At 33.2% G+C, this 72,089-nt stretch overlaps 1 pseudogene; it reads left to right on the top strand.

Moving 5' to 3' along the window:
- Positions 1 to 61,357: 61,357 nt before the first annotated feature.
- Positions 61,358 to 62,349, top strand: LOC147823419 (cyclin-G1-like; annotated as a pseudogene).
- The last annotated feature ends 9,740 nt before the right edge of the window (positions 62,350 to 72,089 follow it).

Here is a 72,089-nt window from a genome sequence, read left to right as displayed (position 1 = left end):
AAATTAGTAAGACAAAATAAATGTGAGTTTTATTTGATAGAAATAAAGAAAATTTTAAAAATCATTTTACTGTAGTCATTCATTATAAATATTATTCAATCAGCTAAATGTTTAAATTTTTGTAATAAAATATTACTAATAGACTATAAACAAATGGAATAAACAAAGAAAAAGAAACAGAAAGAAGAAAAAGAAGGAGAAAAAGATGAGAAGGAGATGAAGTGGAATAAGAAGGGAGAATTTGAGAGGAGAGGACAAGGAAGGAAAGGACGAGAGAAGAGAGGAGACAATAACTGCAGTATTGTTCCTAGAGGACCAAAAATATAAGATCTGTAGAACTGTAGCTCTTTAGAAATGTTGTTCTATAACAACAGCATCTGTTGCTGTTGTAGTTGCAGAAAAGTTTGCTTATTTTTTGGAAATGTTTGTATTTTTAAAGCATTTTAGAAATGCTTTCTATAGTTCATGGAGAGATACTCCAATCCAACTCTCTATTAAGCCTCCATGAAATTGTTGGCCTCCTTAGGTTACTTCTCTTTACCACACCTACCTTGTCCAGGGAGCTTTTGCTGAGAACAGATGTTTGTTTCCTCTGCTCATCTCAGTGTGGGATCACTATGGCCAACCCAGTTTTGGAGATGTCAGCTGACATCTTTGAGACTAGGGTGCAATTTTGTTCTTCCTCTGCTCAGTGCAGACACCTTCTTTTTCTACTACTTCTGAAACCCATGAATCAGGAATATTACTAAATAAACTTCCTGCACACACTCTTCTAATCTCCTCAGACTCTACCTTCCTGCTAATTCAGTCCATGAGAAATTTCAACATAAAACTACTTTCATTATAGTTCACTGAATGATTAAAATACAGAGCTGCTCCAAAAATAATGGAAAGCAGAAGTTTGAAAATATCTGAAAACTATAATTAAAAAGCTATCCTTATTTAAATAAATGATTTAATGTAAAGCCATTATTTTAATTCACTCCTTAAAAGTTTTCTTAGATCTGGAAAGCTTAGTTCATTTATTTGACAAAACATATTTAATTATCATCAATAGCATTTATCATAGTATTATAATTTTCTTTTTGCATTAGTCAATTTCCTTTTCCTGTGACATCTGCACCTTAAAAAAAGAGTGGTTTATTTCGGGTCTTAGTTTCAAAAGATTCAGTCCACAATCAGGTGGCTTCCAGGCAGAAATGGTGTGGTTGAAGGACCTGCCTAAGGAAGGCTTTTCAATCCACAGTGGCCAAGACGCAGATAGAGAGAATGGAAGAATCAGAAACCAGATATTCCGTTTCGGGTCATTGCTTCAGTGACCTACCTCCTTCAACAGGATGTTCAGCTATGAAGTCATCATGGATTAACCTTCCAACAAGTATAGCACCCCATGCTGCAATTACCTTCCAATAAAACCACCTCTGAACACATGAGACTCTTGGGAAACATTTTAGATCTAAACCATAACACTTTCATAAGTTTTAAGAGCAAAATAGCAGAAAATTCCTGTTATTAGATTGTAGCCTTAAATTATTGACCAAGAATATCCATGAATCTCTGAATAAAATTTCCACTATGCCTTCTATAGGTTAATTGGCATTTTTAATTTTTATTATCAGTGCATAAAAACTTTTGAAGTTGAAAAAAACATCTTAATGAATTATTCAGTTTACCTTAGCAGAAATTCCAAGTGTTAATATTTTTCTTTTCAAAAGAAAAATATAATGCACTCAATGTTTGGTGATGGGTTTCTTACACTTAACATTAATAATTATATATGAAGATTTTAAGTCTTAATATATTATTTCAAGAGCTAAAATACAGTAAAATATCTGATCTTTCCAAGTATTCAGGATAAAGAATTGGAAAGATAAAATAATGTTTATAAAAAGCTCAGTATCCTGGAACATGAGCTGAAATGGGTCAGGGAAATAAGAAAGAAGACGTAAATAAATTAGTTGGGCAGAGCGAAACAAATTCATAGAGAGAGTTGGTAACACATTTTCAGGAGATAGCTTGAGGCAAAATAGGTGAAAATCGCAAAGAAGAGACAGGAAGCACTGAAAGGGAAACAAAATTGCACAGGAGTAGCAAAAGGAAAGGCTTAATAGTTAATCTGAGTGGGACATGTTGACAGCATGCCAAAAGAATTAGGATCTGATCAGTCTAGAGACCTGAAGACTATGAGGAAGAGGCAGAATCAGATAAACGGAGTCTATAAAAAAGGCAAGGGAACAAACTGATTTTGAAGGGAATATTATGTTCCTGCCAAAATCTCTTGACTCAAAAAAGGAAATACAGATGATCTCTTTTAGGATATGACAGTTAGGTCATCATCTTGGTTTTATTCATAGATAAGATTGACACTATTTTTAAGTCAGCTTGTTGAATATCTAGGACATCTATCCATCAAGGAAAAGTTTAACCTTTTGCTAAAGGGATAATATTGAAATAGTAATCATGTACTGTTTCTTTTGAATTAAACCAAAAAGGACAGTAAGATAAATAAAATAATTCTACATAGAATATTTTTATATACATGATTTAAACAGTATAGCTAACCATTTGAATTAATGACTTCTTAAATTTTCTAATCCAATGAAAGCTTTTAATTGACTTCCATTTACCTAGTTCATCTCGTGAATAGACAATCTTCACTCAGTATACCTGAGAGACACAGTTCACCTGTTCTCCAATCAGCAAACACATTTCTGCTCCACCAATTGTTTTTGTCTTCCAACTTTGATAGTTAACTGACTGTGTCAACTTGAGTAGAAATCAGGACCAAATTGGATTAGCATAATCCAATTTATGGCTCAAGGGACTAACTAAAGACTAAAGACCTACCCTGGATATGAGCGGCACAAACCCACAGGCTTGTAGCCTGAATAGAATAGAAAAGGGAATGAAGAAGCGAGGCTTGTTTCTGTTTCTTTGGAGATGCCCTAGTAATCACCTTCACCTTGGACATTGTCTCCTGGGTTCCACTACAGTCTCTTCAGCCTTGCATTGCAGACCCTTTGGCCTCCTGATACGGACTCATAGGAGTCACTACAGTGAGCTCCAAGACTTTAAGTTTTGAATGGATCCTTCGGATCTCCAGTAGGCAGACAGCCAGACCTTTTTCACTTTGACCTGACTCTGTGGGTGGCCATTATATGCCTACCTTGTAAATCCTTCTATATTTTTATAACTTGCATTAAATCTGTTTCTCTAGTGAGCAATGACTGGTACACTGACTTTCATTGCATTTGTTACCTGATTTGTTTATGAAGGCAATACCTGTAACTGAAACAATACAGTATTGTATAGTTGTACTACTGTAAAGATACACCAAGGTGATGAGTGAAGCTGTAATACAGTTGTTTTATAACTGAATATGCCTGCCCAATACTACGGCACCCTGTAAGGATAATTTTCAGGAGTCCATAAAAATGATGTGAAAACAATACTATTTTTATTACTTTCAAAATTAATAGGAAAGGGCTGGGGATTTAGCTCAGTGGCACCGTGCCTGCCTTGCAAGAGCAAGGTCCTGAGTTCAATCCCCAGTACCAAAACAAAAAAAACAGGAAAAATAAAACGAAACTTTTAGTAAAGTCATCTTTATCCAGTACAAAACATTTAGCTACTTGCTAAATTTTGTGAGCTTAGGTAATTAACATCTAGCCTATATTTTCACAGTCTTTAATGTGAATTTAATATGACTACAACCTATTTCTTCTTTCCTACATTTTCTTTTGACAATATTAACTTGTCTTCCTCTCCCAAAACAATGAATTCAATGCTCTGTCTCCTTGAACCTGAGTGAATCTTTGAGATTGTCACAGGTATACAGAATGGTCGATATGACCATGTGTGACTGGTAGGCAAATTAATGAAAATCTCCACCTGCTTATTGCTCTTGAAACCCAGACTAACGCTATAAGGAAGAATTATCCCTGGCAAGAAAACCACATGAAATGAAAATGAATACCAAAACTTCACTGACTGCTAAATAGATTTGCAGAAATTTTATTTATAGTTAATAAAATTGTGAAGAAAATCATCTCAAGAGTCAGCATTATTCTGATAATAAAATACGATGAAGCTAATTACAAAGTTCTCATCGTCTTGCCACATTGTAATGGTGGGTAATTTAGGACTGAAAAATTTCATCTATATACAGACTAAGAGTAATAATGACAAAGAAAACAATTGATGTTCACTTAGTTATCGCATTTGCTAGGAAATAACAGAAATTTTAATATTTTGTTAAAAATATATTCAAAAAAGGTATTTTTCTATTCTCTCTAAAGGAACTTAATAGTGTTATAAAAATCAAAAGCATAATTAAGTATGTGAGAAATTATCATATCAATTCAATTACATATTTTGCACTTACTTGTCAACCCCTGTTTTGGTGTATTTGAAGTTGGCCTTTGAGGTACAAAATCTTTGTCACTTTCTTTTGCTTTAAAAATTCATATTCAATTTACTGAAATGAATTAAAAAACTACATTTGAATGGTTTGACCTCAGATGAAGAAGTTTCTTTAAGAAAATTAGTTTTAATTAACTCAATTTTCTTCTTCAAGTGATTCAATCTAGCAGAAATATTCAGCTTTCCAGAACATGCAGTAAATATAGTTATCATCATACAGATAAGAATAGGGATGGGTTATCGTAAATATTTACTAAGGCTGGTTTCTGTCCTCTAGTCTTTCTGGCAAATATGAGGATATCACTTCTTTACATATATTTTAGGTACCAGACTTTAAAACACATTATTTCTAAGACCCAGCATGGAATATTGATACTTTCTGCTTGAATAACTTTATTCATCTTTATCCATACTTCTAAGGGCTCAAATTTAGAGGCCCCCTAAGACAATGAAGAACATTCTCAGTGGATCTGATAATCTTCACCTAGCTTGTTTCATCACTTTTAGAAGTTCAATATCTAGTTACCAGAGGAATGTTTGAATTTATACAATATGTAGTATAGCAATATTCTTTATTTCAGGTCAAAGTTTCATTTTCAAAATACACACAATTAAAGGATCTCTGAAGTTTTCTTAACAAATTTAACAAATAATTCTAAAGTAACTCCATTCATAATACTCTTTCAAGCAACCTTGAAGTATTTATAAAACAGATATTTCAATTTACTAGAAGAATTCTCAAAAGGACTTGCTGGCCCTGATAACTGTAAAAACCTTCAAAGGCGTATGCAAATAGATACAGAAGTATAAATAAGCCAGAAATAAACTACTTCTTTGTATTTTTTGATGCATTTAATGAGCAATAAACTGGCTAGATAAGTTTAAGTTGAATTGTTCAATATTTGAGCAACACATCTAGTAAAAATCCCTAAATTTACAAATTTGCAAATCAAATAAAATGTATTTAACATGATACAGTGTTGCTTCATTAAATATTATCCTACTTATCTGTTGTTCTCTGTGATCTTCTTTTATTATAATATTTTACACAAATAAAAAAAAATCCTATCTGGCAAATCATTTCAGTGCTACAAGGTCTTTTAGCTGACCTTCTAATTCATGTTAGCTACTATGTTAGGTTTCTTCAGAGGTAGAGATTTCTCAGCAATTGAGATGACAGTAGACTAAAGACAAACATAGAGGAACCAATTTGCTGGGAGTGAAGAAAGGCAAGATAGGATTTTAAAATATTTTCCAGTGGGTCATGCTTGTTGAGACTTCAAGTATAAAATAGAATATGAGTATATCAGCTGGGTATGTAGCTCAGTGTTAGAAAATTTCCCTAGCCTTCGTGAGGTCCTGGGTTTGATCTCCAGCACTGCAAATAATCATGATAATAAGTTAAAAATTTGAAGGAGCAGTTGAGTATGAATCACTAAGATGTGCTGCAACAAGAGTCAAAGTATAAGAGGATAAGGACTGGGTGCAACTATCAAATGTTTCTAATGGTATACTTATAAAAATGACTGAAAATTTCAGACGAGACTAGTAAATCTGAACTCATATTTGATTCTTGCAAAAAGTAATTAAACTGGAAAGCACAGACTTTGGAATATATTGAGTTGGGTAGTAAGACAAGGAGATAAGGAATGTGAACAACTCTTTCAAGAATTATGACGGTAGCCAGGGATTTAGCTTAGTGGTTCCCCTGCCTGCCTAGCAAGCTCCAGGTCCTGAGTTCGATGCTTGGTGCCAAAAAAAGATTAAAAAAAGGAATTATAATGGTAGGTAGAAGATATTAGATATTGCAGTTGGAGAAAATTTGTTTCATTATTATGGATTTTTTTTGTACCAGAGATCGAACTCAGAACCTTGCATTTATGAGGCAGGCAGCGGCTATTATGGGTCTTTTTGTTAGTTTGCATCAAGGATTGAATGGTGTCTCTCCAGTTGTAAAAGGAGAGCCACTAAAAAGGAATTATTCATTGGATAAACACATATGAGAAAGTTTTGTAAATGATGTGGCAAAGGCCAGGAATTGCAAAACACAAAAGAGAAATTAGTCTTAAAAGACACATCTCTTTTATTAGAATTGGAGAAAAAGTAATATGGATAGGTTCACATATATTTTACTGTTTTAGTAGGAAATTGAAATTAATTTTAATTGTGATTCTCTAAATTAATGAAAGAGAATATATGGTTTGACAGCAAGTTTGGGGAGGTATTTTTCTGGTGATTTTAAACAGTCTAGGAGACTTATATAAAGTTTTCATAATACCCTATATATTTTTGGCTTATGTTTTATAGCATCCTATATGCTTTCTAAGAATGTGCAAAATATTTTATTTCCATTTTTCCATAACAGTTTTGAGCCAATTTAAACTTTTAAATGGACCAATTTTCATAGGAGTTAAAAAGCATTAGATACACTCTGAAAAAAATGTATATTATTTCAAAATTATGACATGATGAGGTCATAAAAATAGTTATAGATGAAAATAAATGAATATTTGTAACAAATAGTCACTTTACAAAGTCCCTTTTCCTTGTAATATTATAAACATTTTTTCACTTCTACAAAAAACCTGCAAGTATTTCCATTCTATTTGAAAACCATCATGCGGTTGTTATAAGAATATCTAAAAGAATCCTTAATATTCCAAAAATAACAATTAATGGGAGTTCAATAAAGAAAAAGTTAAGATGGAATCTGAAAACTATGGTTGAACAGCAGTTTGTAAAACTGTTGAAAATAGGTGACACAGAGATAAATAAAACTTCTTTTTCCTAAATTGTCACCTGTAGCCTATTATATCAGATTCATGTATTTAGACACTCTCAATGAGTTATCAAGGGATTGCATGCCCAAGTCATGAAATTGGAGAAGAGTGACCCAATGCACTAAGTACTCTGGTTTGGCTTATGAGCAGAAATTCAGGAAGAAAATCTGATCTGTCAGCTTCATGATTTTGAGACTATGCCCTAAGCTCACATATGCCAATGTCTCTGCAATGCCAGGAGGCAGTTTGGGGGCATCTGATGACATGGATACATTGATAATTAATTTGATTTAGCCGAATTATATCTTTTAAGTGATCTTTGCCATATTAACCTATGGTAGAATAAACTTGTTTAGATATTTTGTCTCCATGTGAGTGAAAGTTGCACACATACAAAAATGTGTGTCGATTATTTTTCATTAAGTATTTTCAGTTTTAACTTTTGCTTAAATTATAAGCCTAAATGAAGCAGGATAATTTTAGAGAAAGAAAAAGTAAGGTAGAATTGTCCTGTATAATTTGGATTGTTGTTAAAATTTGATATTTGATGTCCAGTTTTCCAGAAACCCTTTGGTAAATTATAGTTATTAGATATGTGACACCTTCATCAATTCTACAGTATATATTTACTATCAAAAATTATAAATGTTGTCCATATTTTATAGTACTAGTAATGCTAATATTCCTATTACTGTTTTTGTTTATCTTGTGATGAAGCTTATAATCAATTAAATGCTTTCCATTTTTTGGAAATTTCAAAATACATACTTTTATTGAATACTATACAGCTTCATTTTACCAAAGAAATTATGGAAAATTCACCTATTTTAGTATTTCAATGCTTGCAATTGTTATTCTACTTTTTTTCCTTCTATTTAAAAATATATACATGTAAGACACATTTGGTTTTTTGTTTTTATAAAATTGATGTTTGGGATGAGAATTGTATTTATTCTATTCGTTTATTTTGCCTTTCTTATAGAAAATCCTTACCTTCTTGTAAATATTAGTTATACACATGGCTTATTAGCTATATTTCTTACGTATCAGTTTCTCTTGAACCATGGATGACCATGTGACTAACTTCTTGCTAATGAAGTGTGAGTGCAAGCATAATGAGCAGCTCCTCCTAGGTTATTTGCCTTTAGCCTGTACTGAGTTTTTGTTTTTGGGTTTCTGAAATACATACACAATGATGACAAGTGCAACATTATCACAGAAGGGGGTATAATAAGATTCAAAGTTTGATGCCCTTAATGAGCTGATGAAGCTATGATAGTTCACATTTGTAAACTGTTATGTGAGTAAAATAAAATTCAGTCTTACTTGAAGAATGAGTATTTGAGATTCTTTCCTTGGGCAACATAAGCTGTACTACAAATAATATATTTGGTTTCAAGAGAAATAGGGGAATAGCACATCATTTGAAATAATTTCAAAGTTCTCCAGGAAATTTGAATGCAGGGACTATGCAAATTGCTGGGTGGTGTTACTTCATGTCTTTAATATTTTCTAAGATATTTCATATTTGATAAAGTATTTATGGAACATACAGGCATTTTATTGCCTTGGATCATTTTTAAAGTAATGAATCCGTATAAGCAAAGTTTATTTTTCTTTGTAGGTAAACAGAATGTGTTTATATAAAATTTGTATAATTTTAACTTTTTCCAGTAAAATAAAAATATTTATTATAATTTATTTATTATAATTTATTATAAAAATTTATTATAATATTTATTATAATTTGAAATATTTAGGAACTAATTCTATTGAAAAAATTATATATATCTAATAAGTCAACTGAGGTTGGTAAAGTGACATCAGAAAAAAATCTTCAATTAAAAAAAGAGGGCAGAAAAACAGAAAAATGGATTCCTGAAGACAAAGTCATACTTATTGATAAGAAACTAGATGATCCCTTCCCCCCAAAATAAGACAGAGATAGTTCTTCTCACTGCTTCTACTTAACATAATATTGGAAATTCTATGTAGTACAATAGAATAAGTAAAAAAATTAAAAGGTATACAGATTAGAAAGGAAGAAATGAAACTCTCTTTGCTGACTGATGATAAATTTTCTAATAAAAAAAGGAATATATTCACCCCCCACACACATTCACAGAAGAGACTATAGCAAGCTTGTGGGCTTCAAAGTTAATATATTGGAAAATTTAAAACTTAGTACCATTTACACTGGCTTCAACCAAAAAGAAATACTCAGCTATAAATCTGACAAAATACGAGCAAGGAAATCCATCAAATTTGATGAAAGAAATCAACAATTGAATCAGTAGTGACATTTCATAGTCATAATTAGGAAAAGTTAATATTTTTAAGTTCTCAATTTTCTTCTACTTGGTTTATAGATATAATGAAATCCCAATACAAATCTAATCAAATTGCTTCCTATGTACCAATTATAAGTCGATAGAACAAAAATTATCAATACAATATTGAAGAAGAAAAAGAAGATTTTTCTTCAAGTTGTGAATTACTTAGTAGTAAAACAATTTTATATTAGTGGAAAAACATACAAAATGGATAAATCGAACAGAATAGGTATGCCACGCTAGATCTATTCATGTATTGCTTACTAATTTTGACAAAGTACCAAAATAAATTCAATGGAAAAATCACAGCTTCTTCAATGAATCTTGCTAGTATAATTGGATATACACAAGCTACACAATAAGTAAGAAATGTTGGCACAGACTTTATATCTTTCACATAAATGGTAACCATATGAATCACAGATCCAATGTAAAATGCAAAAGTATAAAATTTCTAGAATATAACGTAGGAACATATACAGGTGTCTTTAAAATTCCACAAAATGTTGGACTCAAAATTAAAAGCACAGTCCATGAAAGAGAAAATAATATTAGACTTCATTAAAATTTTAAAAAGTCTACATTTAAAAGTATTGTCAAGAGAACAAAGAGAGACGCTGTGTGGAAATCATTGCCAAATATATATCTGTCAAAGGACTGGTATCCAAAATATACAAGAAACTGAAAACAACAATAAAAAGAAGATCCAATTAAATAATGAGACAATAATCTGAATAGATGCCTCATCAAACAAATGTACAGATATCAAATAATTACATGAAGAATTAATATCTTTCATTAATCGCAAATTATTAGATAAAACAAGTTACTAGCAAACCTCTGTTAGACTAATTCTAACCCAAAAGACAGTACAGAATATTGGCAAAAGCAAGGAATAGTAAGAAATCTCATTCATTTCTGGTGGAAAGGAAAAGTGGAACAACTACTTTGAAAGACAGTTGGATATTTTCTTAGAAATCTATTCAGTCTTCTTATGAGATACAGTGACAGAAATCTTAGGTATTTTTCTAGGTAAGTTTTTAAAAATATATACACCCACACCAAACTTATACACACATTTTTATAGCAGCTTTGCTCATAGTTGCTAAAATTCTGTAATGAAATGATCATTATTAGATGAATGAAAAAACAATGATATCTCCATTCAATGGAAAATTGATCACTAATGAAAATTAACAAGTTGGGAAGCCAGGAAAAACTTAGAAGTACTGTAAATGCATAATGTTAAGTCAAAGGCATCAGTGTGAAAATGATATACAATATATCATTCCAACTGTATGATATTGTGAGAAGGCAAAAGTTTAGTGATAACAAAAAGATAATAAAAGTGGTTTGCAGAACTTTTGGGAATGAGGAGAGGGTTGAATAGGTAGAGTACAGGAAATGTTAGTGTGGTAAAGTTACTCTGTGATATAACAATGATGAATATATAATGATGTATTTATAAATTCCATACAAGCACACATAACAGAGTGACCTCTTGTGTAATCTGTATACTTTATGCAATAAAAATATATCAATGTAGATTCACCATTTATAGCAAATGTTTCTACATGAATGGAAAATGTTACTAATAGGGGAAACTAGTTGGTGGTAGAGGAGGCAGGTGAGAGCTCTCTGTACACTGTGTGAAAATGTTTTGTACAACTAAAATGCTTTAAAAGTAAATAAAATATAGCATTTGATTTATGAAATATTAAGATATTGATATATTACAAAACATATCCTTTCATGTATTTGGTAATGCTAGTGTTTATATGTACTATAAAATGCTTATTTTTGCTTTTGATCTGCTTGGAAAATTTAATGACTTAATTCTTATTGAAATGAGGTTGTTAAAATATTTGCAGTCAATTATTTCTTCATCTTCTCAATATTAACACGGAAAAAAATCTTTAGAGAGAAAGGCCAGTTCTAAGGTGTTAAAATATACAAAGTCACACTCACAGAAGCTAAAATAAGAGGAGATTCAATTTCAAAATAAAAGTCCAGGCGAGAGTTTGAAGCAAAAGATTTAAATAGAATTAAAATTAAAATGCTGGATATAATGCTGTGTTCTTGATCTAAGAGAATCCCCAGGAAAGAGCATTTGATGAATTTTAAAGAGACTTTCTATTGTTAAAAGTGGCATGTAAATGGAAAACCTCTCTCTCTGCAATGCTTTTCCTCCCTCCCTCCACTGCACACTCGCTCTTGTCTGCTTTTGCTTTCTTTTGGACCACATTCTGTTATGATCCTCTCTGTCTTTGCTACCTTCAGAGTCATGCTTCCTACTGGCTTTATTGTTTTCTTGTTCAAAATATTCTCAGACCTTGTTGTATGTTGGAAAAAGCAAAACTATTTTTCTTTTTGAGGAGCAAAAAACTCTATCTGGTACTTTTTGAGTATTTTTCATGTGTGTGGGTTTGGGAAGTAGGACAGAAGGGAATCTCTAAAAATTAGGTCAATTCACTTGTACAAAATTAATGCCAAGGACCTCTAGCTGAAAATACCTGTACGGGAGAAACACGGAAAATCATTTCCCATGGGTGCAGGTTGAAGGATTGAAAATTTAGGCCAGGTATGTTTGCCACTGAGGGAATATTGTGTGCTTCAAGCTGAAATCCCCTTGTAACGACTGTCCTTGGCTAGCCATCTTTTTAAATCACTCCTAACATTGAATTTTAAACTTAGATGATTTCATTTTCCAACTTGTACCCAAAGACATTCCTACTTAAAGAGAATACTGACTGTGTACCAGTTTCTATAAATCCTCCTTTTCTTATCTCTCAATTTGTAAAATAACTTCTTGGTCAACATTGCTAGGAAGCCAACATTATTTGTGACTTTTTTTCATTTTCTTGACCTTATGCTTAAATGATAGGGTAGATTAGTAAATCCATCAGACTCTACTGGACGTGTACTTTTTAAAGTACTCACAAGGAAACTAAGGTGTAGTGACTCATTAAATCTTGTATTTTTTTTCTTATTACTTGGGTGTACACTCAATTTGGATGGAAGCCATATAGTATTTACACACTATTGAATGCTTAATACAATGTCTGGAAGATAGTATGTGAACATTTCTTGAATGACTTATCAAAGTAATTAAAGGCTATTTAAGAAAAGCAAATAATCTCAATTGTCAATGTCCGTGATTCTGGAGGCTGGACCACAGGAAGAGGATAAAAAGAGGAAGTAAATGGACAGTACTTCTTTCAGAAGGAGGGATGTCCTATTTAAAATGTCCCATGATGAGTCACAAGCAGTTGCAAGAAGAAGGGATCTAATTTACAATGTTCATAGTAATCCTATTATATTGACCAAAATTCTATTATGCGTATCAGTCTTAGGGTGAGCCCTAATTATTATATTACAGTTTAAATTTATTTGATTATTTTTCATACATTTATTTAAACCAGAAAAAATATACCCTGCAAACAGGAATAATGTAATTATCAAAAAAAATTCTGAAATTTCAGGGAAATAATTTAATTTTTGCTTAAAATTTCTCTGTACTATTTTTCCATATTACATGCAGTTAATTCTATATCAATTCATAGACAAAAACCAAGCAATATTATCAATTTAGTTTTCAAACAAATATTTGCCTGTATTACTATAGCTTAAACAAAATACACTTTTTACTGTTACTTATTAAGAATTCTGTTTACTACTAAAACAATGTATATTTCCTGTGTATATTTATTGAGAATACAAGTGGTGCCTTGTTCCTATTATGACAATTTCAAATAGATCACTCAAGAAAGTCTTTTAATTTTAAATACTTCTTTATAAGTTTAAGCATTCTCTTTTGGAAATTATCACACATACATTCCTTAATTAATAAACATTAAATTTTGATATAGAAAATGACTTATTTTATTAAATAGATGAAACTAAATCTAGCAAAACCCCAAAGTGTTTTAAAACCATTTATAGCCTTATTCATCTTATTACCTATACATAATGTAAGGTGCATAAATATGTACTCCTACAAACATAGACTAAATGGAAAGGGATATCAAGTAATATAATAGGAAAGAGAGAAGAAAACTGAGACACTCCTAACTGAACTAATTAAAAGTTGTAGAAGAAAGAACAAAATGAACCCGAGAAAAAGACTGGGCTATATATAGCTTTACAATTGGCCACTTAACCACCTCTTCACCATGTGTAATGATTAATTCTGATTGAAGAACAAAGACTAATGGTTTGATGTGCTTAACTTGGTGAATTCCTAAGAGGAAAATGAACTGACAACTAATAAGAGACTGATGATTTTAATTTTGAGTAATTTTAAATATGACTAACTTTTAACGGTAGCAAAACTATTAAAGTGTATTTTTTTTGTTTTTATATTAAACTGAAAAACAAAATATTTTATGTCCAGGAGTAATTTCTAAGCATAGAATTTATGAATTTCTCAAATTAGTTTTATTTTAATTATATTAATTGGTCATTAGTCTAATAGGTATGCTACCTGGTCCTGCCAAAAACTAACATATATTCAAAAGTCTAAACATATTTCTTTTTCTTCATATTCTAAAGATTCTGGAATTATGATGTGACTATAAATTAATGTCAAAAGAATCTCCGGACTTTCTAGTCAGTAGAGTATATTTGATTTCAGATTCTTACTTTATGTGTACATGACTAAACTTAGTAGTTCTGAAGTGGTGTGGCTGATCTTTTTGTCAAGTTCATTGAATTATTTTTATTGGAGGCACAGAAACAGTTTGCTTTAAGGTAAAAATCCTTCCTTTAACTTAAATTATCTTCTAATGTTTTGTATATCTTCCTAATTTGCTCTTGAGGTCTCTGATTGGAAAATGATTATAAAATGCAATCCTGCTCTAACTGGGCTCTAGGGACATTGTCATAATTATTTTCAGTAAGTCCTTTACAGAGTGCTTTTAAACCCTAGGAATGACTAAAGGTGTGACCTGGGCTTGGCTGTCTTAGGCTGAGGGCCTTGTGGCTCTTGTTTGATGTATGCCAATTTATTCCTAACAAGATAACCAGGAAAAAAGTAATTCCATGTGTGTGGATGGGGTGAAATACAGAGGAAGGGTCACAAGAAAAACACATGAAGTAAGATAAGCAGTTCACTACTCACAGATCCCCAAGATAAGGGGAGTGAAGACCAGGGCCCGTATAGGAACAGTGTCCATACCTAGTGGTTGCAGAGTCAGACAGAGAGAGAGAGAGAGAGAGAGAGAGAGAGAGAGAGAGAGAGACATATCCAGGGGCTGAGACCTCTATTGAGGCCCCTTTACCTGAAGAGGTTTTCTGCAGCAGCTTCTTCTTTCCTTTTTTGGGTTTTAATGTTTTTTAAAAAATTAATTTTATTGGTACATTTTAGGTATACAATATAATGACATTCATCATTGGAAATTTACACCTTTACAAAATCTCTCTTGGTTCTTATTTTTGCAGCAACTTCTACTTGTTGAAATTACAACCAGCAAATAGGGTTTCTTAGAGGTCATACAATGACTGAGAGGGGTCACTACAGAATCTCAGCCCAGACTCTGTTGTGTGTGGAGTGAGTGGGCTGAGTTGGGTCGTTTGTATCTATATGTACCAGAAAGAGGTTGTTACCAGGAGGTGATTATGTAAGGCAGATATGTGGACTGGCCACACACAGGAACCAGGGGAGACAGAAAATGAAAAATTATGTTAAGGGTTACTAAACATGCTTCTCCATAGGAAACATACACCCATATTGAAAATGGATGCTGAAGCATAAAAGAATTGTAGAAATTCACTTAAAATGTAGTATAGTGAAACTATTGGACAGAAAATTTCTTGACACATCCTAGACAACGTAAATGAAGGCAGTTGGGATCCCAAAGCACTTGGATTATGCTACAGTATTTTCAAAGCCAGAAGATACTCTTGTGATTGAATCATGTATTGCATAAGGTCACCATCAGAACTGAAGTTTATCCTGTGAGACTAATTTCTAACAAACACAACTCATTTAAGAGAAAAAAAATAAAACAGTATAGGCAAGTAGAGTGAAAACTGTAATTTAAAATAACTAGCACAGATTGTAATTATGAAATTATTTGATTTCCAAGCGGAAGAAATCAAGATTAAACTTAGAATCATTAGCAATCTTGTAAAAGTGAGGTTATGAACATCTAGTATATATCTCAACCAGATACATGAACTTTTGCAAGCTTGTTTTTGGTCGAATTTCTACTTCTCTGTCCAACTGATTAATTCTTTTTTCTCTTTTATATTGATTCTCTTTACTCTCTTATGTATTTGGAAGAAATATGAATATCATTTTTTTCTTCTTTACAGAGAAAGAAATAGAGGAGGGGAGAAGCAAGTGCACCAAAATTATTAAAATTATTTGAATTTTGAAATTTTAAATCTTTATGAATCTCTTTGGCTCATCCTAACACAAGTATCTATCCATACCCCATCTTTGGTGAAAGGAAAATAAATGTTTTTAGTCTGGATGTAATTAAGTGCCATCCTAAAATTAACCAACTAATGTAACAGTAGGCATATTTATAAACATGGCTGATCTTAAAGCGTAATTCTGATGGGAACAGTCACAACAATAGCTAGTAGCAGTCCCTAAGACTTAGAGATTCCTTGCATTTCCCGATATCTACAAAATATTTACTCTACGTCTACAAGAAACAGGAACTCAGATCCCTGCAAGGAAGTAGCAGAACCCTGATGGTCATTTGGAGGGTCACTATGCTCCTACAAGTGCAGGGAAGCACCAAGTCCCAAAATGCTAGAGGGGAGGCAAACCTGTTTAAAGGCAAGAAACAATATTGCCACATTTGCTCTACTTATAAAATTTAATAATGAGAACGAGATAGGCCAGAAATGAACTGTAAAGATTTCTTTTAAAAAGTGACTGGGAATGTAGCTTAGGGGCAATTTGTTTGCTTAGCATATGTGAGGCACTCTTTGTCAGCACCAGAAAGAATAAAAAGTTAGAAGGAAACAAAGGAAGGAAGGAAGGGGAAAGTTAAATAACTAAAAGTAAAGTAAAAATCTGTAATAAAATAAAAATATTAAAAATTTATGAAGAATAAAAATCAAGTATAGTTTGTTATAGTATACCTTTTATTCAGAATAAAAACTTCCATAATTAGGTATATAGAATACATCTCTTTTGCACAATAGATAAAACTCTAAATAATTTTATAAAATAAAATAAATTATTTTTTAAAATTATAAGAAAACTAGTCCAAGACAAATTGAGAATTTCACTGTACAAATTATAAAGAAGTATATATCAAATAGTCAACATCTTATATGGCACTTCTATTAAAAGTAGACCTCTATATTTCACCATTCACTAAACTAAAATTGAAGTACATTAAAAATCTAAGTATTAAAACAGAAACACTAAACTTGCTGGAAGATAAGTTAGGTAGAACTCTTAAGACATTGGCATAGGAAAAGACTTTATGAACAAAACCTCAGTAGCACAGGAACTAGCACAATGAATCAAGAACTGGCATCTCATCTTATTAAAAAGCTTCTGCACTGCAAGAGAAACCACCAACAGAGCTAAGAGACAACTTGCAATGTGGGAAAAATTTTTTACCAGATGTTCTTCATACAAAGGTCTACCACTTAGAATATATAAAGAACTCAAAAAAATCAGACCTCTCCAATATAAACACCCAATTCAAAAATGGGCATCTTAAATGAACAGACATTTCTCAGACAAAGAAGAAAAGCAGTAAATAAACATATGAAAAAATGTTCAACATCACTGGTCATTTGAGAGATGCAGATGAAAACAATACTGAGATTCCACCTCATCCCAGAAAGAATGGCTGCTATGAAGAAATCAACCAATAACAAATGCTGGTGGGGGTGTGGGGAGAAAGGAACCCTTCTCCATTGTTGGTGGGAGTGTAGACTGGTGCAACCACTGTGGAAATCACTATGGAGATACTTCAAACAAGTACGATTAGAAGTCTCATTTGACCTAGTTATTCCTCTGTAGCATATATTCCCAAAAGAATTAAAAGAATCATACCACAGTGATATACGTGGACCCATGTTTATAGTGGCACAGTTTGTGATAGCTGAAACTTGGAAACAGCCTAATTGCCCATTAACTGGAGACTGAAAAAGATGTGGATTTTTTGAATAAAATGGAGTACTGCTCAGCCATAAAGAATGAGAAGCTAGAGATATTTATAGCTAAGTGGGTGCACATTGAGGCCATACTCTTAAGTGAAATAAGTAGGACACACATGTATAAATACCAATAGTTTTACTGGGGTGAAGAAGTAAAAGTGTAAATGAGGATTAAAATGTCTAATTGATGTTTTGAAATAGGAAGAAAAGCTCTAAAGGAGCAGGGAAAGTGGGAGGGGTAGGAAAAAGGAAAGAAGGGAAAAGAAAAAATACGAGAAAAGGAAAGAAATGGAAACGTCTTTTTAAATAGGGAAGGGTGAAGAGGTTGAAGCGAGGGCAGGGGAATGGGGAAAAAATAAGAACCAAGATACATCATGTAAAGTTACAAGATCCCAATGATGAATGTAACCGTATTGTATACCTAAAGTGTACCAATTAACTTAACGGAAAAATAAATCCCGTATGGCACTAAGCCAGGACTTATCTGAGGATAAACTGCTGAAAACCTTTCAGGAAAAGTTTTCTAGGAACAGAAAACAGACAACAAAGAAACTTAAAATCAGTCATATGACTATAAAACATGTCATAAATCCTAAATAAAATAGTACACTCAGTAGAACGACAAAGAAAAATATTTTTGTGATTTGACAAGTTAAATCTCAGCACATATGCTAAAATTACAACTAATACTAATTCAATTTACTATTAAATAATACATTAATAGAAGAAAAAAACACATCTGATTAATTCTGAAGGTACAAAAAATCACATTAATTCTATAGGTGAAATTCTAAATTAATCATTTTCAGTAATCATTGAGAATTGAAAATAAAAGTGTGCTTCCTTAATATGAATGAAGCATCACACATAAAGAATGACTATTCTTGTCCCATTATTCTTTTGTACTTATAGCTAATGAATTGAATCAAGAAAGAAGAGATATAAAGATATAAAAATAAATTTAAGTTCATCAGATTCAATAATATGAACAGTAGTTAAAGTTAATTACTTAAGTCTGGATCCAAATTGCTTAGTTTCAAATCTTTGCTACATTGCTTATTATCAGATGACTTTGAGCAATCTATTTAACACTGTGATGCACTGATTCTTCATCTGTACAATATGATCAATAATAATATTAACAATAGTAACGACTTTGTAAGGTTGTTTTGAAGAGTGAATGAGTTACTCTGCAGAAATAGTCATTGTTAAGTGGCATATGAGCAGTGGAGTGTATTTTTAATATTTATAAACAATATGAACAACAACCAAGGCAGAACTAAGATTCAGCTGTCAAATTAATCAGGTATTTTGAAACATAGCCAGCTGTAATTTCAAAAAGTAAGCTTCAGACACCAATGTTAATGAATTAAAAAGTAAAATGGTACAATTCCATTCCTGTATCTCTAAATACATCTATTCATCATAGTTTTTTTTTTTCCCTGCAGTCTTCTGCAGCAGAAGCAATAGTAACACTATGGTTCAATTACTTAAATCAATGAACTTGAAGTTATCCTTGACTTCCTTCCTGAAGAACCTAAGATAATCTATTAATAAATGTAGAATAAAATCATTTCTGATTACTTTTTTGCTACCATTCTGATTCAGAGTAGCATAATTATTACTTATAATTATTGACATTACTTCCATGGAGTTTTGCTAGTTCTATATTTTTAAATTTGATTTGATCTGATTGAGTACTACATTTTGTTATTAGCAACATAGTTATTCCTCAAAGAAAGGTTATTTCAAATATCCTTTGACATCTCATCTGAAACAGAACCCTGAGACCTTCAAATTTCCAAAAAAGTCTTATAAAATTTGCACAATAACTTCTGTTCTGATCTCACCTCCCATGTCTCTCCCTTCTAGTGATCTATTTTAGTCTCACCAGATTTTCAAAATTCTTTTAACAAACCAAGCATCTTTTTCCTTCAGAGGCTTTAGATCATTATTCCTTATTTCTAGAAAAATTCTCCCTTCAATACATACATAGTTTGCTTTATTTTAGGTCTCTGCTAAAGCATTGTTAAAGATTTCCCTCACCAACCTATGTAAAACTGCAATCCAATTCCCACTTGTGTATTCCCTAAGTACCTTCCCCAGTTGTACTTGGCTCATAGCACTTAATGTCATTTAGTGTAGTCACTTGATTGTTTTTTGTTATTGTCTGTGTTTTCCCATCAGAGTAAACACTATGAATAGAGGCATATTTTGGGGTGTTTATGTGTTCCTCAGTTTTCTTTTTGTTTTGTTTCCTGGGGCTGCAACTCTCATGGTTACAGAAGTAACTGTTATATATCAGAAAACTAGGGATTCACTGATAATATTTGAAAAAGCACTGCAATATGGAAGGAGCAAATTATCTTCATTATATTATAAATACCTTGGTTTAATATACAAATTCAGTGAAAGCCCCCCCACTTCAGAGTCATTATTCATGGAAACCAACATACTAATTATAAAATTCATATAAAATTTTAATGTGCAATTCTAGAAAGGAAAAAAAAAGAAACAAGGATGAAAAATTATCATACCAAGTACCAAGACATATTGAAATATACAATAATTTAAGTAGTGTGATTTAGCAGAGCAAAAGACAGATAAAATCTAGAAAGAGGTTCAGTACTGTGGATATTTGGCTTTTTGCAGATGTGGTAATTTAAAAAGAGACAGAGATGGAGAGACTAGTTCTAAAATACGACTGTGAAAATGAAATTCCAATGTCAAAACATGCATGCAAAAAATTTCCAGATGGTTTAAACATACACACTGAAAGTGAGTTTTAAAACCGTAACAAGATATATGGTAGGATATTTTAAAAAATACTTTCTGGTGGGAAAATATGCTTAAGAAAAGAAAATATCCAAAAGTATTGATGAATTTCATTACATTAAAATTAAAAGTTCATTCAAATGTCCTTTATATTAAAATGTATTACAAAAATTAAAAAGTAGATGACAGACTGAAAGAAAATATAATGACCAGTGATGTTGAACCTTTTTTCATATGCTTATTTGCTGCATTTTCTTCTTTGTCTGAGAAATATCTGTTCATTTCAGATGCCCATTTTTGGATTGGGTCTTTAAATTTGGGAGCTCTGATTTTTAGTTCTTTATAGATTCTAAATAGTAGACCTTTGTCTGAGGAACAGCAGGTGAAAATTTTTTCCCACATTGTGGGTTGTGTCTTCACACTGTTGGTGGTTTCACTTGTTGTGCAGGAGTTGTTAATAAGATGAGATCCCACTTGTTGATTGTACTAGCTCATGGGCAACTGAAGTTTTGTTCATAAAATCTTTTCCTACACCAATGTCTTCAAGAGTACTACCCAACCTCTGTTCCAGTGAGTTCAGCGTTTCTGTTTTATTATTTAGACCTTTAATCCATTTTGATTTTACTTTAGTGCATGGTGAGAGAGATAGGTCTCATTGTAATCTTTGGCAAGTCGAACCCCAATTTTTCCTGCACCATTTATTAAAGAAGCTATCATTCCACCAGTGAGGGTATTTGGCTTCTTTCTCAAAGATGAGGTGGCTGAGTGTGCCTTGACTTGTTTCTAAATCTTCTAATCTGTTCCACTAGTCCTCAGGTCTATTTCTTTGCCAGTACCATGCTATTTTTATCACAGTAGCTTTGAAGTATAGTTTCAAGTTGGGGCTTGTGATACCCCTTAACTTTTCTTTATTGCCTTGTACTGCTTTTGCTATTCTAAGTCTCATCTTGTTCCAAATGAATTTTTGTATTGTTTTCTCCAGGTCTGTGAAGTATGCTGCTGGGTTTTCAATTGGTAGTCCATTGAATCTATATAGCAGTTTTGGAAGTATGGCCATTTTCACTATGTTGATTCTTCCTCCCCAGGAGCAAGGGATGCTTTTCCATTTTCTGATAACCTCTTCTGTCTCTCTTTTCACAGTGCTATAGTTTTCTGAGAAGAGGTCTTTGATTTATTTTGTTAGGTTGATTCCTAGGTATTTCAGTTTTTTGGATCCTATTGTGAAAGGAATTGTTTGCCCCATTTCATTCTCAGTGTGTCTATTGTTCGTGTAGAGGAAAGCTATTGATTTTTGTGTGTTGACCTTGTATCCAGCTACTTTACTGAATTTGGTTATTAAGTCTAGAAGACTGTTGGTGGAGTTCTTGGGGTCTTTTATATAGAGATCATGTCATCTGCAAATAATGACAATTTGACTTCTTCATTTCCTATCTTTATTCCTTTTATTTCTTTCTCTTGTCTAATTGCCATGGCTAATGTGTCCAAAACTATGTTGATCAGGAGTGGTGATAGTAGACCTCCTTGTGTTGTTTCTGATTTTAGTGTGAAGGATTTCAGTTTTTGACCATTTAGTATGATACTGGTTGTTGGTTTTTGATAGATGGGTTTTTATCAGATTCAGGTAGAGACCATCTATTCCAATTTTTTGTAGGGTTTTTATCATAAATGAATTTTGGATTTTGTCAAATGCTTTTTCTGCATCTATTGAGATAATCGTATGATTTTTGTCCTTGGCTCTATTCATGTAGTGTGTTACATTTATTGATTTGTATATGTTGAACCATCCCTGCATCCATGGGATTTATCCCACTTGGTCGGGGTGTATCATCTTCTTGATGATGAGCTTCTGCATTCTATTTGCCAGTATCTTATTAAGGATTTTTGCATTTATGTTCATTATTGAGATTGGCCTATAGTTCTCTTTTTCTGTTGGGTCTTTCTCTGCTTTGGGAATCAAGGTGATGTTTGCTTCCAGGAATGAATTCGAGACTTGCTTCCCTTTCAATTTCATTGAAGATGAAATTTAAACAATAGTGGCAGTAGTTCTTCTTTAAATATCTTGTTGAATTCAGAAGTGAAGCCATCAGGTTCCAGTCTTTTCTTAGTTGGTAAGTTTTTAACTACATTTTTGATTTAATTGATTGATATTGGGTTATTTAGAATTTTTAGGTCATCTTCATTCAACTTTGTAATTCACACATATCTCGGAATTTGTCCGTTTCTTCTGTATTTTCCATCTTATTGGCATTTAGCTTCTCAAAGTAGGTATTGATGATCCTCTGGATTTCTGCTGGGTCCATTGTAATTTCATCCTTTTCATTCCTAATTGCATGGATCTCGGCCTTTTCTTTCCTATTTTTGGTGAGGTTGGCTAAGGGTTTGTCAATTTTGTTTATTCTTTTGAAGAACCAATTCTTGGATTCATTGAGTTTTTGTACTGTTCTCTTAGCATCCATTGCATTGTTTTCTGCACTGATTTTTATAATTTCCTCCCTTTTAAGAGCTTTGGGTTTGTCTTGCTCTTCTTTTTTCTAGAAGCTTGAAGTTCAGCATCAAGTTGCGTAATTGAGCTTGCTCTGTTTTCCTAAATTGAGTGTTAACTGCTATGAATTTTCCTCATAAGACTCCTTTCATTGTGTCCCATAGATTCTGATACCTGGTTTTTGCATTGTTATTTAGTTGTAGGAACTCTCTAATTTCTTCTTTAATTTCCTCCATGGCCCATTGTTTATTCAGTAGTGCATTATTTAATTTTCATGTGTGTTGGTGGCCTCTCTAGAGGGAGACCTGAGACCCCGGAAAGCACTGACTTTTAAAGAAAGAAAAGGAGACAGCCTGGGGAAGAACAGCAGTTTAATTCTTTTGGCACTATTTGACAATCACAAAGGAAAGAAGTAAGGCTTTTGTACATGTAGGAAAGCAGCTTAGTTATTTTGGCTATCGTCTTTCTGATTTTAACCTCTGGTGACAAATGACTTTAAGTGACTCATAAAGCTACAGGCGAATTCACAAGTCCCCTGTTTTCATTCACCAATCCCATACAGCAAAGAGCACACTGCAGCCCTCTTTTTATCAGATAGTATCAAGAGAGCAGGACATTTTCAGCCAAAATCAAGCCCACCGGCCCACCACAAACATCCCAGATGTGCATAGTGAGTCATATCTCTCTCACTACCCATAGTCATTGGGTCGTGGTTCTCTGATGCCAGGAAATGGTAAATAAGAAAACTAGGAAAACTTGTTTTTTTTCCTGTTGAAACTTTCACAAGGTCTCTTAAAGTTTTCTGGCATTCTTTTAACAAACAGACTTGTGGAATTTCTCAGAAACGACTTAAGTTTTTAGTTAACAAACTTTTGTGATCGATTCTTACAACTAGATAGTTGAATTTTACAATTTCCCACACATATGTTTATGAAATTCTTGTGGTTTCTTTTGCTATTGATCTCCAATTTCATCGCACTATGGTCTCATAATATACAAGGAATAACTTCACTTCCTTTGCATTTACTTCAACATGTTCTATGAGCAAATATGTGGTCTATTTTAGAGAAAGACCCATTTGCAACTGAAAATAATGTGTATTCAAATTTTGTAGGGTGGAACACTTTGGAAACATCCATTAAATTCATTTGTTCAAGAGTTCTAGTATTCCATTACTTATTTTTTGTCTAGTTGATCTATCTATTTGTGACAGTGGGGTTTTGAGGTCCCCCAGTACAATTGTATTAGTGCATATATGGCTTTTCATATCTGTTAGTATTTGTTTTATATAGTTGGGTGCACTAGTGGTTGGTGCATAGATATTTATGATTGTCATCTCTTCCTCTTTGATTGTTCCCTTTACAAGGATGTAGTATTCTTCTTCATCTCTCTTAATCAGTATTGGTTTGAAATCTGCTTGATCTGCAAAGAGGATAGCTAGTCCTGCTTTTCGGGGGTTCCTGTTGCATGGAGTATTGTTTCCCACCCTTTAACTTTCAGTCTATGAGTTTCATTTTGAATTAAGTGTGTTTCTTGTATGCAGCATATTGTTGGATTTTGCTTCTTGACCCATTCTTCCAGTGTATTTCTTTTGATTGGTGAATTGAGACCATTAACGTTGATGGTTATAACTGAAACATATTGACTTGTCATTGCCATGACTTTTTCTTTTTGTTGGGTTCTCCCCATTTCCTTTTAATTTCTTGTCATGCCAGATGGGTTCATTCTGCTTTGCTTTCTGGGGTTGTGATCCTCAATGTCTGTTCCTAGGCTATTGTGTAAAATTCTTGGGAGTGCTGGTTTGGTATTCACAAAGTTCCTAAGGTGCTCTTTGTCATGAAAGTATCTTATTTCTCCACCCATTTTGAAAGATAGTTTTGCAGGGTACATCAATCTGGGTTGGAGGCTGTTTTCTTTTAGGGCTTGGAATATGTCACTCCAAGGTCTTCTTGCCTTGAGGGTTTGCATTGAGAAGTCTGCTGTGATTCTGATGGGCTTTCCTTTGTATGTGATTTGTTTCTTTTCTCTAACTGCTTGTAGAATTGTTTCCTTTTGTTGGGATTCTGGAAGCTTAACTATTACATACCTATGTTTAGTTTTTGTTTTTGTTTTTCTTTTTTTTTTTGATCAAAGCTAGTTGGAGTCCTATAACCTCACTTATTTCTATGTCAAATTGTTTTCCCTTATTTGGGACATTTTCTGCCATTACTTCTGTGAAAATTTTTCTGTTTCTTCATTACTCCAATCAGTCTTATGCTATTCTTCTTTGTATCATTTAGCAGATGCTGGATTGCTTTCTTATGGTCCCTTACTACTGTTAAGAAATTTCTCTTTTCCTGGTCACTAATTTCAATCCTATCTTCTACATCTGAAATTCTATTCTTGCATTGGCTCATTCTGCTGTGCAAACTTTGAAGTTTTTTAAACTTTAACCTGCTGGAAATCTGTTTGCATCTGTTCAATGGATTCCATTTGCTTCCTATATTTGGATTCCATCATGTTCCTCAACTCCTCTATATTTTTTATCTGTGTCCTCAAGATTTATTAATCATGTCTTGTACTATGGCCAAAATCTCTGCTGTTATCTGAGAAATTATTTCTGATTTCATTTTTTCCAGGTTCTCTTTCATTGCCAGTCCAGGGAGTCCAGTATGAGTATCAGATTGTTCCATCTCGTTGCCCTTTGGGTTTGCCTTAGGTGATCTGGAAGTCTGGTTTTGAGAGTTATTTACATCTCTTTTCATTTCAACAGATGCAGCCCGTTGTGCCTTTGTTGTGGCAACTTTTTGCTCACCTAATAGTTTTGAATTCTCAGCAAGCCACTGAGCAGCCTTTAATCTGTTGCTCAACAGTAAGCCAATTCCTGGGTTTAGAGTGGTGGCCTTCTGGATCCCTGAGCTGACCTGTTGTCTGGGTGAGTTTCTAGCTGGGGCCTGTGCACACTTGGGATGGTATCTAGGGATCCCTCTCACTGGGGCCCCTATGTAGCTGTTGTTTGGGAGGCCCTTTGGCTGGGGGGTGCACCCCAGGTCCTGTTGTCTGCACAGGCTTTGGTTAGGGTCTCCATGCACTTATCAGTGCTATTAGGGTGAGCCTCTGGGTATTGCTTTTGTGCCTGTGTAGCTCTTTTCCATGTGGGTACTTGGTTGTGGCCAATGGTATTGTGGGCCTCTGGCTGAAGCTTGTGTGCATGTGCAGCTCTTTTCTGGGTGGGACTTTGGCTTGGCTGGGTGTGCAGGAACCCCTGGTGTTGGAGTGAAGCCCTGGCTGGGATTAACCTTCAGCCACACCAGTTTGGGCCTCACAGCTCAAGGTATCTTAATGTTTAATGTAAGGTGCCTCATTTTCTCCAAAAGTTTTATTAATGATGTGCTTTACCTAGAGTCCATGGCATTATAAAAATAAAAGAAATATGAAATTTTACCTTCAAACATACTATAGGGAAAATGAGAGGGATTACTATAGAGATTTCTGAAGAAAGGTTGCAGTAATCATATTTATGAATCAATAAGTCTGAATATCCTAAATATGCATAAAAGCTGGATGAGGGAGTCTTGACTAAAATTAGCATGCAAATGTAACACATTATTTACATTTACCCTGAAAAATTCCTTCTGAAGGGCAGTATATTGCAGATAAATTTATTTTTGCCCATAAGCCCAGTGATATCTTGTTTTCTCAGTAATACACAGCATCTTCTTTTTTCTTTCTTTTCTTCCCTTCTCTCTTTCTTCCCTTCTTTTCTTCTTCCTTCCTTCACTTCTTGCTTCCTTTTTATTTTCCTGCCTTCTTGTCTCCCTTCTTCTTCCTTGCTTTTCATTATGTCCAAGAATATATAATTACATAATTATAATTTTATAAATTTTGACCAAGAATTTTAGGCACATTGCAAAATATAATATACATTTCTTAACTAATTCTAGTAATTTCTTCTGAGCAAAGAAACCCTGTACATCCTATCCAATATACACCTTTTGTTTAATTTTATCTTCATATAAAAATAATCTTATTTGGGTAGTTCCTCATGTCTTACAACAATAATATTGGCAATAATAATCATCAGCAATTATAAGAACATAGAGAAAGAGTTTTATTCAACTTTAATTGTGTCTTTTCTGTTTTCACCACAACAACATGGGTATTCATGAATGTTCTGATTCATATTTTGCATAATTTTAACTAATTGCTTTACAATGTTTCCAGGAAACAGTAGTGGCAACACATACATTGCAACAACTATATTTTAGGGCATGTTCTGTTTCCTTGCCCTTTACACAGTGTTACTTAGTTGCATGCCACACATACCACTGGAATTCAGGAATTACCAATATCAATGCCCACTTATTTCACCTTCCAGCCAAGAGGAACAACTTGTGCTCCTAAACAAGGAGTTTTTTGTATTCTACTAGAAGACAGTGGTATCAGACATTGTCTTCTTTTTCCGAATCACTATTTTTATTCTTTTCAGTTTCCTTATAATCAGCATGTGTTCCCTGTTGACTAACAACTTAATCCAGGACTTAACTCTGCCTTAGGTTATGTTTTAGTGTTCTTTCTTTCCCCATCCTTCAAGACAAAGATTCTTTGAAGTTGCATGTATTTTCTGACAGCAATCTCTTCATTCTTCCTTGTACCCACAATTTTTCCCCCCTACACCATCAAAGCACTTCATAGCAAGGTCTCCAGTAACCCTCACATTGACTGTTTCCATGTGAGGGCATTGTCCGCATCTCACTTGACTTTCAGCAGTATTAGACATTCTTCACTAGTGCACCTCTGAGCACAATTACTTTACTGGTTTCAGGAAACTTGTGACAACCTCATGCTGATTTTCTCCCATGTTGAGTTCACTGTCATAAAGTATTGTGTACACAGCTATAATTAGTTGTAACATTAACTATGTTTACAGATAAAGTCTACCTGAAGAGAGTTTTGATTTTGCTTTGCCAAATTTTATGTAAAATCTCAACATGACACTGTCTCAGTATGCAGTCAGTATTGTGTGAAATATGCATTGGCTGGGAAGTCATTAAAGAGCCATGGGGGAAACCACAAGAATAAATGGGATTTTTCTAGAAGATAAACACAACTCAGTGTGCTCATTCTCTATGTGCAGTCTTGTTTCTCTCATGAAATTTATCTGAAATTACCCTGTTAGATAATTTGTTTATCTGTTTATTGTTTCTTTTCCACCATAGTTAGAATGAATGATTGTGAGAGCAAAGGTCTGTCTTAGTAATTGTTATGTTCCCTGTGCCTAGAGCTGTGACTGTCAACAAGGAGACACTAAATAAATATTGAGATTTTTTTCAGTTGATTATCGTTCCCTGAGGATAATCTGAGTTGATATATAATATCTACAATAATAGAGATCTGATATACATTACCATGATTTATAAGAACCTAATAACTTTGTTTTCTTTGTCTTCTAAAACATGACAAACATTAGATGGCAAGTACAAATTTATTATTATTCTTTGCAGAATATTTACATTGAAACCTCTTTTAGAAACATGAGCCACCTAACCTCTTGCTAGAACTGTACACAGGGAAGAATTAAACATGTGTTTTGTTCTTCTAAGTAGAATATAATATGTAAAGAATTTTAAATTTTCAATATTTTTCATGGAACTTTGTGATCCTAAATGTGAATGATTCAAAATGTAAAAATTAACCATCAGAAATGAGAAGACTGGAGATACTGGTCTCCAAAAACTAAAGGTTGTAAGAATACAAAATTTCCTGTTCTCATAGTTCCCACATAAATATTGAATGGAAGAGATACTGGTAATTATATCCTGCAAAAGGTTTACAATCTCATTAGAGGAATAAAGTAAAAGGCCATGATTTTTAGCACTTACCCATTTTTCATGGTGAAAATAGCCCAACCAGAGTTGATTTCATGCTATTGATATGCCAGCGGTTGAAAACTTTGCTAAAATAGTAAGTGAAACTTTCTGAATTGTTAAGATCTCCTGCTGGGAAAATATCGAATACATTTGGTGGTAAGGAGCAGAAGAAACGAGGCCTATAAAAACTTCTTAAAATTTGTGTTTGAATCATAATTAGCTTGACATTTATACTTATATGCCTGGGAAGAGTACTGCTTGTGAAAAAATTGTAAGATTTTGCCATCTCAATGAGCTTTCCAAATTATTTTTCTATTAAAGCTTTTTCTAGCACTTTAAGAGAATCATGACTATAGATAGGAGGGTTCTAATACTTTCAACCATGTAATGAGTAGGGAAGTAAATTCTGTGTTGTCCCTTGTTGCTTGAAATTGGATGAAACATCACGAAATGAAAAGAACTATGTGGAAGTTAAGAGACTTAATTTGAATTCCATTCTTGGTTGGTGAATATCTGATGGTTCAAGTTTAACCAAGTTTTCCTAGTCACTGAAGCATTTACAGTGTTTTGATAAATATTTGTTACCCAACTGAATGAGAGTGCTGAACTACATCTTCTTAAATACTTACTTACTTGAATACAAAACTTTAATGACTGTCTTGGTGAAAAAGAATTAAGAATCAGAAAGAACAGAATCCAAAATATTTTCATAATAGAGATATGACTCTACATATTATTGTTAAAATTGGTAATTCATCTGTTATGTAAGTCCTAGGATATATTTAAAATTAGAACATTTTAAGAGAATAAAATTAATTTTTAACTTACAAATATGTTAATACATTTAAAAGATAATCTAATCCTGTGTTATAAAAAATCATGATAAAATAGTTCACAAGGAAAAATTAGGTAGATATATGCTTATATGATATAAAACATTTTAACAGATTCTTAACCATTCATTTGAAAAAACATTCCAATTAATACCACAATTTCTCTTTTGATAGTTTATTGGTTTGAATAAAAGTTGTTTAAAATATTTGTTTTGCAAACAGAACCTCAAAATAGAAGATTCTTTTTTCCATTCACTGAGACTTCATCAGGAAGTAATATATAGTTTTATAAGATTTAATTTTTGCCAGGGCTGGGGATGTACCTCAGTGGCAATGCAATTGCCCGGCAAATGCAAGGTCCTGAGTTCTATCCCTGGTACCAGACGAAAAAAAAAAAAAAAAGAAAAAATATTTAATTCTTCCCATTGTGCAGAATAGTATGAGCAAATCTTTTACAGAATAAACTAACAACTAGAAGAAGAAGCTATTCCACGAGAGACACTAAAAAAACCAAAGAAATGACCAGATAGTTAAATAAAAAGGTGATAGAGGATAAGTTTTAAACATTATATGCTTTATCCATTTACCCACTGATGGGCTATTGCAAACAATGTGATTATACTGTAATGAACATGAATGTATAGATCAATGAAACAAAAATGTGGAAACATACACAACAAAATACATTTAGATCATAAAAGAAAGGAAATTCTTTTGCTTATAATATGTTTGAATCTAGAGGATACTATGCAAAGTGTAATAAGCCAGACAGATAAAGATAAATAATCGCCTTACATGTGGAATCTAAAAAATATTCAAAAGCACAAGAGTAAAGATTCTTACCAGTAGGAGAAGGGGCAATCCTAGTCAAAGGACAGAGAGTTTGAGTTATACAGTCAGACTAGAATTACTGAGATTGGTTTATAGACCAACAGGTGAACCACAGCTGATAAGAATATAAAATATATTCCAAGCTTGCTGTTGGACTATTCTTTAAATTTTCTCATCACAAATAAATAGTATGTGATGGGAGGGCCTGATTTAATCACTCTACAATCTGTAAACTTATAACATCTATTGTAAGCCATAAATGTAGAATTAATAATTGTCAATCTATAAATTAACTACTTCAAAAAGTTAATTTTAGCATATAATGAATAATTACTATGATCATTACCTTACTAGGTGGGAACAACAAATTCATACATTCTGCTATCAAGCAGCCATTTTGATTTTTTATCAGAAATTTCCCCTCATTTTAAAAACAACAACACCTTCTAAATTGATATCTTCTAAATTGAACATTTGTTAATTTTTTTTTTTTTTTTTTTTTTTTGGTACCAGGGATAAAACTCGGGACCTTGCGCTTGAGAGGCAGACTCTGGAACCACTGAGCTAAATCCCTGGCCAGCATATTTGTTAAATTTTAAAACATTTGAAAATGAAAAGGAAGAATGTTTTACATTTTCCTTTTTGGTTTCAAAAATACATGTGAGATTTGAAAGCCACTGAATGTGCAAACTTGTGCCTACGTTTTATTAATACAATATTATGTAAATACTAAAAATATGTTAAGAAGAATTTCAAGAATGTTTTTTGTTTATTAGAACTGTAAACTTGAATTCCACTAGAGGAACAGAAAAATTACAGCCATTTATTTTGCTTTCTCAATACAATGACATGAAAATAAGAGTACCATATTTTCTGATTTTACCTATTTAAAATGAAAATATCATTAACAACTCAAAACTGCTATCTACAATGGCAACCTTGTGTAATCTAATATTACAATAAATTTTATGGACATATTGATGCCTCGAGAAATATCCACAATAATTTAAAAAACAAGAAAGAAAAACAAGAAAATTCAATACACTTTGAGGAAAATAGTAACAAATTATTTTGTGTTAAAAACAATAATCTTCAAGATGATTTCCACTAAATTACAATATATTCAAAGAACCATATTACTTTGAAGTATAACATGACCTATACTGACCATAGAAATCATCATAAATGGGTAAGAAGTAAGTATACTTGTATCAATCCTAAGAATTTAGTTTTCAATTAGTTTAGCATAAATATATTTATCAACGTGATAATATAGCAAGAACAAGAAGAATAGTAGCAATAATAATAAACTCTTGTTTTTAAAGTAAGGTTAAATTTTAAGATAAGCATGTAAAAGGCAAGTAGTAAAAACATATTGAAAAGTGCATGCCTGGTTCTGCTAAAGTGTTAAGTATAAATCTACTCTATTTTTTAATTAAATTCTTTTATTGGTACATTGTAGGTATACAACACAATTACATTTCTCATTGGGAACTGTACCTTTACATAATGCATCTTGGTTCTTATTTATTCCCCATTCCTAGCCCTCCCTTCACCCCTTCCACCCTTCCCTATTTACAAAGACTTTATTTCCATTTTTTCCATTTCTCATCATTTTTCCTTTCCCTTCTTTCCTTTCCCCTGCCCCTCCCACTACCCCTACCCCTTTGGACCTTTTCTTCCTATTTTGCATTATCGATTATTCATTCTAATCATTGGTACATTTTAGGTATACAATATAATGACATTCATCATTGGAAATTTGCACCTTTACACAGTCTCTCTTGGTTCTTATTTTTCACCCTTGCCCAGCCTTCCATTCAACCCCTCCATTCCTCCCTATTTACAAAGATTTTGTTCCTATTTTTCCATTTTCTCATATTAATCCCATACCCTTCTATCCTTTCCCCTAGCCCTACCACTTCCTTCCCCTTTGCCCCTTTTCTTCCTATTTCACATTACCTATTATACATTTAGTCCTTATTTACACTTTCAGTTTCTCACATGAGAGAACTATTTGGTATTTATACATGTGTGTCCTATTTATTTCACTTAAGAGTATTGCCTCAATGTGCATCCACTTAGCTATAAATGTCTCTAATTTCTCATTTTTAATGGCTGAGTAGTACTCCATTTTATAAAAAAAAACACATTTTCTTTATCCAGTCTCCAGTTGATGGGCCTTTGGGCTGTTTCCAAGTTTTAGCTATCACAAACTGTGCTAGCAATGAATGTAACTAAGGGCAAAAGTAGAAGGTAAAACTGTTTTTTGAAATAAAAGAATTGAAGTTATTAACTTTTAATCTCCTAAATAAAAAAAACCACACTTAAGTAACATGTCAATGTTTTTCTTTAAATTATTCTGTATTTGTAGAAGATATTCTTTATAGCATGCTCTTTGTATTTCATTTACTTTTTAAATGCAGCTAAACTACTTTCAGTCAACACAGTGATGATTGGAAACAGGAAGATAGCTTTTGTGGAGATGGCAAGAGGATTAGGAGGAGCAGACAGGAAAGGCAAAAGGATCAAGATGGGATATGTATATTCCACTCTTAAAAAGTATAAAAGTGATCAGTGATATATACTACATTCTTTTTTCATGTCTTTAAGGAAAGGTGTGTATCTTAAAATACATCTCAAATAAGATGGAAAATTTCCAATACTTAAAGTCAAATGCAATCCTACAAAAATAAAAAGTTATATTTAATATATATATATGCATATATATATAATTTTGATTTAAATTGATATAAGTAAACTATAAATTAATTTCCTCAGTCACTCTAATCTCATTTCAGGTACTCAGTAGGCACATGTGGATGCTGAACACTGTCCTGCACATCTGTGCTCCATACACTAATGTGAGAGTACCATATTCAAAAAATAAAACTAAAAAGTGAATAAATGTTTATGCTTAGATTTTTACAGATTTACAAAAGTTAAATTTCATTCAACTGCTTTATGAAAAGTTAACATACATCCTCAAGAGAGCATAAAAATCTGATTGTATCAATTGCACTCGTGTTTTTAAACAAGTGCTTTTCCTTTGTATACTTAACTTTGTGACACAAGTTGACATTTTTATATGCAATTTTATTAATCAGAAGCTTTATCCTAGTGTGATCACAGGTTTGATATCAAATTATGGTCAAGAAAGAATAACTATGTAAATAAAAACTTCAGTTATAAATACTTTAGATAAAGTAATTAGAAAGTTTCATTCGATTTGATGAAAATGTGATTAATTAATTATTGAAGGTTTTTTCTCAACTACACATAAGTAACATGCATTGTTCTATACTTAACAGAAGAAAGGTTATATGTATTCTATAGAAGGGATAATATATATATGAAACATAATAGGAGTATTGAGTTACTAATTAGAATTTCTTTTAGAGAGAGAAGATATGTTTCATTACTTTTAGATTTAATTGTTATGAGTTGCTGCTAATACTGCTGTGAAGTTCCACTGACTTGTCTAGACCCAATTGCCACATGTTAAATCTTCTATAAATAACATTCTCCTGGCCTCCTGAACCATTCCATTTTCTCTTCGAGGTATATTCTTTCTGAGAGTGTAGTTCAGATACTACATCTGGCTCCTTGCCCTGGATGCTGACCAATTTGCCTCTGTGACATTAACCTGGTGCCTGAGAGTCTGAGTGTCAAGATGGTTGACTCATTTACAGTTTTCCATTATGTAGCTCTAACATTTTATGTTGTTTCCTAAATAATAGATGGAGTGTAGCTGGCTCAGCCATGGTTAAAATGCTGCTAGGATCTCTCAATGGCTTGGTAGCAATGTTCTTCACTTGACAATCTTAATATCATTTTTTTTCTTATTTAATGATGTTCTTTATAAGTAGTAATTTCTACAATAAGAAAGGACTCCCTAAATTGTTCACCATTTCCTCATTATTAAAGTAGGAATTTATTTTACTCTGATATATTTTCATATTGTTAATGAGTTAAAGTAAATCTGATGTGTGTTATGTTAAATAAAAAGGTATAAAATATCAATTACTCTATGAAAATAATTGGCATTCTTTTCTTTCTTTAGTGCATTTGTAAAGAAATGGTTTTCAGATATTTTAAATACTTACCCAGATTTTAGTCCAAATCCGGATGTGTGTATGTTTGGTGATGTCTGTATCAAGGAACATTTAATTAGACCAAAGGAAAACAGAAAACAACAAAATAACAATAGAATAGAACCCTTTGAAAAATATATTTTTAATAAAATAGTTTTAATTATTTTTTAATTTAACCATGAAAATAACTACAATTAGCTGAGCTAAAGATGCCTGAGTGCATTCTTTAACTTTAACTTTGTTTCCCTGAATTAATCCTGAAAAAGAGGTGCAAATGATATGATGAAAAACCTGATTTGACATCATGAAATATGTAGTTTTCATTTTCATGGTAGCCAGAAGAAAATAATTATCCAAACATGGAATACAGTTCCCTCAGTATCCATGGTGATTTGTTCTAGTAACTATTGAAAATGAAGAGATCACGTCATCCAGGTGAAAGGGGGTAGTGTTTACCTATGATGTACTCGTATACCCCTAGATACTTTAAATCACCTCTAGATCACTCATAATTCCCAATTCATTTCAAATTCTATGTGAACATTTGTTATATTGTATTGTTTAGGGAATAATGACAAGTGTCTGTAAGCAATCCATATATGCACTATCTCATTTGAAAGCCACCATTAAATGTTTTCAATACATACTATACTATGTATGTATGAATATGTACATGTGTGTGCAGATATACACACATATGGATTTAGACATTATATGCTCATATATACATACATAGGCATATATGCACACACTCACACATACACTTAGGAGAGACACGCAACTAACTTTTTCTGTAGTTAGTTCTTTTTCTTTAATGTAATAGACTGTGTTGATTATGATTTCTAAATTCTTAAAATAATGTGACATAGGTAGACAGAATATTAAACTCTTCCTTCTTCAGTACTCAGCTAGGAGTTGACATATCTCTAATGTGCTCCCCTTTAGTCATTGCTCCTTGTCATCACTTGAAAATGTGCCTGAGTACAAAAAGCTATTTTTCAAGAAGACATTCCATTATCAACACTTATTCTATTGTAATTCAAGTTCCTTTGTCTTTTAAGAAAATTACTATTGAATTATAGTCCCAGACCATCTCTCTAATAGCACAGTTACTAAAACTGATTTTTCATACATATTCATAACTAAAACCATAAAGACCATTGCAGATTTCAAAATGATACATCAATCAATGCCAAATTCCTGCTTAGCAACTCAAAAGAAAAGAGTGTAGTCTCACATTTTCTTTGTAAAATACTTGTGGGGCACTTTTATGAAAAACATTATCTTAGCAACAATTTGTCATGTACATACAAATATATCTTTACATATAGCTGCAGCACACAAGGTTGAGAAATAAGCAAAATATTAAAGAACTCTTTATTCAGCTTTCTGCCCTTCAAAGTCAACACACTTTGAGGCAAATAATAGAGTTCTGAAGCAAGAAAAGTAATATAGTCATAAGTTAGGATATTGTTGAACTTGATTTGGCCCAAAATAGAAGGCACCAATGTAATTTTGAGGTGTTCCATATCTTCTCATGATGCCTCAGTAACACATTTCTTTCTTTCCCATCAACACTAAGGCTTGAACTTAATGTAGAAAATTGTAGATTAAAATGTGTTCTGGTGAAAACCACAGAAGAAATTGCTTTCTGTAATAATGTTTTCTCTTTTAGTTAGCAGAAAAAAATAAACTGAAAATTCAACATAAGTACAATAAAGATATATTTGGCACTATGGAAAATTATATGTATTTAACAATTAAATTTCAACATTATTAATAATACCAATAAAATATACTTTGATGTAACCTGACCATCTTATTAATGTTGATCTTGAACCAGGATTCATATTTATGACAAGTACAGGGGTTTCTTTTATAACATTTTCCTTTCTTCTCTATGTTGAGCAACATAACCTAGATCATTGTACACTACAAAATTATAGTATGATAAATATTTACCCTAACATCTTATAGACTTGTTTATTAGTAGATTATCATATACTAGAGCCTCTTCTGGTGAGTCAGTCAGTCCATTCAATACCCATTATTTTAAATAATGAATCAATCCTATGTCATATGCATACTTCTGAATCTCAAACATGAATAAGAGTTCTTACTATCAGATTTTACCAAAAGTTGAGTAGTAAATAACAAAAGGAAATATAATCTGATAAGTATAGGTATTTTATTATTTTGCCTATAATCTTATTTGTTTATTAAAAATGGTTCTGAAGGATTTTTCCCTAATAAGATGTCATCAATTCACTGTTGAAGAAAAATTTCCTACTGTATAACACCAATAAAATTGTAGTTTGCAATATTACAGCTATTATTGTTCCAAACACATTTGGATAAATAAAATGAAGACAATAGAAAAATAAGAAAGTTGTTAATAAAGTTAGAGGAAATTATATAGTGATTAAAATTATAGTTTTTAATCAGTTAAAGTTCTGTATATGAAATAGTGCAAGTTCAGCCTTCCTAATATGAAAATCTGAAATCTGAAGAGCTCTGAAATTTGAAACTTATTGAATGGCACCATGATAGTACAAATGGAAAGTTCTACAACTGACCTCAAGTAAGAGATCATAATCAAAATGAAAGTACACTAAAATCACTGTAAAAATTACCATTAGCCTATATGTATAAGGCTTTTAGAAATGTAAATGAATTTAGTACAGTATTTAGACTCAGGTCCTATCCCCAAGATATCTTATTATTTGTATAAAAGTATTTCAAACTTGAAAAAACTGAAATATTTCTGCATCCATGAATTTCACATAAAAGATATTCAATTTGGATCAGAGATTACATATCAAATCCATTTAAAGTATAACCATCAAACTTCTGTGATGTATAATTACCTTATATATAGTTACCAACAAAGTACATATACACAATTCACCCATAAATAAATACCAAGTGCTGAGAAATGCCATTAGATGTTAGTTTTTCCCCTGGGAAACTTCAACTCAACAGTCTCTGGGAAAAATGTATTTTATACAGCTTGCCCTTTCTTCATATACAACATGTAGTAGGTCAGGTGACATGACTTTTGAAAGTAAAAAAGAAAGACCAGGGATTTAGCTCAGTGGCACCATGCCTGGCAATTCCAAGGTCCTGGGTTCAATGCCTGGTACAAAAAAAAAAAATTAAAATTACAACTGAAGTATTTTCCGTAGAGTTGGGTAAAGGCCAAATTTTAAAAGCAGTGGTTCATTTTAAGCAAGAGATGATAGTATATGAATACAATGGATATTTATAATAGTTTTTGAATTTGTGCCAGGCTCTTTAATTGAATATTGGTATTCTAATGTGCAATGGGTAATGTTATGATTTATATCTAGCATGTCCCCAAAACAGCTCATATGTTCAGACATGGGACTTTCGGAAAGTGATTTGCTTATAGGGGAGTTATAGTCACTAGTGGATTAATCCACTGGCTAAATATGGTCTTAGGAAATGTAGAACAATTGGAAGAAGCAGGTTACTGTGGCCACGATCTGGAAGAATGTGTTATTGTGTCTGGCTCTTGCCTTCTGTATCTGTTTCCTGGCTGCCTTGAGGTGAGCAGCATTCCCCTGCCATGCACTTCCTCCATGCCACTTCTGCCTTGGAGCCAGATGAGTATGGAATGAGTCCTCCAAATCCATGTGCCAAATTAAACCTCTCCTCCACTAAGTTGTGGGCATCAGCCATTTTATACCAGTGACTGACTTATACTGTCAGCAACTGTGAGACTCTTTACACTAAATTGCAGTAGACTAATATAACTGACTAATACTGCTAACGATTTTTGAGGAAGTTCATATTAAATTTACAATAATTGAATAGAATCTCATTCTGTCCATTTAATTTGTTTTATAAGCCATCATACCCACAAGCCACTCTAATTTTATGACTCATTTACTTATTTTCATGTTTTTAACTTACCCAAACTGTTTATTATATTCAATATCTCCTCTATAATAGCCATTCTGAACATTCCAGATTAATTTTACTGAGGATATTAAGTTGTCTCTCTTTCTCTCCCTCTCTGTCTCTCTTTTTCTCTCTCTCCCCTCCCTGACTCCTTACTTCATCCCTCCTTCCCTCTCTGTAAAGACACATTTTTTTTTTCTTCAGTGGTTTATTCAGCTCTCCACATTTCTTCAAACTGGGCAGAAATGGGGAAAATGCCCTTTAGGATTTATTCCATGTTCTTTATGAAGCATTTATCTACTATAAAATGTAGGAACAAATTTAAGAGAAGGTAACCTAATTTCTACCTCTCAAGATATATGCAGGATCTGTGATTTTTCTTCAACTTCTCAATTCATAGGTTAGTTTGAAATGGTTTCATGATTATTCTGGGAAGACCTGTAACTTCTGGCCAGAGATATAGGAATTTATGAGACACAGAAAGACAGTCCCTGAAGTTTCTCAGGGTTTTTTTTTTCCCGTTCTGAATGTCCCCAAAGTCCCATAAACATGATGCAGAGGAAACATCAAGGATCCTTGCAGTTACAATAGGCTATGTTCTCCTGGAGATATGAGCTTACTTTACAGTAGGTTGGAGCAAGTATGCTCTTTGACCAGGCTGGTGATGATGGAAGAAGACCTACCTAACCTCTCAGCTTTACTGGTTGCAAAGATAAACACTGTATCCTGGATAAAGTTTGGTCAAGGTCTTGAATTTTTGGTAGAACAGTAAAAATATGAAAAGACCCTTCTTTATTAAGTTGTATTAGATTTTTAAAAAGTTTTAAATGTACGAATTTTTATGTTCAATAATTTATGACATTCAACATAAATTTAGCTCTCTTAACCTTAATGAAATAAGCTTTAAAGTTTATAGAACCTAAATTATTCTAGAGATAAATTGCTATTATTGTGGTCTCTAAAATTTAGGTATAATTTTTTAGCCTTTGTTAAAAAAATAAAAAGTACTAAGGAAAGCCTAAGAGGTCATTATCAGGAAGAGTTTTGTTGGCACCATTCTTAACTTTAAAAAAAAACAAAATGAAAAACAATAACAACAGAAACAACAAAAAGAATGTTCCCAATATGCCTACATATGCAATACCCGATTCTATAGGCAATGATGAGAAGGTGATTAAACCTGAAGCTTATTAAATAATTTTTAAAGTGGTCACAAAAGTTAGAGGTTCAAATAAAGGTTTGTGTACACTTTTCACTTAGAAAGTTGACTAATTAAAGGTATCTGCTTTTTTTGTTGTTGTTCCAGGGATTGAACTCAGGGCCTTGTTTGTGCTTGCAAGGCAGGCAGGGGAAACAGTGAACTAAATCCCCAGCCCCTAAAGGTACCTGCTTTTGATTTTGATTGATTTGTGTGTTTCTGGAGATAGAACTCAAGGCCTCACACATGCTGGGCAAGTATCATACCACAGATCCACCTTAACTCATAAGATATGCCTTTTTATTTGTCCATTATTCCCATCTAATTCATTAAAACATAAATATGTATATGTGGGCATGCATACATACTTTTTTCTAAAATATTAGTATTTTTATTTCCACATGGAAATATTTAAGCAAGTTAACATTATCCTAAGGCAGTGCTATTATGGCATTTTCTATGAAGACATCAAAACAGAGAAAAATAACTGTACTCAACACTTGTATCTTTAAAATAATGATTATTTCATCTGATTAAATCTCTTCTGGCCTACTTGGTTTATTTCAGGGCAAAAATTTTCTGCTCACTCATAGCAAGATAATTTGTCACCTTCGAAATTAAATTCCCCATTTCTGTTTACCTTAAGGAGTTCTACTGTATAATATCCACTGTTCTATTACTACTATTATATCAAAATGTGCTCAATTCTATGAGAACATGTATAATCAAAGACTATTGAGAAAGCTAAATAGCACACAAGTCCTGTAACCTATTCTCCATTGAACTTGTAGATACAGAGGGTAGTTTAATAAATTTCAAAAGAGGTACCCACTTAATGTTGTAATCTCTTGTGTATTGAATTACTACTTGTGTGCTTAAAAGAGAAAAGAAAAAGTTTATTCTACAACATACCGACTGAAATCAAGTTCAAAATAGATCACATTTTGAAAATATGTGTTAGCTTTGTAATATTAAATACAAATATGCTGATGGCTATTGCTTTCTTACAAGGAAATATTGGAGAGATATCGATAAATATTTTCAGGAAAAATACTTCCTATTTTTCTCTCAGTTTTTCTAAAATGTTGCAAGCCTTAATTATTCTCAATTTCTGTACTATTTAGATATTCAACCCTGGGTAATTGCGGATACTTCCTCTTTAATTTAGAAGATATTGTAGAAATCTTTTATAGGTCTATGACTTTCAAATTTTATCGCTGGTATACATTTACAGGGATATGTCAGCTAAATTATTTTTCATGGAAATAATTAAAGATGTTCAGTACCATAAGAAAGAAGGAAGTTTAGAGAGTGAGCGAATGATACTTTTATCCATTTTCTTTTCTAATAGTGTTTATGGAGTATGGATAGAACATCCAGGGAATGAAAGTCAGAGATTTTGTTAGTGACTAAGGAATAAGGAGTGATCCAAGACCATTTCTTGTAAGATAATTTTCAAAATTGGATTGTGTGCATCCCCCAAATTTATATGCTGAAGCCTTAATTCCCAGTATCTCAGTATGATGTTATTTGGAAAAAGGTCTCTTAAGATATGTTTATTTAATTAGATACATTACATGAGTCCATAGTCCAAATATGGCTGGTGTTTTATAACGTGTGTGTATTGGGGGGATTTGTACACGGGTTCACAGATGCTATGTGTGCATGACATCAGTTGAAGTGCTGTACTAAATTAAATCTAATAGCCTTGTCTTCTCTCTGTAGTCCCTATCTCTCATCTTAGAAATGAATAGAACATTTTCTGCAATATCCTGGCACATCATTTCAAAAAAAGAAAAATAAATGGTATGATATCCTTTAAAACATTATAACAAAAGTAGTTCCCTTGGCATATAGAATTTAATTAAAACTTTTTGGTTTTGCTTCATTGGAATGGAAAAACTTGTTATGATTTGGCCTAATTTTTTCTTTCTAATTTAATTCATCAATGAGAAGCATAATTTTCTGAACTTTTTTTGACAGTACTAATATCTTAAAGTTTTGAAAATAAACCCACTTTTATTAACTGAAATGAATGCATTTATTAGTTCACTAGTAAATACTTTTTTCAAATATCTTGTGAATAAAGATGAAATGTCTTATATATTTTAAAGGCTTTTATAATGTTTCTCAACATTATTACCTCATTTTATGAATTACCTCGATTTATGAATATAAATACTAATGTTACATTAACTGGTACATTTCTCATGCCTCTGTGTCTGGTTAGATCTATTATCACACTGGGATACACTATGATCAGAATTTTTTATACATTTGAAGAATTCTGGTATGCTATTTCTCTAAAAATTAATCACTTACAACACAATCCTTAGCAAATATGAATATCCTCTAGAGAACTTGCAATATCTCTTCACTATATGTTCTTTGGTTGAAAAGGAAACCTTTATCAAAATGATTCCAAAATACTATAAACCTTATTCTACTTTTGAAAGTCAAAATAATAAAAACAGAAACCATTTTAGCTGGTTTTCTTTAAGTTATATTATAAAAATCACAATGTGAGATGTTTGATTATAGAAATTCAGTATAAAGTATGAAATTCATTATATTGCCTTTCATTTTAAAATGTAACATGTTTCATATTTTGATAAGATTTATTTTAAAAACAGCTGACTTGTTGAGCTATATATGCTCAATCTAAGAATCTTTTTGCTTATTTTTATCATATTCTATTAAAGTTACATTTTCAATATTATTTCAACAGGATTAGTAAGAAGTCCTACCAAATAGCCCCATAGAGGAACTTGGCCTACCAAAATGTAAACACCAAAAAGCTACTGTTGTTAAAGTAAAAACTGACATATATTTATAATTGCATTCAATTATTATGCCCTTTTTTTCTCTAAAGGTTAACTGTAAGTACTGAACATATTAAGAAAATATCTATAAATAATTTAGGTACTTTTTCTATACTTCTAAAGACAAACATGCATTGTATTACAGAATTTATAGTAAAAAATAAATCCCCATTTTGTAGAAATTTTCTAAACTCTTCTGTAAGAGTTTTGTTCATTTTAATATCACATTCTTCTATATACCACAAGTCTTTTAGAAGGACATTATATAGATTCTTTGTGGATTGTAGTTTTTACTTTTTCATATGGTTACTAATTCTTAAATAATCAACAGATCATTCTTACCCATTTCAACACCCTAAAAAAATTTATGTCAATTTTGTTTCTATATTCAAATATTTTAATATTCTTAATAGGACCAAAAATATTTACAAATTTCAAATTTAATCTTCATTCAATATTGCTTTGTTAGAAAGCAATTAATAAATTTAAGTGTGTTGTGTTACTATTTTTGATAATTACTTACAATCTGTATGCAGTAAAATATTTCTTGAATTAGTTTTATGTTCATAAACTTTTACTCCACTGCATAAATACCAAGGAGTACAAATGTTACATGATATTATGAGAATATGTTAAGTTAGTTTTTAAGAAATTATACTGTCTTCATAAATGGCTATGCCATTTGGCATTTCCCCCCCTGCCCCCGGAGTGGATGGGAGTTCCACTAATTCCACTCATTTACTAATATTTGAATTGTAAATGTTTCGAACTTTGGCCTTTTTGAATACATGTGTTATCATTGATATTTTAATTCACATTCTCCTGATATCAAATGATATAGATAATCTTTCCATGGTTACTCAGCAAATACAGTGGACCTTCAAGTTACAACTGGTCTCACATACAAACAACTTTGGTTATGACCTAAATTTTAGTTTTAACTAATGACTGAAGTCTTGAGTTACAACCCGAAAGATAGCTGCTTGTGTGGTTGTAGAGAAAACCTTATTATACCTAAAAGTGTATGTAAGAGCATGTAAGTGTCAATATGAGACCAGATATGCATGTATGTGGACATGGTTTTGATCAGTGCTTTCTATAATCCCTACTATTACTGCTATCAAAACAGCCCCCCAAAAGCTAGAAAAGAAGCTAAGGAAGGAAGGGAAGGTAAAGAAAATAATCACAATCAAAAAGAAGAAGGAAAGTTTGGAGAAATATGAGTGTGGTGTTTCTGTGACCTAACTCACTAATATGAACAGCATGTCAAAATCCACCATTTTGACAGTCTTATAGATAAAAGATTTGTTTAAGGAAGCTAGTGTTGGTAAAGGTGTTACTCAAGTTAGTAAGCCATGATCAACGATGTTACATGAAGTAGAAAGGCTTTTATTGTGGAAAAACAAAGGCAAATGGCAGGTTATAGTCTATCTTAATCTATAATTTGTGAAAAAGTTAGGGTTATAAATTCATATCTTGAAAAGTATAGTTCATCAGTGAGCGATAATGGTGAAACATTTCAGGCTAGTAAGGGATGGTGTCACAATTTTAAAGTGAGAACTAGGGTTCATAGCTTAGCTAGGCATGATGAAGCAGCCAGTGGTGATAAAAGGGCTGCTGAAAATTACATACACTACTTCTAAAAGATGGCACAGAAAATTAGCTTTTGTTCTCATCAAGTTTTCACCTGTGATGAAACTGGTCTTTTCTAGAAGAAAATGTCCAGGACAACATACCTTGCCCAGAAAAAGAAAAGACCAGGTCTCAATCTATGAAGAATAGGCTAACCTTATTGGCATGTTTCAATCTTAGTGGTGACGACAAGTTAGACTCTCTTGGTTTATCACTCTGAGACTTCTAGAATATTCAGAAAACATAAATAGGCTGGGGTCATGTGGACATCCTACACAAATGCATGGGTATCAAGAATACTTTTCTTGAGTGGAACAGGGAGGTTTCCTGTGCTACTGTTAAGAAATATCTAGAGGACAGAAGTTTACCACTCAAGGCTCTCTCCATCTAGATAATGTTCCTGGTCACTGAGGAGATTTGGAAGAAAAACTGGATGAAGAACTCTCAAGGCTTTCTGAGTTCTTCCCACATGATATAACTCCCTTACTGCAGCCTATGAACCAGCAGATTATAGCTAACTTTAAGAAGCTAAACACTGAGGAACTGTTTCTGAAGTGCTTCCAGAAATGGTCTCAGATTCAGATTTAATCTTTAAAGAGTTCTGGAAGAAACTCTACAACATCCTTTCCTGTGTGTGGTTAATTGAGAAATCCTGGGCCAATGTCTCTCTAAGGACACAAATCTGCCTGGAAGAAAGTATAGCCTAAAATTATACAGTAGAGAGAATTTGAAGGCTGTGTAGAGGAGCTTGAGACTTCAATTGACCCTGTGTTTGATGCCATTGTCATTATAGCAGAGTCCATAGGCTTGAAGGCAGACATTAGTGATGTTGAAGAACTGGTGGAGGAACACTCAGAGGAATTGTCTACAGAGGAACTTCAGAAACTTCTGGCTGAGCAACAGAGAATGGCAGCTGAGGAGCTTTCTGAAGAGGAGGGAGGGTATTAACAATCAGTGGAGTAAAGTTCATCTTCTGAAATAAAGGAAATCCTGAAAAAATTCAACAAACTAAAACCATTTGCAGAGAAGACCCATGCAGACAGAGAAAAAGTCTATGGGTGCATTCCCTTGCTTGATGACAATGTCATGTCATACTGCAGAACAGTGTTAAATAAAAAACAGAAACAGATAGCCTTAGAACAGTTTTTACTTCTGAAAAGGTTGAGACCTAGTGAGCCAGAGGCAGGTCCTAGTGGGCTACAGACTCAAGGAAGGAAAGAATACCAGAGAGCCAGATTCCTGATGTTTTTATGGAAAGGGACTCTCTTCCCAAACAATAACCACCTTCCATTTCATCCTCTCTTCCTACAAGCCAAAGGTGTCAACTTCAGTGGTGAGTATAGCTTGAAATTGTTCTTTTGGTAAATTATGCACATTTTATAACTTTTTGATGAATACACTAAAACATTACTGGCGTTTCTGTTAAGTTATGCATATGATACAACACTTTTTATTACAAAGAAGTTAGTTAAGTGGTGCTTTGGGAGGTTCAGAATGCATTACAAGTATTTCTATTATTTCTTATGAGAAAAATAGTCTTGACTTACAACCAACTTGAGTTACAACTAGCCCTCGCAAATGAATTGAGTTTGTAAGTCAAGGGTTCACTGTATATCTTTAGTGAGTTGTCTGTTAAGGTCTTTTGCCCATTTTTTCCAATTTGACCTCTTGTGGGTTTTTTTTTTCCAAATTTAAAAATGATCAATGTATCTTCTAAGTGTTTTAGTACTGAAATACATACATAGGACTATCCACTTCACTTCACTTTCCATATGTGTAGAATTATATGTAAATACTGAAAAATATGAATGATTTAATGTGTTCTGAATATTTTCCTGCTATTGATTTATATAACTGGTGAAGGCTTTCACATGATTTTTCTGTGCAATATTGTTGAACAACCTAATCTTCATTTGTTCTGTTGTTTGCTTGATTGACATTCTTTTACCTCTGAGAAAACAGACTTCCTCCTAGCTTTTCTTTTTCATGCTTCTCTTGTGTTCTTTTTAGTCTGTCATTCAGATTATACTCCTTCTGTTCTTCTCTTGTATTTTATTTTGTTTCGTTCATTTCATTTCTCTTTCCCCCTTTGTTTTTTTAGCATTTGGGTAGGAATGCCTCCCATTTTTTTGTACCTCTCCATAGACCTCATACAAGCTATTTTCCTTCAGTAGTCAACATCAGCTCTTAGGCTGAGAGCTCATCAAAACTCCTCCTGTGTAATCATTATATTATCTTTCTATTTCTTCAGCAGATACTTTTGCTTAGTTTGTAAAACATGACAGCTAGTGGGATCAGAAATTACAATATATAATATGTACTTAGATCAGTGCCCAAAAAATGTATATTGTGTAAAGTGGAACAGAGGAGACATTTAAAATACATAATTACACAAAGTCTTATTTAATTACAAATATGGCAAATTTATTTTAAAAAGTACGAGTACACTATTCAATCTAATCAGCTACAAGGGAACCTGATCTAGGGATGTATCTTTTAACCTGAGATATAAAGTCTGAGAAACAGCTAGATCAGTAGCTTTGCAGGAGAGAAAACTTATAAAGAGGCAAGATATTTATCTTTTCCCTCTGATCCTTGTGAAGTGAGGTTACAGTGTAATGATTATCACTTGTGCAAAGGAGTCTTGTGAGGCAGAACACATATAGAACAAATTAGGTGAAGCAACCTTTTTATTTCCAGATGGGCAGCAGGGAACCAGCTTCCTAAGGTTCAGGAAAGCTATCCAGGGAGGATGGGTCTCACTACTCATTGTGTGTCCCATACACCACCACACCTGAAAATCCCTGAAAGCCTTTTGCCTTCCGTTTTATATAGCCTGGTGCCTTTGGGATCATAGGGTCAAAGTGTTGCTAAATGTTCTGTTGTAGAAGAAACATGAACAATGCTTGAATTGTTCAAAATATTCTCACCTTGTCTCAAGATTTACTCTCTTGATATACTGTACGGTTGTCCCCAAAACTAAAGACAAAGATGGGAAGGGAAAGTTGCAATTTACTGAAATCAGCTGAGGATATGTGCCTCTTTATTTCCCTTTTTATAATAAATATGTTTTTTACTGTTCAACATTGGAATTATTATTTTAGACCTCATCTCTTATTCTCAACTTCATTCACATTTCTTTGCAGTCCAACTTTAAACTTGTGACTCTTTTGTTACACTTTTTTTTCTACAACAACCTTCTTTTTGTTGACTAGAAGACCAAAATAATTTGAATTACTTCAATTTCATCTCCACAACTTTGGTATATTTTTCATCGTATTGACCGAATCTTACTTTAATTCACAAATAAGGGAAATTCTGCATGTATCATTGATGGTATAGTACCATAATTCTTTCTGGACATTGTTCAAGTCCTTTACATGTGTTCAGTATTACACTCTTAAACACTGAATTAAATATGGAAGCAATAAATGTATAGACTCTAGATAATGGCAATGGACATCTGAATCATATTCTGCCAATTACTAGGTATGGTGTCATGGACAAATTCTTTTTTCCTTAAATTCTTTTATCGGTACATTTTAGGTATACAATATGTTTACATTTATCATTGGGTACTTGTACCTGTACATGATGTATCTTGGTTCTTATTTTTTCCCCATTCCCTGCCCTCCCTTCACCCCCTCCACCCTTCCCTATTTACAAAGACTTTGTTTCCATTTTTTCCTTTTCTCCTAATGTTTCCTTTTCCTTCTTTCCTTTCCCCTTCCCCTCCCACTTTTTCTACTTCTTTGGATCTTTTCTTCTTATTTCAAATTATTAATCATTCATTTTAATCGTTTTAATCCTTATTTGCACTTTCAGTTTCTCATACAATTCAATTCCTAAAATTCAATTGTAATGCATGTAAAAGTGGACTAATATTCATATCTCTTCACCTTGAGGGTGAAATGAGATTTCATATTAGCTGAAACAAGTGGTAAATAATGTACTGCTCTTTTTACTAGCTTCTATTCTGATTTAACATATCATATCCTTATAATTGTATGAATTCTAAAGCCTATTTGATCCTTTGGTTTGTGTTCATATATGGTAGCAGGATAGAATTCTATGGTATATTTATGTATCTTATCTCTTGTTAGAGGTACACTAAGACTAATAAAATCCTCTGGAAAACTACTATATTTTTCCAGAGATCATTTATTACCTTAATGATGCTCTACCCTGGTCAGTCCAAAAATTCTCACAGATACTGTAAAAATTCACTTGTAAATTTCTTGGAAAGAGCCAGGATTAGAGTAGGGTCCCCAGAGCTGTAACCAGGTGTAGTTTTGAAGTTAACTCTCCCCTAATGGCTGAGAGGCTAAAGGGTTGGTCAACAGCCCGTGGTAGTAATGACAGGAAGTTGAAACCTTAGAAGGTGAAGTGTAGTGGGGTATTCTCTTGAAGGGAATACTTTGGCCCCGGCCCTTTTCGTTGCTCTCTCTTTTGCTTCCAGCCACCATGAAGTAAGCAGCTTCTTCTTGCACATCCTCCAGCCACGATGTGTTCTCTCACCATATGCCCAAGGCAACAGGGCCAAGTAACCTTTTACTGAAGCCTCTGAACCTCCGAGACACAATGAAACTTTATCTTGAGTATTTTGTTACATCAAGGGAGAGTTGCCTAGCCCAAACAAATGATTCCATCATATCACTTAATGATCATTGTACTTCATAATCTAAATAGTAGTCATATTTAAGAGAAAGTGTTTTGAATTTTTTTTCTTTTTTTTTTTTCTTTACTTAGCAGGTCACTGCCATCCCCAGCAGCCACTGTAAGCTAGGAAATAAAAGCTCCAGGAGCGGTCTACCTTCCTGGATCCCTCAAGTGACATTGTTAGGTTAAGGTTGTGGGCCTGGTTTCAGTGACATAGCCACAGTGTGAAAGCTTAGGAGGTTTAGTATCTACAGACCAGGGTGAGGGGCTGTACACCTGGAGTCACAACATGGAGACTGGAGCAGGAGCAGACAGCCTAACATTAGCAGTACAGACTGGGGGACAGAGTGCGAGTTGTTAATTTATGGTCTCAATGGTCTCTTTAAAGAGAAGCAGGAAGCCCTGGCAACAAAGAGGAAATGATTCTTCTCAGTTCTCATCTCTGGACACTGGCTCTAGTCATTTGGGTGAACTATAGAATCAGAATCACTGTCAAAAGTGCCTGTGTCCTCCTTCTGGTACAAAACGTTAAATTTGTATTCAAATATGGATGCTCAGTCAACAAAAAATATAAGAATTCACTCAGATTCTGAATCTGAGAGAGAAAAACATTGTTGCAAAGTTGTACAAGTGAGTGTAAGCAGGTCTCATGAGTCCTAAGTCCAAGAGTATATATGATATTGGACAAAATTAGAGAGGGAGGAAGAGGAATGACAGTGTTTACCTGTTTACATCTTGTTTGGTTAGAAGTCTTGTTGACAGTTAGATGCTAAGTGCACCACCTTCAAACTTACTAGTATTTTTAAAACAATAGTTATTTAGGATTTACATGTCATTATAATTAATCAATTACTAACTTGAAATTTTTATTAAAATAGAATACCAATTTTTTATCCTAATAACAAAATCAAATTCCTTCTTATAGAAAATGTGTATTATTTTATTTATCAAGAGAAAAATCCACAAATATCAGAATTATGAATGATAATAAGCCATCAGAAAATTTTAAAATGCTTTTATTATAGTTACATTTGAAAAATTATTTTAAAAACCATAGGCCAAAAAATAATGAAATAAAATATGTAATGTTATTAATTTATAACACATTATAGTAAAATGGATATCTGTTTATGACAGTTTGGTATTTTTAATATGAACTTTTCTATTTCTTTGAAGAAAGTGTGCTTTCTTATGCCTTCCAAAGCATGTTACCAATATTTAAAAATCTTCTGTTACATCTATCTCCAGAGAGTCTCTCTACAGTAGAATATTTGAAATGAAAACTTTATTTTTCACGGATTTGACTTTCTATTCACACTATTTCTAGTAGCTGGTCCCTTTGGTTTCATTGTAGTTCTGTCTTCCATTCAGTTAGAGTATACTTGTTTTCTCTACCAGATCAGTTCAAGAATTTTTTGATCAACACACACAGTTACTTTTCAGTATTCTACAGGAATCCATAGGTCTTGTGAAACTTTGTATAATGTACGTAACATCTACTTCAGCTTTCCATCTATAAGCAGGGAGTGGGAGTACTATCAAAATCACAAAGCTGTTCTGAGAATTGAGTGTGTTAATCAGAGATGAAACTATTTGGCATCCGATAGACACTCTCTTGGTGACCGTAAACTATCACAGTGTATTGACTTTTCATGGTGGCTTTTCTCATTCTCTCATTATTTGAACTATTAATAAAATTACCCCTAAACTTACACTGTTCACATCCCTTATCATTTTATTTTGTGGCATTGTATTTTCAAGACAATAAGAACCTATAACTAGTGACCTCTTATTCCTCATCTTACTGCTCAAGAACTTAAAATACTATGCAAAATCATATATACCATTATTCCTAGTCTGGGTTACATTTGCATTCCTATTTTTGTGTACTTACAGAAAAGTCAAAAGCTACGTGTGTCATGGAAGTGTTTGCCAGCCAAATGGCATTTTAAACAGATATTTCAATTTATTTTTCTATCATAAAATAATATTACTTATATTTTTAAGCCCCTGATTTTAAAAGAGTGGTAGCAAAGTCAGTTTGGTCACATGCTACTTTTTACAAAGATGTGTTATGAATTCTTTCCAGCACAGTCAAATTGCATTTTATTTTTCATGTTTTTATATCATTAGAAATTAAGCACCTATATAGAGCATCCTCATGCAACAGCCTTCTATTTCTGGAAAATAGGTTATTTCATTTCCTAACATCCCTTGATCAGATTTCTCTCTCTCATGCCATCTGGAAAGATAAGATAACAACTAAAATCAATACTTTAGTATAATCCTGGCTAAAACATAGCCTCAATGAAAATTAATGATATATGGCTGAATCTTAAGGTAGAAAAAAAGAACTAATGTTACTTTACAACATGAACATTCCAAAAAGGAACTTAGAATGTATTTGTAGAAGAAAAAAAAAATACAAAGAGATTAGATTTTTTCTACTAAGAAAATTGCTGATCGTGTATCCTGAACATATTAATAAAAACCTCTTAAAGAAGATATTTTGTAAAGTACATGGCAGACATTAGTAAAATTAATTTAAAGATGAAATGTGAGAAATCTGTTCAACAAACACAAGTACATTTTGAGTAAATAATATAACAAGCCAAAATACACTATGAGAACAATGAAAATAAGAGTAAAGAACATGGAAATTAAAAGAAACAAAAATCCTGTATTTTCTTTCTGTTCCATTTGTGCGTATACTTTAACATGAAATGAGAAAAGAAAGTGTTTAAATCAATTCCTTCAGATGAACTTTAATCTTCTAACATCGTGTGTGTTCCTTGGGGAAGAAATGATGAGTGGGGATGACATTTTGCTTAATCACATTGTAGGTGTGAAGAGATCCCTATAATTTCAATTCATGTGCCATTATTGATTTTTGCTTTATGATCTTCTATGATGCCAATATTCTAAAAGCTCTCTTTGTGAAAGAAAAGATTGTCTTATGCAGCTCATTATTGTGTGATACACTTGTATAGTAGATCAGGTTTCTCATTTCTGTCATTCAAGTTGCTTACACCTCTAACAAATTTCTTTCATTTGATTAAACATTAAACTTGAGGAGTATGTTAGAGGTTTTAATAAGTATAGTGGCTTTGTCTAAATCTCTATGTATCTCTGTTATTATTGCTTTGTAGATTTCATTATGTATTATTTATTCTCACACATTTAGAATTATCTTGACTTTCTATGTTTATTTTGCATTGTGCTTGTATTTTTCTTACATGGTAAGTTTTACCTTCCTGAATTATATTGTCTGAAATCTTTTTTTTTTTCTATGTTAATGTCTCACTTTCCATAGTTAGTATTTATTTGATCTTTTTTTTTTTTTGTACCAGGGATCAAACTCAGTTCCTTGCGCTTGCACAGCAGGTGGTGAAAGCACTGAGCTAAATCCCTGGCCCTCTTTGATATATTTTTATATAATTTTACTTTCACACTTTGAATGACCTTTAGTTTTATATGTGTTTCTTAAAAGTAAATAACTCCTTTTTCTTTTTTTTGTCATTATTCATTGGGAAGCTTTTTATTTTTAAATAAATATCCCACTTTTATTTATTATAAATAAATAAATTTTAATTTAATACCCAATGCTATCTTTTCTAATTGCTCCAGTTGTTATGTTTAAGTTTATATGCATATTTATCTTCCTGTTTATTTACAGATTTGTGGCCCAGAAAGTTTTAGCACACATAGTTATGAATTAATTTATGGTATACTTTGGAAAACAAATATCTCAACGTATTTTAATACAAACTAAATTCTATAATATCTTCAAAAATGACATGATCTTATTTCAATATTTAAATTTGTTTTAGGTTTACTTACATACAACTGACAAAATTAATATATGTACAGTGAAAAATGTGTTTTGATGTTTGTGTTCACTGTGAAATAATTACTACAATCCAGGCAGTTAACCTATCAATCTGACTTCTTTTATTATACTCCATGAAACACTATTTTTATTATTTTATAGAATCTGGATTTGAGCCAGGTGTGGTGGCTATATTCCTAGAACTTTGGGAGATTGAAGCAGAAGGATCTCAAATAAGAGCATCTACTGGGAAATGTAGTGACTTAGACACCCTGTCTGAAAATAAAAAATGCAAATGGCTGGAAACATGGCTCAGGGTGAAGGCCCTGGGTTCAGTTCCTGGTACTCAAAAAAAAAATCAGGATTTGAAATATTGAACTATGTATTAGTGATCTTTCATTTTCAGCACTTTTGCATTTTAGGTTTTTAAACCATCATCATAATTCTTGAGACTCTTCCAAAAACAAGTATTTTTTTTCTCAATTTGTGTTCCCCCTGTAATAGATTTTTAGGCTCACATCTTTATCTCAGGCCATTAAAGACATCAGTTTACTGTGTTCTGGCTACTGATAGCTTTGAGATATTTATTGGTCTGGTAGATGCTCCTTAAAAGGAGTATCTTTTTTTGAACATTTTTCATTTACTGTCTTCTTTGATGGCTCTGTTTTCTTTGCTGCTCTGCCTTTTCACTACGCTGTCTTCACCTGGATTTCCTTATTCTGATCCTGTTTGAAATTTTGCTGGAGTTCTTGACCTTGTGGATTATGTATGATCTTACTTTAACTTTGGCATTGTTTTGTCAATATATAATATTTTCACTATCACATTCTAATTTAACATCTGAAACTCCAATTAAATATGTACTGTACTTTTTTGTCTATGCTTTGTGAGTCTTAACTCCTTATGTTTTCCACTTATATACTGCTACAATACTCTACTTTTTTCTTTTAAATTTTATCATCTAATTCATACATTTTCTTTTCAGTAGTTATGTCTAATTTGCAATTCAACATTGTTTTATTTTTATATTTTTAATATAATATAGTTCTTTGTGTAACTTTATAACTTCTATATTAATGTATTCTCTGATTTCTTACAATATAATTGTATACTTGTTCTTTTGTTTCATCATTTAATTACTGAAGGCCTTTTGGGGTGTTTGTGAGTCTGTCTTCCAATGTGCATGCTGATCCTGGATCATTATGCTTTCTTATTTTATTTCACAATTAAAAATATTTTTATATTCATTTTCTCATTAGCTTGTCTATTGGAATTATTACTTATCTCATATAAAGGTATATATTATGAAATCTGCTTAGAAGAACTGTTGTTTTATAACCCACTCTCAGTAAAACATGAGCATAAATGATCATGTCAATTGGGGCCACACACTCTTATGAGGTATACATTGAAAAACTTCAGGAAAAAACATTTTCTTTTCAATTCTTAAAGGAATAAATACCTATGTATTCTAGTTTTGGGATTAAAATTTTATTACATTTATGTATGCATTGTACTTCAACTTGTTGTATGCTATGCTCCTAAGACTATATAACTTGATATTTGAGTCTATTTTGGACCAAGAGTAGGATTTTCTTGCTTCATAGTACTTTAAAATATATGTATTGGCTCTGATGAAAATATATTTCTATCCTAACATCATATTTAAATGGTTATAATACAGGAACTGTTTAATATAAATCTTTTAGAGTTTACTAGAAAAATAATGATATTGGAGTATAACCTGCTATGATGATTAAGTTCAGTACTCTGTTTAGTCATATGATTCAATTATCATTTGGGAAAACTCACATATGCTGCAGGGTGACATTTATGGAAGTAATAAGGTAATGGAAATGAAGATTCAATACTTAGGGCTTAGGGTAGATCAAAGGTTCTCAAAGCTAAAATGTGAGTCATTTGGAAACTTAGTAAATCCCTCATTGGTAAACCCTATCTTCAGAATTCTGATTCATTATAGTTAAAATGAAATTATCAAATAGAGATTTTTAATATGTTTTCAAGTGTTACTGGTCAACATAGTAGAGTAGACTAACTTGTGGGAGACTGATCCTAACTTAACTTTACGAAGGAACATTGAAGAACAAGACTAGGTGCATCTACTGTCAAACAGATGCACTGTGATAGACCTGAAAACAGTAAAAAGAATTATATAAAACAGAGCATCAATGTAAGGCTAATGAATCTGTTGACGAATACTGTATGACTACTGTTTATTAAAAATGTAGCAGCAATAGCTTTATTTCCAGATAAATAACAATGAATATCAACTATAGCTTTTTGGTCACATGTGGGGTGCTTACATGTATACATTTTGATTTCTTTTTAATAATCATAATCATATACATAGTATTAGCATATTCTCTTGGGTATTATTTCTTCCCAAAACAAAAATTTCATGGAGTATTACATTAAAAACAACATTGTCTCTTGTCTAAGTAAATGTAAAAGAATTGAAGTTACCCCCTGTATATAATCAGACCATAGTGCAATAAAATTGGAGGTCAATAAAATAAGAAACTGCAAAACTCCCACAAACACATGGAAATTGAACAACACCCTCCTGAACAAACAGTGGGTCACAGAGGAAATTACAGAAGAAATTAGACAGTTTCTACAAGTAAATGATGATGCCAGTACAACCTACAGGAATCTATGGGACACAATGAAAGCAGTTCTATATGGGAAATTTATAGTCATCAATGCCCATATTAGGAAAACAGTGAGCATTCAGATAAATAACCTAGTGGAGAACCTCAAGATCCTAGAAAAAGAAGAGCATGACAAACCCAAAGCTCATACAAGAGAGGGAATTATAAAGATCAGGGCAGAAATCAATGCAACGGAAACTAAGAGAATGATACAAAAAATTAATGAATCAAACAGTTGGTTTTTTGAAAGAATAAATATAATCAATAAACCTTTAGCCAAACATCACAAAAAGGAAAGAAAAGGCTCAAATGCATGCAATTAAGAATGAAAAAGGTGAAGTCGCAACAGCCCCAGCAGAAATCCAGAGGATCATCAATACCTTCTTCGAGAACATATACTCTAATAAAATGGAAAACATAGAAGAAATGGACAGATTCCTAGATACATACAATTGACAAGGTTAAATAAAGAAGATATAGAAATTCTAAACACCCCAATTACAATGAGTGAAATTGAAAATGCAATAAAAAAACTTACCAACAAAGAAAATCTCAGGGACTGATAACTTCACTGCTGAATTTTACAGGACATTTAGACAAGAAATATTGCCATTACTGATTAAAATCATCAAGGAAATTGAAAGGGAAGCAAGGCTTCCAAATTCATTGCTGGAAGCAAGTGTTACTTTGATTCCAAAACCAGGAAAAGACCCAAACCAAAAGAGAACTACAGGCCAATCTCCTTAATGAACATAGATGCAAAAATTCTCAACAAGATACTGGCAAAAAGAATACAGAGGGTCATCAAGAACATCATACACCCTGAACAAGTTGGATTTATCCCAGGGATGCAAGGATGGTTCAATATTCATAAATCAATAAATGTAATACACTATATTAACAGAGTCAAGGACAAAAGCCATATGATCATCTCAATAGATGCAGCAAAAGCATTTGAAAAAATCCAGTACCCATTCATGATAAAACCTCTACAGAAAATTGGAATAGAAGGTCTTTATCTTTAGCCTGATTAAGACTATCTACGAAAAACCAACAGCCAACATCATACTAAATGATCAGAAACTGAAAACTTTCATGCTAAAATCAGGAGGATGCCCACTATCACCACTCCTTTTCAGTATTGTTCTGGAAACATTAGCCATAGCAATTAGACAAGAGAAAGAAATAAAAGGAATAAAGATAGGAAAGGAAAAATTTAAACTGTCATTATTTGCTGATGATATGATACTTTGTATAGAAGATCCAAAAAACTCGATCAAAAGTCTTCTAGATCTAATTGACAGATTCAGTAGAGTAGTATCCACAAGGTCAACACTCAAAAAACAATAGCCTTCTTATACGCAAATAGCAGACCCATTGAGAGAGAAATTTGGGAAATAATTCCTTTCACAATAGCATCTAAAAAATGAAATATCTAGGAATCAACCTAAGAAAGGAAGCAAAAGACCTCTACACTGAAAACTACAGCACTCTGAAGAAGGAGATCAAGGATATAAGAAAATGGAAAGATATCCAGGAAATAAGTCCTTTTACAATAGTATCCAAAGGAATAAACCCTTCAAAGGAAGCAAAAGACCTCTACACTGAGAACCACAGCAATCTGAAAAAGGAGATCGAGGAGGATATAAGAAAATAGAAAGATGTCCCTTGTTCCTGGGTAGGAAGAGCCAATATAGTAAAAATGGCCATACCTCCAAAATTATTATATAGATTTAATGCAATGCTGATTGAAATTCCAACAATATACTTCACAGAACTAGAGAAAACAATCCAAAAATTCATTTGGAACCAGAAGAGACCTAGAATAGCAAAAGAAATTCTGGGGAACAGAGACATGGCTGGGGGTATCACAATCCCCAACTTGAAACTATACTGCAAAGCTACTGTGATAAAAACAACATAGTACTACAAAGCTACTGTGAAAAAAACAGCATGGTACTGGCAAAGAAACAGACCTGAGGATCAGTGGGATAGATTAGAAGATGCAGAAACAACTCCAGAGATACTCAGCCACCTCATCTTTGACAAAGGAGCCAACCACCATCACTGGAGGAAAGATAGACTATTTAATAAATGGTGTTGGAAAAACTGAATTTCAACCTGCCAAAGATTAAAACTAGACTCATACCCATCACCATGCACTAAACTAAGATCAAAGTGGATTAAAGATATAAACATTAAAACAGAACCACTAACCTTGCTGGAAGATAAGTTAGGTAGAACTCTTGAAGACATTAGCATAGGAAAAGACTTCATGAACAAAATCTCAGTAGCATAGGAATTAGTACAAAGAATCAACAACTACGATCTCATCTTATTAAAAAGCTTCTCCACTGTGAGAGAAACCACCTACAGAGCTAAGAGACAACCTACAATGTGGGAAAATACTTTTAGCACCTGTACCTCAGACAAAGGTCTACTATCTAGAATATATAAAAAATTGAAAAATCAGACCTCAACATTCAAAGACTCAATTCAAAAATGGGCACCTGAAATGAACCGACATTTCTCAGACAAAGAAGTAAAAGCAGCAAACAAATATATGAAAAAATGTTCAACATCGCTGGTCATTTGTGAGATGCAGATGAAAACAACACTGACATTCCACCTCACTGGCTGCTATCAAGAAATCAACCAATAACAAATCCTGGTGGGGGTGTGGAGAGAAAGGAACCCTTTTCCATTGATGGTGGGAGTGCAGACTGGTGCAACCACTGTGGAAATCAGTATGGAGATACCTCACAGAACTAGGACTAGAGGTCCCATTTGACCCAGCTATTCCCCTGCTTGGTATCTTCCCCAAAGAATTAAAAGAATCATACCACAGCGATATATGTGCACTCATGTTTTTAGCGGCACAATTTGTAATAGCTAAAGCTTGGAAACAGCCCAAGTGCCCATCAACTGGAAACTGGATAAAGAAGATTTTTTTTTATAAAATGGAATACTGCTCAGCCATAAAGAATGAGAAACTAGAGACATTTATAGCGAAATGGATGCATATTGAGCCCATACTCTTAAGTGAAATAAATAGGACACACGTGTAAATACCGAATAGTTTCTCTAGTGTGAGAAAATGAAAGTGTAAATAAGGATTAAAATGATTAAAGCAAATACTTGTTAATTTGAAATAGGAAAATGTCCAAAGGGATGGGGTGTTAGGAGGGGAAGGGGAAAGGAAAGAAGAGAAAGGAAAAATTATGAGAAAAGAAAAAAAATGGAAATGATGTCTATGTAAATAGGGAAGGGTGGAGCCGGTGAAGGGCACACAGGTAATAGGGAAAAATAAGAACCAACATATATCATGTACAGGTACAAGCATACAATGATAAATGTAAACATATTGTATACCTAAAATGTACCAATAGAAGAATTTAAGAAAAAAAAAGTAAAAAAGAAAAGATTGTCTCAACTCATTTGCTCTGTTCTTTTCATCTTTTTCTTATTTTTTTGTGGTTCTTTTCTATCTCTTCTGTTGTTTTTGACAACACTACAGATCATTTCTTGTATTGGTTCATAGTGCATATTTCCTTGATACTTTGGAACATTGCTCCAAATGTTTTGACTTCATAGAAGTGAGGTAAGAACAACCACAGTGATCTTCACTAATGTGTCTGAAAAGAGAATAAGAATCCATTACTTCCTTCTCCAAAGCACAATTTAGAGCTACAGTTATCTTATGAAACACTTTGTGCTAAAAGATAGCAAGAACAACTTGAAGAGAATGAGAAGATAAGTATATAAACTCTCAGAACTCAGGAAAAATCTTCTACAGAAATCCGTTATTTCTAATTCCAAGTCCATTGCGAGGCAATCCCACTGTTTCAAATTTTGTGTTCTCTAATCTTTCAAGCAGAATGTTTCTGGTTTGTTTGTTTGTTTGTTGCTTACAGGTAAATTAATATAAATTTTCCATTTTTTCTAGACATATCTCGATGAGAGTGGAAAAGAGAAAGATAAAAATTAAAGATGACCTTAGGTCACAGGTATATTTATGGTGAAAGTATTAAAATCCAAGCCTCTGAGTTCCTTCTTTCATAAGCATGTACCAAGGCTTTGGAGGAATTCTAACACTAGGTACATAAGAAATTTGTGTAAACTTTTCAGAAAAGATTATATTTTAGTAGTAATTGGAAAAGTTGAATTCACTGTTATTTTCAAGTCTATATTATTTTATTCTATTAGATTTTCTTTAATGATTGGTGCTTTGGGAATGACCATGAACTTTTATTTTTTTTCCTTAATGTAAATTGAAACATCTAACTTGATGGCATAAGGAGTAAGGGATGTATTAACTTGGGTATAGTCTAATGTATGTATATTGCATTCCTCATGAATATTAGACTTCTAAGAATATTCTTCAGCCTTTCAGTAGAAAATTCTTTCAATCATCAAAAAATCTGAAGATGCATAATTAGAGGATATAGATCTTACTAATGAACAACTGAATCTGAGGTTTTTACACTTTATGAGTTCCCTTGGTATTGTAATGAAAACATTTCAGATTCAGCATACATTTAGTTCTTCTTAATTTAAATAAGATGTACATGTTCCAACTATGCACAATGAATGTATTCGTGATGTACCTCAAACATGTACTGAAAAAAACACATGAAATTGATTTTTTTTAAAGAATTCTTGTGTTTCTAAGGAAGAGCATGAAGTTCCTTAGAAAATTTACTCTTACCTTAGCACTTAGAATATCTTGCTTCTCTGTAATCTACCTACGTTTCCCTATGTAAACATCATCAATCAAGATGTAACTGCAGCTTTTCACTTTTTACACTCTCCTTGTTGAATAAAGCTTTCCCATTCCTCTGTCTGTTTTTGAATCTACCAAGCATGAGTGATGATTGTTATACCCTGGCTCTAGCCCACTGTTATAAACAGCCCAAGATTGTTAACTATGGTATGGAGGAGGTGTGATCTGGACTGGTTCCCAGGTTTTGGCTCCTGAAGATTCTTTCCAGTATATTGATGTCCTGAACAAAGAATTGGACCAGACAGGAGGGAAGGTAGTGAGGATTTACATTTATTGAAGATGGAAAAGAAATACGGTCTGCAGAGTGAGAAAGTACAGTGGGCCTGTGAAAGGATCCCAGCAGCCAAGAGGCTAATGAGTAGGCCCATCAGTATTTTCAGTTCCTGAACTGCTTCTCCCTCACCAAGCAAGGCATTTGGGATGGTTGTCCTATCAGAAACTCACTGGCCTGACAGACTTAAGCTACCCTAACAAAGGCCTGCTTGGTTTTGTACCAGATGTAACTGAAAAATTGAAGGTAGCTCTTTCTGATTTTTCCCTTATACAAGGCTTGGAAACTGCATAGTTATCCTGTGTTCTGTGTTCTGCATGTGTCCTAGGTCTCCATGACTGACAGGTCACACCCACTTGCTCTTTGGCTTTACCCCACCTTAATCTCCTTCAGCACAGTACTATGGGGATATACACAGATACCTCTGCCATCATAGAGAGGACAAGCACAGGCTGTTTATTAACAGCTTGCTATGGAAAAAAAGAGAGTAAAAAAAGAGACACTTCAGTTATACTTTTATTGGTGGCTGTTGGCATGGAGGTGTGATTTAGAAGCAGGCTATTGTAATTGACAAATTACAGGTATGTATTTGACTTGCTCATGTTGGTCCTAAACTGGAGAAGAAGGCAAAAGAAGGGGGCAAGGACTCTGTTATTTCTCCAGTCCCAGACATTTCAGGATGACAGGAGCCAGCATTATTGTTTTGCTTTTTGTATTGTTGCTGAGGTAGGAGACTGACTTGCTGGACTGGCTACTGTACAGAGCAGCCGGGCTTATGGACAACTAGCATTGTCTTGACTTTTGTGATAGTCATAAGCTTTTTTAAAATTGGAATTTTTGTGATTACTATCTTACTGTACACAAGTACTATCTTCTATAATTTTATATTCATAATTTTTGTTAAATTTTGTAAGAATCTCAGCAGTCAGATTTTAAAACTCTGGTTCTGCAGAGGTCCGACCAGGAGGAGGGTGGTGTAGTCTCGGCAGCACTACAGAGACTTCCACCCAAGCCAGTTCTCCCTCCCTGGGCCTCTCCCCTCCTGCCCTCAAGTGCTCTTGCCTCCTAGGCCTAGGTATTCTATACCGTGGGGCGAGATGAGAGCAGGCCCAGGGAGGGTGATCATGCTGAGGAGGTGCAGTCTCTAGCAAGATGATAGAAGTTCTGACAACAACTGACTCCCAAAAACTGCTACACCAGCTGAATACCCTGTTGGAACAGGAGGCCAGATGTCAGCCAAAGGTCTGTGGCTTGAGATTAATTGAATCTGCACATGATAATGGACTTAGAATGACTGCAAGACTGAGGGACTTTGAAGTGAAAGATCTTCTTAGTCTAACTCATTCTTTGGCTTTGATATAAAGACATTTTCTCTAGCTGGACGAATTCCTCTCTAAAATAAAGGTACAGCCCAAGCACCTCGGGTGTGTTGGACTTAGCTGCTTTTATTTGGCAGTAAAATCAATAGAAGAGGAAAGAAATGTCCCATTGGCAACTGACTTGATCCGAATAAGTCAGTATTGGTTCATGGTTTCAGATTTGATGCAATGGAAAAGATTGTATTGGAGAAGGTGTATTGGAAAGTCAAAGCTACCACTGCCTTTCAATTTCTACAACTCTATTATTCTCTCATTCAGGAGAGCTTGCCATTTGAAAGGAAAATGAGCCTAAATTTTGAAAGAGTAGAAGCTCAGCTTAAGGCATGTCACTGCAGGATACTATTTTCTAAACCAAACCCTTCTGTGTTGGCCTTATCTATCATTGCATTGGAGATCCAAGCACAGAAGTGTGTAGAGTTAGCAGAAGGAGTAGAATGCCTTCAGAAACATTCCAAGATAAATGGCAGAGATCTGACCTTCTGGCAAGAGCTTGTATCCAAGTGTTTAACTGAATATTCATCAAATAAGTGTTCCAAACCAAATGTTCAGAAGTTGAAGTGTATTGTTTCTGGGCATACTGCATGGCAACTGAAGCATAGTGAGTATAGAATAACTCACCTTCCAACAATTCCTGAAACGGTTTCTTAATTGGTAGTTTTGGTTGTTATTCTCTGTATAGAGAAAATTGTGTACTTTTCTTCTACAACTGAAGTATTGAAATATTATCTTCAAAATAAACCAACTGGATTTGGAATAGCAAAAGGGAAAAAACTGGTATCACCAATCTAGTCAGCTAATATTTGAAGGCATTTGCTATATATTAGGTACAATACCCTAAGGGCCGGGCATGGTAGTACATCCCTGTAATCCTAGCACTGAGCATTCTGATGAAGGAGGATTATCATAAGAGTTTGAGGCCAGCCTGAGCTACATAGTGAGTTCAAGATCAGCCCAAATTACATAGGGAGACCCTGTCTCAAAAAAACTTAAAAAAAAACCCTTAGCAATTTCCAATCTCTGATATATATGTTAACCTTTTCACTAAATTAGCAGCTTAAAAAACAACATCCTCTTTAATAATCTGAATTTTAAGGTAGTGCTGAAGTAATGCTTTTTTAATTGAGCATTTTGCTAAATGTAGCCCTAAGATTTAGCTCATTTAAATTATAATAGGACCAAAAGCTTGATCCATATGTGAGCTAATTGGAGACTGTTAGCTTATAAGCAGAGAATCATTATGAACTTGAATGTTACACCTAAAGAAAAAGTAATACAAAACAGATGATCGCTTTTGGGTTTCTGAAAATTGCCAGTATGTCTCAACATACTGCTAATGCAATTGGAATAATAGAAAGTAATTATATTCATAAAAAACAGAAATTCAGACACTGCATATATTCTATATGTTCTTGCCATCAAAATTTATTAACTTACAGTAATGATTTATCTTTTCCTACTTAAAACTAAATGTTAATATTTAATACATCCACATATGATTATGAAACTTGGGCATGAAAAATTTACTTTTAACAGCTAATAGTATTTAGATAAACTTTTGATAAGTTGGGGGTTTTTGTTCTTTACATAAATAGTATTGCAGCAACAACCCTGAACTATGGATTCCATAATGTTAGAATTGATTTAAATTATGAACCCTTGGGCCAGGGATTTAGTTCAGTGGTGCCACTGTCTGCCTTGCAAGCACAAGGGCCCAAGTTCAATCTCTGGTACCAAACACCCCCCAAAACCAAAATAAAATATGAACCCTCAAAACATCACAACTAGATTAGTAGATTAGTATGATGTTCTCCATCTTTGGAAAACTGCCTAATTAATATAATGCTGCAGTAAGATTGTTTAGATTTGAATTCATCTGTAAAGGTAAAGACATAAGTGTGAAACCATACAAGCCTGAAAAGGTGAACTGTGAATCTTCATTTCTAACATTAATTTAACTTTCTATACTGGATCAATATATTATATTTAGGTGATTTGGAAAATGGTAACCTACTTAATTTAAATGTTAAATTTTAAATAATGAGGTTTACATCAAAACCAACATCTCACACATCTGCTTTTTTGTTTGTTTGTTTGTTTTTAGTTCTTTTATTGGTACATTTTAGATATACAATTCATTTACATTTATCATTGGGTGTTTGTACCTGTACATGATATATCTTGGTTCTTATTTTTTTCCCCATTACCTGTGCGCCCTTCACCCCCTCCACCCTCTTTATTTACATAGCTTTCATTTCCATTTTTTTTTCTTTTCTCATAGTTTTTCCTTTCCCTCTTTTCCTTTCCCCTTTCCCTCCCTTCACTCCTTCGTCTTTGGACCTTTTTTCCTATTTCAAATTATCAGTTATTCATTTTAATCATTTTAACTCTTGTTTACACTACCAGATTCTCATGCTAGAGAAACTATTTGGTATTTACACATGTGTGTTCTATTTATTTCACTTAAGAGTATGGCCTTGATATGCATCCATTTAGCTATAAATGACTCTAGTTTTTCATTTTTATGGCTGAGTAGTACTCCATTTTATAAAAAAACCCCACATTTTCTTTATCCAGTTTCCAGTTGATGGGCACTTGGGCTGCTTCCAAGCTTTAGGTATTACAAACTGTGCTGCTATGAACATTGGTGCACATATATTACTGTGGTATGATTCTTTTAATTCTTTTGGGAAGATACCAAGCAGGGGAATAGCTGGCTCAAATGTACCTCTAGTCCTAGTTCTTTGAGGTATCTCCATACTGACTTCCACACTGGTTACACCAGTCTGCACTCCCACTAACAATGGAGAAGGGTTCCTTTCTCCCCACAACCCTGTCAGCATTTGTTATTTGTTGATTTCTTGATAGCAGCCATTCTTTCTGGGGTGAGATGGAATCTCAGGGTTGTTTTCATCTGCATCTCTCGAATGACGAGTGATGTTGAACATTTTTCCATGTATTTGTTTGCTGCTTTTACTTCTTTGTCTGAGAAATGTTGGTTCATTTCAGGTACCCATTTTTGAATTGGGTCTTTGAATTTGGGGGGGTCTGATTGTTTTCAATTCTTTATATATTCTAGACAGTAGTCCTTTGTCTGAGGTACAGCTGCTAAAATTTTTTTCCCATATTGTAGGTTGTCTGTTAGCTCTGTTGGTGGTTTCTTTTGCAGAGCAGAAGCTTTTTAATAAGATGAGATTCCAGTTGTTGATTCTTTCTGCTAGTTCGTGTGCTACTGAGGTTTTGTTCATGAAGTCTTTTCCCATGCTAATGTCTTCAAGAGTTCTACCTAACTTATTTTCCAGCAAGTTTAGTGTTTCTGTCTTAATATTTATATCTTTAATCCACTTTGATCTTAGTTTAATGCATGGTGATCAGTATGGGTCTAGTTTTAATCTTTGGCAGGTTGAAAACCAGTTTTTCCAACACCATTTATTAAATTAGGCTGTCTTTCCTCCAGTGATGGTGGTTGGCTCCTTTGTCAAAGATGAGGTGGCTGAGCATATCTGGAGTTGTTTCTGCATCTTTTAGTCTATTCCACTGACCCTCAGGTCTGTTCCTTTGCTGGGACCATGCTGATTTTTATCACAGTAGCTTTGTAACATAGTTTCAAGTTGGGGATTGTGATACCCCCAGCCATGTCTCAGTTGCTTAGAATTGCTTTAGCTATTCTAGGTCTCTTATGGTTCCAAATGAATTTTTGGATTGTTTTCTCTAGTTCTGTGAGGTATATTGTTGGAATTTCAATTGGCATTGCATTGAATCTATATAGTAGTTTTGGAAGTATGGCCATTTTCACTATATTAGTTCTTCCTACCCAGGAGCAAGGAATTTCTTTCCATTTTCTTGTACCCTCTTCAATCTGTTTTTTCAGAGTGCTGTAGCTTTCAGTGTAGAGGTCTTTTGCTTCCTTTGTTAGATCGATTCCTAGATATTTCATTTTTTTTTTTTGGATGCTATTGTAAAAGGAATTGTTTCCCTAATTTCTCTCTCAGTGAGTCTGTTATTTGTGTACAAGAAGGCTATTGTTTTTTGACTGTTGACCTTGTATCCAGCTACTCTACTGAATCTGTCAGTTAAGTCTAGAAGTCTTCTGGTGGAGGTTTTTGGGTCTTCTATGTAAAGTATCATATCATCAGCAAGTAAGGACAGTTTCACTTCTTCTTTTCCTATCCTTATTCCTTTTATTTCTTTCTCTTTTCTAATTGCTGTGGCTAATGTTTCCAGAACTATATTGAACAGGAGTGGTGATAGTGGGCATCCTCATCTTCTTCCTGATTTTACCATGAAAGTTTTCAGTTTTTGACCATTTAGTATGATGTTGGCTGTTGGTTTTTCATAGATAGCCTTAATCAGGTTGAGAAAAAGACCTTCTATTCCAATTTTCTGTAGGGTTTTAATCATGAATGGGTGGTGGATTTTGTCAAATGCTTTTTCTGCATCTATTGAGATGATCATATGGTTTTTGTCCTTCACTCTGTTAATATGGTGTATTACATTTATTGATTCATGAATGTTGAACCATCCTTGCATCCCTGGGATAAATCCAACTTGGTCAGGGTGTATGATCTTCTTGATGACCCTCTGTATTCTGTTTGCCAGTATCTTGCTGAGGATTTTTACATCTATGTTCATTTAGGGAGATTGGCCTGTGGTTCTCTTTTTGAATTGGATCTTTTCTTGGTTTTGGAATCAAAGTAACACTTGCTTCCAGCAATGAATTTGGAAGCCTTGCTTCCCTTTCAATTTCCTTGATAAGTTTAAAGAGTAATGGCATTAGTTCTTTAAATGTCTTATGAAATTAAGCAATGAAGCCATCCAGACCTGGGGTTTTCTTCATTGGTAAATATTTTATTACATTTTCAATTTCACTCATTGTAATTGGGGTGTTTAGAATTTTTGTATCTTCTTCATTTAACTTTGGCAATTCATATCTATCTGGGAATCTGCCCATTTCTTCTGTGTTTTCCATTTTATTGGAGTAGAGTTTCTCGAAGTAGGTATTGATGATCCTCTAGATTTCTGCTGGATCTGTTGTGACTTCATCTTTTTCATTCTTAATTGTATGCATTTGTGCCTTTTCTTTCATTTTTTTTGATAAGGTTGTCTAAAGGTTTATCAATTTTTTTATTCTTTCAAAAAACCAACTCTTTGATTCATTGATTTTTTTTTGTATTGTTCTCTTAGTCTCCATTGTATTGATTTCTGCCCTGATCTTTATAATTTCCTCTCTTGTACTAGCTTTGGATTCATTATGCTCTTCTTTTTCTAGGAGCTTGAGGTTCTGCATTAGGTTATTTTCTGAGTTTTCTCTGTTTTCCTAATATGGGCATTCACTGATATGAATTTCCCATGTAGAACTGCTTTCATTGTGTCCCATAGAATCCTGTATGTTGTACTGGAATTTTCATTTACTTGTAGAAACTGTTTAATTTCTTTAATTACTTCTGTGACCATTGGTTGTTCAAGAGGGTGTTATTCAGTTTCCATGTGTTTGTTGGGATTTTGTGGTTTCTTATATTATTGATCTCCAATTTTATTGCACTATGGTCTGATAATAACAGGGGGTAACTTCTACTCTTTTACATTTACTTCTGGAGAATGACCTGTCTGCAGCTGAAAAGAATCACACATCCACTTTTTTAAGGCATAATAAAAGTTATATTCTAGATAATGTAATGATTTCTTGGTACCCATAATGCAAGTAATAGATAGTTCAGAGATGAGAATGTTAGTGCTATATGGGAATTACATTTAAATTTTAAAACATTTTGTATTAAGCCAAAATGCAGATTTACTAAGTTTGGCATATTCATTGAGCTATCTTTAAAGTTTCTTCTAAAAAACAGGTGACATTTGTATCAATGATTAAAATTTCTATCCAGAATCTACTTCCTCAGTCTTATCTAGTTCCATTAAAAAAAGTCATATTATATTACATAGTTAAGTCAAAATCTATTATCACTCTGAAAAACGTGCTTTATCCTAAGTCCTGGCTAGAAAAAGCACTCCAAGTTTTACTATATACTGTTTCTATAAAACTTCCATTGCTTCCAGTTTTGTTTTTTGTTTTTTTTTAAGGAATAGAATATACTTTCACAAATTTCCATAATGTGTCTTAAGAAAAGTAAGGAGGCACCATCATAATTATGAGTTTGCTGAGGTAGTGTTTGGAATTATCCATGTGAGCCAATCAATATAAGGAAATGTACATATATTGTTAGTGTTGTAAACAGTTAGTGCAGCCTGAATCTGGAGTCTATCCAGAATGGATGTAACCAATTTTGACATCATGTTATAGATAAGTAAGTGTTGAAAAATGAACCAAAGAACCACAGTATATTCTGCTTTTAACATTTTGTAAACCATGTTTTGTGAATACCTTCAGTTTTACCATAAAGCTGATATATTTCAATATTTTGAAAACATCAGTATTAATTTTGAGTTGGCAGTGGTAACCTATCCAACTACTTTTATGTTTGGTACTAAGAGATATACCTTCCAATAAAATTATTGAAATGCAAAAAAATAAAAATGAAAATAAATAAAAAATAAGAACACTGGTTCTAAATTTTTACATCTACTCCTATTCAAAGATTTCGATTTGTGTAACTGATTCATTGGTGTCATTTATGCAAATGATAGGAGGAAAGAAGTTGGAGATATGAATTTAAAAGGGTATTTTGTATACTTTCATATATAGGTGTTTTTTAAGCACTGAGAAGGGTGTGCCAGATTCTTTTCTGAACATTATGTGGAGGCACTTATTAAGATACTGTGCTGCAATTTATCACATCAGTAAATAGTACAGGTAGAAGAGAGAAAAAAGCCTAGGATCAAGATCTGAAGTCTGTCAACATATAGAAGTTTGACTGAGGGAAAAAATACATTTAAGAACACAGCGTAGGTTTGTGCAAAAGCAGTGATACCTCTTTCTATTGCTTAGATTCACCTTTGGAGTAAAGGGATCTCTTGTTTGAATCAAACATTTCAATGGGTCTTCTCTGTTCAAAGTTAAAATCAAAATCCTATTCAGGAATGTTCAATCAGGTGCTAACTGCTCTGCATAATAATATAAAAAGATTTCTTTATTGTGTGCCCTGTAATAGGTAACATGTTTCAAATGTGATTGCCTTTGGGAGCTTTTTACCCTTGATATAGATTTGTACTTTTCTGCCTGTGTAAATTGTTATTAGAAGCAATTGTGTTCTCTTCAGGAGATTAGAAGCAGATTCATAGGAAATGGGGCTTATCTTGAACTCATATTATTTGAGTACAGAGGTGTTGACGAGACTGGCAATGTCAAAGCATTCTGGACTTTTCTACTCTATTTCTCATGTGATAGCAATCCAGATCGAATAACTCAAGCTTTGCAAAATGCACTATTGTCAGCATTCTCTTTTAGTAAGGGCCCCCTCCCCAGTGATTGCTCTACCTGTCAAATAAAAGAGATAATTTTAATTCAGGGTTATGCTGGCTTGATGAGAGAGGCATTTGTTAATGAAGAGATATGTACCAGGGTAAAAGCATTTGAGAAGTAGCTACAGAAGGCTGCAAACTGATTCAGTGTCTCGAGGGAGGTTTCCCAGAGGCAATGACTTCCAAACTCAATCTAACTTTGAAAAAATGGTTCAGGAATAAGGTTGTGGACCATTTTTCTGGCAGAAACAAGGGTATATAAAATTTCTACAGAAAGAAAAGTGTGATTATCATATATTTTCTAAGAACTGTCTAAGAGTGTGGCATTTTCTTACAATGGTAAACATGCACTGTCTATAACTTGTGGAATTCCACTTTTAGATATTTTCCAAAGGAAGATAAATCTAGGGTCCAACAACTATATATATATATATATATGATTTTTCTCAAAATCACCAACTGGAAGCAATTGAAATATTTCTGGATTCTGGCCGAGGAATGGATGAACAAAAGGTAGCATGGCCATAATGAAAGTTATCAGGCCATAGAAAGAAAGAAAATATTGCTATAGAAAATAAATTGACCAGTGTCACAAATCGCAGAAACTTCCTTGCAAAACAAGAGTGTCATTTAAATCTCATTTGCATAAGTGATAATTCTTTTAGTCTCTGATTTAAAAACAAAAAGTCTGAAGTTTTCAAAATTATTCAGAACAAAGAATGCCATTCACTATATTAAAGACCTCTCTTGCTTAGAAGAGTAAACAACCAGGAAACTTATGTACATTTGGAAGCTTATGTGAATCTAAGTTAACATCATGGCTTTTTTTTTCCATTTTTCCAGGATTAATTAACATTCTGATTTAAATTCACTTATGGTGATTTGACTAAAATGTAATATGTAACTAAAATGTAATCAAGTCTATAAAGTTAAATAATACAATAAGTAAACATGGAAAGAGAGAACTTCACTCATGTCACACATCAAAAGTAGTTTATGGAATGAAGTGGAATCTCAGCATTGTTTTCATTTGCATCTCTTGAATAACCAGTGATGTTGAACATTTTTTCATGTATTTATTTGTTATTTCTACTTCTTTGTCTGAGAATTGTCTGTTCATTTCAGAGGCCCATTTTTGGATTGGGTCTTTAAATTTGGGAGGTCTGATCTTTTTAAGTTCTTTATAGATTTGAGATAGTAGACCTTTGTCTGAGGAAGAGCAGGTGAAAATTTTTTCCCACATTGTGGGTTGTCTCTTCACACTGCTGGTGGTTTCTCTTGCTGTGCAGAAGCCTTTTAAGAAGAAGAGATCCCACTTGTTGATTGTTTGTGCTAGTTCACGGGCAACTGAGGTTTTGTTCATAAAATCTTTTCCTACACTGATGTCTTCACGAGTTCTACCTAACCTCTGTTCCAACTGGTTCAGAGTTTCTATTTTAATATTTAGATCTTTAATCTATTTTGATTTTAATTTAGTACATGGTGAGAGATATAGGTCTAGTTTTAATCTTTGGCAAGTTGAAGCCCAATTTGTCCAGCACCATTTATTAAAGAGGCTATCTTTCCTCCAGTGAGGGTATTTGGCTCCTTTATTGAAGATGAGATGGCTGAGTGTGTCTGGCATTGTTTCTGCATCTTCTAATCTGTTCCACTGGTCCTCAGGTCTGTTTCTTTGGCAGTGCCATGTTGTTTTTATCACAGTAGCTTTGTAGTATAGTTGTAGGCTGGGGATTGTGATACCCCCTGCCATGTCTCTGCTACCTAGAATTGCTTTTGCTAAATGAATTTTAAATGAATTTTTGGATTGTTTTCTCAAGGTCTATGAAGTATGCTGCTGCGATCTCAATTGGAATCACATTCAATCTATATAGCAGTTTTGGAAGTATGGCCATTTTCACTCTATTAATCCTTCCTACCCAGGAGGAGGGGATGTCTGTCCATTTTCTGATATCATCTTAAATCTCTGTTTTCAGAGTGCCATAGTTTTCCGAGAAGAGGTCTTTGATTTCTTTTGTTAGGATGATTCCTAGGTGTTTCAGTGTTTTGGATGCTATTGTGAAAGGAATTATTTGCCCTATTTCTCTCTCAGTGAGTCTGTCCTTGGTGTAGAGGAAAGCTATTGATTTTCATGCATTAACCTTGTAACCAGCTACTTTACTGAATTTGGTTATTAAGTCTAGAAGAATTTTAGTAGAGTTCTTGGGGTTTTCTGGGTAGAGTATCATGTCATCTGCAAATAATGACAATTTGACTTTTTCATTTCCTATCTTTATTCCTTTTATTTCTTTCTCTTGTCTAATTGCTGTGGCTAATGTTTCCAGAACTATATTGAACAAGAGTGGTGATAGTGGACATCCTTGTCTTGTTCCTGATTTTAGTGTGAAGGATTTCAGTTTCTGACCATTTAGTATGATATTGGCTGTTGGTTTTTCATAGATGGCTTCTATCAGTTTGAGGTAGAGACCATCTATTCCAATTTTTTGTACGGTTTTTATCATAAATGCATGTTGGATTTTGTCAAATGCTTTTTGTGCATCTATGGAGAGAATCATATGGTTTTTGTCCTTGGCTCTATTGATATAGTGTATTACATTGATAGATTTGCGTATATTGAATCATCCCTGCATCCCTGGGATGAATCCCACTTGATCAGGGTGTATGATCTGTATGATCTTCTGCATTCTGTTTGCCATTATCTTATTAAGGATTTTTGCATCTATGTTCATTAGTGAGATTAGCCTATAGTTCTCCTTTTTGGTTGAGTCTTTCTCTGCTTTGGGGATCAAGGGATGCTTGCTTCCAGGAATGAATTTGGGAGTATTGCTTTCCTTTCAATTTCATTGAAGAGTTTAAACAGTAGTGGCAGTAGTTCCTCTCTAAATGTCTTGTAGAATTCAGCAGTGAAGCCATCAGGGCCAGGGCTTTTCTTAGTTGATAAGTTTTTAATTACATTTTCAATTTCATTGGTTGATACT

The sequence above is a fragment of the Heterocephalus glaber genome, unplaced genomic scaffold (genome assembly GCF_053883595.1).
Source record: "Heterocephalus glaber isolate CG9 unplaced genomic scaffold, H.glaber_assembly_v1.0 deba00001586, whole genome shotgun sequence".
In the NCBI taxonomy this organism is placed as follows: Eukaryota; Metazoa; Chordata; class Mammalia; order Rodentia; family Bathyergidae; genus Heterocephalus; species Heterocephalus glaber.
Note: the sequence above shows the minus strand (reverse complement) of the source record. Positions and strands in the feature narration are given on the sequence as shown.